Below are 69,058 nucleotides of genomic sequence, written 5' to 3' on the forward strand. Positions count from 1 at the left end.
CCTCACCCCCCATGCCCCACCCCCCTCACCCCCCATGCCCCACACCCCTCACCCCATGCCCCACCCCCTCACCCCCCATGTCCCACCCCCCTCACCCCCATGCCCCACCCCCCTCACCCCCATGCCCACCTCCCTCACCCCCCATGTCCCACCCCCTCACCCCATGCACCCACCCATGCCCCACCCCCTCACGCCCCCATTCCCCACCCCCCTCACCCCCCATTGTCCCCCCCCCTCACCCCCCATGCCCCACCCCCTCACCCCCCATGCCCCACCCCCCTCACCCCCCATGCCCCACCCCCCTCACCCCCCATGTCCCACCACCCCTCACCCCCCCATGCCCCACCCCCCTCAACCCCCCATGCCCCACCCCCCTCACCCCCATGCCCCACCCCCTCACCCCCCATGTCCCACCCCCCTCACCCCCCATGTCCCACCCCCCTCACCCCCCATGCCCCACCCCCCTCACCCTCCATGCCCCACCCCCTCACCCCCCATGTCCCACCCCCCTCACCCCCCATGGCCCCACCCCCCTCACCCCCATGCCCCACCCCCCTCACCCCCCATGCCCACCCCCTCACCCCCCATGTTCCCCACCCCCTCACCCCCCATGTGCCCACCACCCCTCACCCCCCATGGCCCACCCCCCTCACCCCCCATGCCCACCCCCCTCAGCCCCCATGTCCCACCCCCTCCACCCCCATGCCCACCCCCCTCAACCCCCATGCCCACCCCCCTCAGCCCCCCCATGCCCCACCCCCCTCACCCCCCATGTCCCCCCCCCCTCACCCCCCGATGCCCCACCCCTCACCCCCCCATCACCCCCCCTGTCCACCCCCCTCACCCCCCCATGCCCACCCCCCTCACCCCCCATGTCCCCATTCCCCCCCCCTCACCCCCCATGTCCCACCCCCCTCACCCCCCATGCCCCACCCCCCACCCCCCATGCCCCACCCCCCTCACCCCCCATGTCCCACCCCACCTCACCCCCATGCCCCACCCCCCTCACCCCCATGCCCCACCCCCCTCACCCCCCCATGTCCCACCCCCCTCACCCCCCATGCCCCACCCCCCTCACCCCCCATGCCCCACCCCCCTCACCACCCCCATGTCCCACCCCCCTCACCCCCCATGTCCCACCCCCCTCACCCCCCATGCCCACCCCCCTCACCCCCATGCCCCACCCCCCTCACCCCCATGCCCCACCCCCCTCACCCCCCATGTCCCCACCCCCCTCACCCCATGCCCCACCCCCCTCACCCCCATGCCCCACCCCCCTCACCCCCCATGTCCCACCCCCCTCACCCCCCATGCCCCACCCCCCTCACCCCATGCCCCACCCCCCTCACCCCCCATGCCCCACCCCCCTCACCCCCATGGCCCCACCCCCCTCACCCCCCATGCCCCACCCCCCTCCCCCATGCCCAACCCCCTCACACCCATGCCCCACCCCCCTCCACACCCCCATGCCCCACCCCCCTTCCCCCCGCTGCTACTTCCGCTTAGGCCTTAGGCCTTGGCCGAGTGGAGGCTGCGCGCGCTGTGCATTGTGGGTGGCGAGCGGCTGGTTTGGATTCCCGCTCACGGCACCGTCAGTGTCGAGCGAAAGCTTCTGAAGCGGCGGCTCGCTGGGCCTCTCTACGTCGACTCAGCCTGAAGGTGAGACCTCGCGCGGGTGTGTCCACATCAGCAGTGGCGGCGGCGGTGGAGGAGACAGAGGAGGCGCCTGGCCCACAGCTCGGCCTGCTGCCTGCTGACTGTTGTGGGTTACATTATAGTTGTGGTTACTATACGTTGTGGTTACATTATAGTGTTGTGGTTACATTATAGTTCGTGGGTACATTATAGTTTGTGGTTACATTATAGTGGTGGTTACCTTATAGTTGTGGTTACAGTATAGTTGTGGTTACAGTATAGGTTGGGGTTGACATTATAGTTGTGGTTACCTTATCGTTGTGGTTACATTATAGTTGTGGTTACAGTATAGTTGTGGTTACATTATAGTTGTGGTTACATTATAGTTGTGGTTACATTATAGTTGTGGTTACATTATAGTTGTGGTTACATTATAGTTGTGGTTACATTATAGTTGTGTTTACATTATAGTTGTGGTTACATTATAGTTGTGGTTACATTATAGTTGTGCTTACATTATAGTTGTGGTTACATTATAGTTGTGGTTACAGTATAGTTGTGGTTACATATAGTTGTGTTTACATTATAGTTGTGGTACATTATAGTTGTGGTTACATTATAGTTGTGCTTACATTATAGTTGTGGTTACATTATAGTTGTGGTTACATTTAGTTGTTCTTCTTATAGTGTGGTTACATTATAGTTGTGGTTACATTATAGTTGTGGTTAACATTATAGTTGTGGTTACATATAGTATTGTGGTTACATTATAGTTGTGCTTACATTATAGTTGTTGGTTTACATTATAGTTGTGGTTACAGTATAGTTGTGGTTACATTATAGTTGTGCTTACATTATAGTTGTGGTTACATTATAGTTGTGGTTACATTATAGTTGTGGTTACATTATAGTTGTGGTTACATTATAGTTGTGGTTACATTATAGTTGTGGTTACATTATAGTTGTGCTTACATTATAGTTGTGGTTACATTATAGTTGTGGTTACATTATAGTTGTGGTTACATTATAGTTGTGGTTACATTACAGTTGTGGTTACAGTATAGTTGTGGTTACATTATAGTTGTGGTTACAGTATAGTTGTGGTTACATTATAGTTGTGGTTACATTATAGTTGTGGTTACATTATAGTTGTGGTTACATTATAGTTGTGGTTACAGTATAGTTGTGGTTACATTATAGTTGTGGTTACAGTATAGTTGTGGTTACATTATAGTTGTGGTTACATTATAGTTGTGGTTACATTATAGTTGTGGTTACATTACAGTTGTGGTTACAGTATAGTTGTGGTTACATTATAGTTGTGGTTACAGTATAGTTGTGGTTACATTATAGTTGTGGTTACATTACAGTTGTGGTTACATTATAGTTGTGGTTACATTATAGTTGTGGTTACAGTATAGTTGTGGTTACATTATAGTTGTGGTTACATTATAGTTGTGGTTGCATTACAGTTGTGGTTACATTACAGTTGTGGTTACATTATAGTTGTGGTTACATTATAGTTGTGGTTACATTATAGTTGTGGTTACATTATAGTTGTGGTTGCATTACAGTTGTGGTTACATTACAGTTGTGGTTACATTATAGTTGTGGTTACATTATAGTTGTGGTTACATTATAGTTGTGCTTACATTATAGTTGTGGTTACAGTATAGTTGTGGTTACATTATAGTTGTGGTTACATTACAGTTGTGGTTACATTATAGTTGTGGTTACATTATAGTTGTGGTTACAGTATAGTTGTGGTTACATTATAGTTGTGGTTACATTATAGTTGTGGTTGCATTACAGTTGTGGTTACATTACAGTTGTGGTTACATTATAGTTGTGGTTACATTATAGTTGTGCTTACATTATAGTTGTGGTTACATTATAGTTGTGGTTACAGTATAGTTGTGGTTACATTATAGTTGTGGTTACATTACAGTTGTGGTTACATTATAGTTGTGGTTACATTATAGTTGTGGTTACAGTATAGTTGTGGTTACATTATAGTTGTGGTTACATTATAGTTGTGGTTGCATTACAGTTGTGGTTACATTACAGTTGTGGTTACATTATAGTTGTGGTTACATTATAGTTGTGGTTACATTACAGTTGTGGTTACAGTTGTTGGTCGTGGTTATTGTTGTGATTATAGTTGTGTGGTTGTTACTGTGGTGGCTGTGCAGGTGGTGGCACACGAGTTAACCCATAGCACCAGGGTCTAGCCCTCCTCTTGTACCGAGCCAGGCAGAGCAGTCGGCCCATGGCACCTGAGTCTGGCCCGTGACCTCCTCCTGCACTTAGCCTGGCACAGCCGTCAAACCATGGCACCTGGGTTATTGTGGTGACGTCATCGCCACGTAGTGGTGAATGGCGACTGTTGATGTGTGTGGGCTTGTGTGTGAGTATGATGGTGAATGCGAGAGTATAATGGTGAGTATCATGGTGAGTGTATCATGGTTAGTGAGTAATATTGAGTGTGATTTTGACTAATTCTCCCCCTCTCGCTGTCTCTGCTTTCCCCCCTAACTTCCTCGCCTGGTATACAGGAGTTTGGGTTCGATCCCGACCTTGATGCCTGCTGTATATTTGGAGTTTGCGTGTCTCTGTCTCTCCCCGTGGTCGCGTGGATTTTTCTCCGGGTCCTAAGGGTCCTCCGAGTCTTCCCTCCACATTTAGAAACATTCGTTTAAAGTTTTGACTTGACTGCAGGAATTCATATTCTTGGTTCTTTCGGTAAAGTCACGTAAATAGAAAAAAAAATATTTGTTTTAAATTTTTTTTAAATAAAAATACAAAATAAGATATATTGAAAATAATAAAAGCTATTTATTATATATTTTTTATTAATATATATTTTTATGTTTTGGTTTTCTATTTACTTGACTTTACCGAAAGAACCAAGAATATGAATATTCGTTTAAAGTATTTGGCTGCTGTAATTTACACGTGATGATGAACCACTTCGTTGAGCTATCATTGGTGCCAAGTCGCTTCTGAATAAGTAATATTTAAAAGTACTTTTTTTTTAAAACTCGCTTTAATGAAATGTACCGTACGAGTAATGGCAGAACTCCACGACTCCAGGAAGTTGCCCCGAGGCTTGCCATAACGTAAGGGACCGTGGTGATTTACAGCCAACGTCAGTTGAGCGTGGACAATTAGACCCAAGCCGAATCATAACATATAAAAATGAATGTTTAAAAATACTTTTTTTGATATAATCTAGATTTGTCATCAGTATGACATAAGTATACCAAGTTTGCAGTCGATACCACATTGGGAAGTGGGTTAAAATTGAGTTACAAGATTTGAGGATACGACAACAACAGTCCGTTAAATAAAAGCGCGTAATAAAAGAGATGTTTAGCTCAGTGGACCTTACTTGGTAAAATGAAAATCGTTGAGATTTTCGTCTAGTTTTGTCTCTCCTTCCCGAGCACAACAACAAGCAGGAGTAGTGGGAGGAGCTTTTTCCACTAAGTGGTGGTGACGACAGCACGGCGCTTGTGCCAGGATATGTGCACCACATATATCCATCACATAGAGACCCATAGAGTCATCACACATAGACCTATACACTCACCATGCACAGACCCTCAGACTTGCACAGAGAACCATGGACTCACCACAGAGGCCCATAGACTCATCAGACATAGATCCACAGACTCAAACAGAGCCCTATAGACTCACCAAACAGAGACATAGACTCACCAGACAGATACCCATAGACTCAATCGTACCCACACTCACATAGAGACCCACAGACTCGCCACACAGAGACCCATATAATCACCACACAGAGACCCATAGACTTACACAAAGGCGCATAGACTCATCACACAGAACCACAGACTCAAACACACCCACGGACTCGCAGAGTAAGACTCGCAGAGGTCTATGGACTCACCACACAAACACATAGACTCACCACAGAGACCCATAGACTCACCACATAGATTCTAGATTTGAAGCTTTCGTGACTGCAAGGATTCATATTATTAGGTTTTTTCGGTAAAGTCACGTAGGTAAAAAATTAAAATTAATAAAAGTAAAATAAAATAACAATCACGACGTTTCAGAGGCAACACAAGCTTCCGTCTTCAGGTGGAACCGTCACAGCACGGTAGCTGTATCAAGTGAGAGAAATTCCAAGAACACAGTATTTGTATATATACTGGTTAAGGGTGGAAGGAGCCAAGGTAGGCCCTGAATATTATTTTTGTGAGGTTCGGTGCGGCTGAAGCACGCTGTTAGGAATGGGCCTTTGTTGTGTAAACTAGGTGCGGATGATGTAAAGGTGCGTGTAAAAGGGACTGAGCCTTTTTGTTATGTAGAGATGATGTGGCTGAAATCGCTGCCAGGAAATGAGTCTTTGTTGTGTAGAATGATTGACTGAGCCTATTATTATGTGGAGGTGGTGCGGCTTAACTCGCTGCCAAGAAATTAGTCTTTGTTGTGTAGAATGGTTGACTGAGCCTATTATTATGTAGGGGTGGTGCAGCTGAAATCGCTGCCAGGAATGCTCCAAATATGGGAAGTTAAATATTTTTTTCATGATTAATAACATCTTTCCAATGATTACTAAGTTTGTACCCATCATCACGGTTGAAATTATGCCTGTGTTTGTATATTTGGTTGGCCTCGTACAAACCTTTGATGGTAGCCAGGAGGCTTGCAGAGCACCTTAGTCTCGGAAAAGACAATTTCATGAGAGCCCACAGCATTGTAGCAATGACTCTATGGTCTTCCCAAGATCCATAAAGAAGGCACCCCGCTATGACCCATCGTGTCGACCATCAAATCTCCTACGTACAAACTGGCCCGGTTTCTATCAGATACTCTGCTTCCCTTCACAGGCAAGACCTCTTCGGCAGTACTCAATTCAACCCAATTAGTCTCTATGGTCAAGGACATGGTACTATCTCCTGATGACATCCTCGTCAGTTTTGATGTAGTATCTCTGTTTACCAAGGTCCCAGTACCTGACACCCTAACAATAATTGAGGACTTGGTCCAACATGGATTGAATTCGGATGTACCTGCGCTGGTTAGGCATTGCCTCACCAACACTTATTTTACTTGGAATGGCACCTTCTACAAACAGAATGAGGGTACCCCTATGGGCTCCCCCTTGTCACCAGTGATAGCCAACATGTTCATGGAAAAGTTTGAATCAGACGCCATCCAGACATCCACCCTGCGTCCTTCCCTGTGGAAGAGGTATGTGGATGACACTTTCGTCATTTGGCCACATGGCCTCCCAGCATTGAACCACTTCTTGGACCACATCAATTCCAGACACCCATCCATCAGATTCACCATGGAAGTGGATAAAGATGGTAAACTACCATTCTTAGATATTCTGTTTGAGAGGAGACCTGACGGATGCTTGGGACATTCTGTCAGGAAAGCCACCCACACAGATTCCTACTTGAAACCCGATTCCCACCACCACCCATCTCAAAATAATTCTCTCATCAAAACGCTATACCACAGAGCTCATGGCATTTCTGACCAACACCACCTGGCCAGTGAATTAAGACATGTACATCGGGCCCTCAGGATGAACGGATACTCTGACCGCACCATCCGCCAAGCTGTTTCTCCCACCATACAGAAACAGCCACAAGAAACTCCGATCAAAACTATCACGTTACCATACATAGAAGGCGTGACCAAAAAAATCTCTAAAATTCTAAACAAACGTAAGATTCAAGTCCAATTCAGTACAGTACATAATATCCGTGACCTAATTCCATCTGTGAAAGATGTCATTCCTGACTTACAATACCCTGGAGTCTACAAACTGAGTTGCAGTTGTGGTGATTGCTACATTGGAGAAACGAAACGTCATATCTCTGATCGTGTCCGCGAGCACAAGTCAGATCTGAAACACGGCAAAACTGATTCTTCCGTTGTTGCCGATCATTTCTACAACGCTGTGGGCTCTCATGAAATTGTCTTTTCCGAGACTAAGGTGCTCTGCAAGCCTCCTGGCTACCATCAAAGGTTTGTACACGAGGCCATCCAAATATGCAAATACAGACATAATTTCAACCGTGATGATGGGTACAAACTTAGTAATCATTGGAAAGATGTTATTAATCGTGCAAAAAAGATTTAACTACACATATTTGGAGCATTCCTGGCAGCGGTTTCAGCCGCACCACACCTCTACATAATAATAGGCTCAGTCAACCATTCTACACAACGAAGACTCATTTCCTGACAGCGAGTTAAGCCACACCACCTCTACATAATATTAGGCTCAGTCAACCATTCTACACAACAACGACTCATTTCCTGACAGCGATGTAAGCCGCACCACCTCTACAGAATAATAGGCTCAGTCAATCATTCTACACACCAAAGACTCATTTCCTTGCAGCGATTTCAGCCGCATCATCTCTACATAACAACAAGGGCTCAGTCCCTTTAACACGCACCTTTACATCATCCGCACCTAGTTTACACAACAAAGGCCCATTCCTAACAGCGTGCTTCAGAGGCACCGAACCTCACAAAAATAATATTCAGGGCCTACCTTGGCTCCTCCCACCCTCAACCAGTATATATACAAATACTGTGTTCTTGGAATTTCTCACTTGATACAGCTATCGTGCTGTGACGGTTCCACCTGAAGACGGAAGCTTGTGTTGCCTCCGAAACGTCGTGATTTTTATTTTACTGTTATTAATTTAATTTTTTTACCTACGTGACTTCACCACATAGACCCATAGACTAATCAGACAGAGACGCATAGACTCACCCCACAGAGACCCACAGACTCGCAGAGAGATCCATGTACTCGCACAGATACCTATAGACTCACAGAGAGACCCATAGACTCACCAAACAGAGACCCATAGAATCACCACCTAGACACCCAAAGAGTCATACAAAAACGCATAGACTCATCACACAGAGAACCACCGACTCAAACAGACTCGCACAGAGCCCTATAGACTCACAAAACAGAGACACATAGACTTGTAGTGGGTTCCACGGAGACTGGGGACGTCTGTTAGAGGCAACTACAATACAGAACTCCCTTAACTCCCACTATCTAGGGAGGTACAGCCTCCGGTCTAGTGTGCACTCGCACTGGGTAATCTGGCTCTCAGCCCTCCGGCGATCTGTGCCCTAAGGAAGGCTAACTGACCCAACCCAGCCAAGGTACGGGTCCCGACCACTGGTCCAAGCTCGGCCCGGCCCTTACAAGGACGTCGGGCTTGGGGTCTCAGGGTCCTAGCTAGGGAGGCTACTCTGACCCGACCCAGCCAAGGTACGGGTCCCGACCACTGGTCCAAGCTCGGCCCGGCCCTTACAAGGACGTCGGGCTTGGGGTCTCAGGGTCCTAGCTAGGGAGGCTACTCTGACCCGACCCAGCCAAGGTACGGGTCCGGGCCACTGGTTCGGGCCACTGGTCCGGGCCACTGGTCCGCGCTCGGCCCCGGCCCTTACAAGGATGTCGGGTCCCGGTTTCCAGGGTCCTAGCCTAGCTAGTCTTCATCTTCGTAGCACTGCCTCGAACCGACCAGAGAACCGCAGGGACTTTCTGCCCCCAATATCTTCCAGTGGATCCTGGAACGCCCCCCCCCCCCCCAAGCCCCTCACCTGGGGTAGGGGAGGGGGAATCCAGGCTCTCTCTCTATCCCCTTGTACAGGCTGGCCCCCCCTACAGACCTCTGGCCGTAACTGCAGGTAAGTGGACAGGCGGTGTGTGCATACGCGTTTCCACGCTACAGACTCACCTCACAGAGACCCATAGACTCACCACACAGATCCATCGACTCGCAGAGAGACCCAAGGACTCGCATGTGAATGTGTGGTAATTTAGTTGAAGGTGGAGGGGGGTTACCAGCTCCTCGCACCCATCTAGAACTCCCTGTAGCCACTGTGGTGGCTGTGAGGCGATGTGAGGTTCACAGATGGTCAGGGTTGGCGCCCCCCCCCAAAATGGCATTTCTCACAACCACCGCTGCGTTATCGACCGTCGCCATTCGCCAATAAGTGACAGTGATGTCACCACGGCACCTGTGCCAGGCCATGTGCACTTTGAAGCCACGTGAAGTGTCAAAGGCTCGCTGACCGGATGTCCTGGAACAGACCCAGGTGCCATGGGTTGTCTGACTGAGATGACTGGCAGATGCACCACCTGTACCCCGTACTGTGCCAAATTGCTGCATATTTATCATCCGGTGTTCCGCTCGTTGTGAGCGTCACTCCTCCGTTTTTGTTGGAGGCTGACTGTCTCCAACTGCCCAGTAGAAGCGTCCTTCACGAGCCTCCCCCGCAGAGGCCGATCCCGACACCGCTGGTACCAGTCGTCGGCAAAGCCCACTCAGCTCCACATCCTTCCGTACCGCATCAGTCCACCTCCACTCCAGCCCATGCCGTGCCCGCCCAGCCCCCTCCATCCACCCACATACTCACTTACCGGCTTACTCACGCACTCACCCACTCATATCTGCTCACGCACCCACGCATGAAATTTTAAATGCAGGCTACGCAATGCATCGTGATCAATTTACACCAAAATCTACTCTCAACCACTTAAACCACATATTCGTGAACGATGCGCACCCTAATCAGCCACGATGGCTGTGTCCAGGGTGTTGTTATGTCACGTAGTAAGACGTTTGTCCTGCTCCCCCCCCCCCCCCCCCCCCCGTTATAACGCGGCGTCTATCTATGGCTTCGTCACATTGGCCTTAATGGACGCGTGGTGATGGTGAAAGATGATTCAGCGATGGACATTGAATTACTGGGACCCCATTTAACGTTCAGGTGACACGGGGCACGGTCAGTGAAGAACCTCTTATCTGTCCTGTAAGCAGACTCCTCTGCGTGGGATATTTATCACCTCATAATGCACAGACAACCGCCAACGCAGTCTCGCCTGCCTGAGGAGCTTGCTGATGATCGGACAGTGTCCAGATCTCTGAAGGATCTGTGAGCTACTCGCACACAAAGATCCCCCTGTAGCCTTTAACAGTCTGTTGGGGCAAGTGCTTTGTAACATCATCAAAGGGGCGCTGCAATACGATGCAATCAAAATCACCGATCAGAGATTTTCCCATATATGGTCTTTGTTGATCATGAATCGAGACTAATTGTATTGATTCCACTCAGTCGATCCGGCAGGAAGCTCAAAATGTCCGATTTAATCTAAAATCCTCTGCTTTTCACAGATCATACAAAGCAACGGTATTGATGCCCGATTTGTATGTACTTTTTATCTTAATTTTTTCATATAGTCTATCAGACTTTTGTGTTAAATCCCTCTGCAAAAAGTCATTTTGTATACTTATAAATCAATATTATGCTAATGCCAAATTTAATCATAGCTGCGATTCAGTTTACTCCGATTCGCTGTCATCTTTAACTCGATCCTGTGAGTGTACAATTTTATTTTAAACTTCATTTAGTGAGTGAAAACAAGACCACTTATATGCTGATGTCCATTTTTATCATAGCTGTGATTCATTCAGCCATTCACTCACTCAGCCACAAACGCATTCAGCCACAGACTCACTCAACGACTCGCTCAACCACTCAGCCGCTCACTCACTCAGTTATTCACTCACTCAACCACTCACTCAACCAATCATTCAACCACCCACCCACTCACTCACTCAACCAACCACTCACTCAATTACTTACTCAACCACTCAACCATCACTCTCTCACTCACTCAGCCATCACTTTCTCACTCCCTCAGCCATCACGCTCTCACTCACTCAGCCACTCTTTCAGCCATTCACTCACTCAGCCACACAATTGCTCAATGACTCACTCAACCACTCAGCCGCTCACTCACTCAGTTATTCTCTCACTCAACCATTCACTCAATCACTCAACCACTCACTCAACCACTCACTCACTCAGCCACTCACTCACTCAGCCACTCACTCACTCAGCCACTCACTCAAGCAATCACTCACTCAATTATTAACTCAACCACTCACTCACTCAACCACCTACCTACTCGCTCATCTACGCACTCGCTGACCTTTCCACTAATATACCCACTTCCCTATCCACTCACTCACCTACCCACTCGCCTATTTTATTTTACCAGGTAAGGCCCACTGAGCTATATAGCTCTTTTTCAGAAATTACCTTGCCATAAATGATAGCCCAATGAAGTGGCTTATCACGATGAAATGTAAATAAGCCAAATACTGTCAATGCATATTTATAAATGTGGAGGGCAAAACCAGAGAATCCGAAGAAGAATTCACTCAACTCCTCATGTAAGCATCAGGGTTTGGATCAAACCTACAACATCCTGAATACCGGGCGAAGCAGTGAACATCTCGTCACCCGGGTCACCCTAATCCATTCCCATATCTCTTCTCCGTGTGTGCTACAGGCGGGTGTCTCAGATTGCCAGCACCATGTGACGGGAGCCCCAGGGCATGCTGCGTGCTCGCCAGGAGGAGCTGGGCAAGATGGCCCAGTCGCTGGAGCAGCTGCTTGCGTGGCACCGCCGCTCTCACCCTGACGGAGTACAGCAACACAGTGGGGCGGCACCAGCAGGACACCCTGGACAACGCAGCCAAGGTGCGCGCCGGCCACTCACTCACTCAGTCACTCGCTCACTCAGTCACTCGCTCATACAGCCACTCATACAGCCACTCACTCAACTTGAACCACTCACTCAACCACTTACTCACTCAGCCACTCACTCATTCAGCCATTCACTCACTCAACCACTAACTTAAACCACTCGCTCAACTACTCACTCACTCAACCATTCATTCACTCAACCAATCAATCACTCACTCGGTCATTAACTCAACCACTCACTCAACCACTCATTCACTCAGACACTCATGCAACTGCTCACTCATCCACTCACTCAACCACACACTCATGCGCTCAAACACTAACTCATTCGCTCAAACACTCACTCATTCAAATACTCATTCAACCACTCACTAATTCACTCAACCACTCACTCAACCACTCACTCAATAACTCAGTTATTCAGCCACCCATTCACTCACTCAACCACTCACTCACTGAACCACTCACTCGCTCACTCAACCACTTGCTCGCTCATTGAACGAATCGCTCCATCAACCACTCCCTCACTCAACCACTAATTCAGCCACTCACTCAACCATTCACTCACTCACTCAGCCACTCACTCATTCAACCACTCACACACAGGCTCATCACTTGTATCTCAACCATCTCACTGAGTAACATAGCTCTGTTTTTTAGAAGTGACCTGGCCACAAATGATAGGTCAACAACGTGCCTTATGTGGAAATTTATAGCAGCCAACTACTCTAAATGCCTGTTTATAAATGTGTAGGGAAAATCTAGAGGACCAGAATAAAAATCCACTTGACCACGGAGAGAACATGCAAACTCCAAATATACAGATGTCAGGGTTGGGATCTAACCGAAAACCTCCTGTATACCAGACGAGGTAGTTAACATTGTATCCGGGCAAGCCGTACATCGAGCTGGAGTGGACCATGCGGCCCATCCCTATCGCGTGAGTGGCTCCCAATGTTGTTATTGTGTTCATATGTGTGTGGTCTGCTTGTGTGTATGTGTGTGCCGCACTGCGCTATGAACCCAACATGACCAGACTGTTGCCCCGCTCGCCCGGCTCGTTGAGAGGCTTGCCCACCCCACCGGGCGTTGTTGTGAAGATACCGCTGGGAGGAAGAATATCTCACAATACTGGAAGAGGTGAGGACTCCACGTAGTGGGTGATTAACTGGGTGAGTCGGTGAGTGAGTCGGTGGGTGAGTCGGTGGGTGAGTCGGTGGGTGAGTCGGTGGGTGAGTCGGTGGGTGAGTCGGTGGGTGAGTCGGTGGGTGAGTCGGTGGGTGAGTCGGTGGGTCAGTGGTTGAGGGAGTCGGTGGGTCAGTGGTTGAGCGAGTAGGTGGGTCAGTGGTTGAGGGAGTAGGTGGGTCAGTGGTTGAGGGAGTAGGTGGGTCAGTGGTTGAGGGAGTAGGTGAGGGAGTGGTTGAGGGAGTAGGTGAGTGAGTGGTTGAGGGAGTAGGTGAGTGAGTGTGTTAGAGAAGTGGGTGTGTTGAATTTGAGTGAATTGTTGAGTGAGTCGTTGGGTGAGTGAGTAGGTGGGTGTGGGTTAGAGATTGAGTGGGTGGTGGGTGATTGTGTGAATTAGTGGGTGGGTGAGTGAATGGTTTGAAGTGATTGAGTGGGTGAGAGGTGGGCTGGTGAGTGGATGAGTAAATTGGTGGGTTAGAGATTGAGTGTGTGGGTAACTAGGTGATTGGGTGGGTGAGTGGGTGAGTGGCTTAATGGATGAGTAAGTAGGTGAGTGCCTGGATAAGTGAGTGGATGGGAGCATGAGTGGGTGGATGGTTGAGTGAGTGGGTGAATTAGTGAGTGACTGTGTGGGTGGGCGGGTAGGTCAGTGCGTGATTGTGTGGGGGAGTGGGTGAGTGAGGGGTTGAGTGAATGAGTGAATAGGTGAGTGGGTGGGTGAGTAGATTGTTGGGTGAGTGGGTGGGTGGGTCAGTTAGTGGGTGGGTCAGTTAGTGGGTGGGTGAGTGAATATCGAAGGTTGAGCAGGTGAGTTAGTGTGTGATTGGGTGGGTGGGTGGGTGAGTCAAAGAGTGGGGCACCACGGTGGTGAGATGTTAACTACCTCACCTAGTATACAGGAGTTTGTGAATTTGATCCCATCCCTTCCACCTGTATATAAGGAGTTTGCATGTTCTCCCTGTGGTCGTGTGGATTTCTATCCGGGTCCTCCAGGTTTTCTCTCAGTAGCAGGGTTGGTGTGTGGTTTAGAGATTGAGTGGGTGGTTGGGTGAGTGTTGGGTGGGTGAAGTGAGTTGGTGGGTCGGTGAGTGCGTGGGTTTGTGATTGAGTAAGTGGATGAGTGAGGGGTTGGGTGAGCGATGGGTTGAGTGGGTGTGTTTTTTGTTCGTGAGTTTGTAGGTGGGTGAGTGGGTCAGTTAGTGGTTGGCGAGTAAGTGGGTGGGTGAGCAAGTGAGTGAATGGGTGTATTGGTAGGTGAGTGTGTAGCTTGGTGAGTGGTCTTAGGGTGAATCGGTGGGTAAGCAAGTGGTTAACTGAGTGAGTGGTTGGGTGGGTGGGTGAGTTGTTGACTGAGTGGGGTCAGCGAGTGGGTGGGTGAGTTGATGTGGGAGGTTTAGTGGGTAAGTTAGCGTGTGAGTGAGTCAGAGAGTGAGGCGCCAAGGTGCTGAGATGTTCACTGCTTCGCCTAGTATAAAGTAGTTTAGTTTAGGGGGTAGGTGGCTCGTTGGGTCGGTAGGCCTGTTGCAGGTCGAGTAGGTGGCTGGGTGAGTGAGTAGGTAAGTGGCTGGGTGAGTGGGTGGACTGGTGAGTGTGTGAGTTAGAGATAGAGTGGGTGGATGGGTGGGTGTATGATTGGGGGAGTGAAATGGTGAGTGGATGGGTGAATGAATTGTTGAGGGAGTGAGTCAGTGAGTGGGTGTGTAGGTGGGTGCGTAGGTAAGTGGTTAGAAAGGTGTGTGGGTTTTTTAGTGGGTGGGTCTTTGAGTGGGTATGTTGCTGAATGGGTAGGTGGCTGAATGGGTAGGTGAGTGGGTGGCTGCGAGTCAGAGAGTGGAGCCCCATGGTGCCGAGATGTTAACTACCTTCCTTACCTTTTGTACAGGAGGTTGTGGGTTCGGTCTCGATCGTGATGCCTGTATATTTGTAGATTGCATGTTCTCCTCGTGGTTCATGGATTTTTCTCCGAGTCCTCTGGGTTTTCCCTCCATATTTATCAACGTGCATTTAGAGGATATGGATGCTTTAAATGTCTACGTGATAATCCACTTGGTTAAGCCATCATTTGTGGCCATGTTGCTTCTGAATAAGATCTATATAGCTATGGGGGCCTTACCTTGTAAAAAAAAAATTTGTTTACAGTTGGGTGAGTGGGTATTTGAGTGCGTAGGTGGGTGAGTGAGTTGGTGGGTGGTTAGGTTAGTAGGTGAGGGGCTGGGTGAGTGAGTTGTTGGGTTAGATATGGAGTAGGTCACAGTGTGAGTGGGTGGGTTGGTGCGTGAGTTGGTCAGTGAGTGGGTGGGTGAGTTGGTGGGTGGGTTGTTGGGTGAGTGAGTTAGTGAGTGCGTGTGTAGGTGGGTGCGTGGATGAGTGGTTGAGTGAGTGGGTTAGAAATTGAGTGCGTGGCAGGGTGAGTGGGTTTTTGAGTCGGTTAGTGGGTTGGTGGGTGGCTTTAGTAGTTGAGTGGGTGAGTCAAAGAATTGAGCGCCACGGTGGCAAGATGTTAACTACCTCGCCTGTTATACAGAATGTTGTGGTTCGATCCCAACCCTGATGCCTGTGTATTTCACTCCACATTTAGAAACATGTAATAAGAGTAATTGGGTGCAATAAATGTATACAGCGACTTTGTTGAACTATCATTTGTGGCGAGGGTGCTTCTGAAAACAATCTTTATAGCTCAGTGGGCCTTACTGGGTAAAATACCGCTGGGAGGAAGAATATCTCACATTACCAGAAGAGGTGAGGACTACACATAGAGTGGGTGGGTCTGTGAGTGTGGCTCAGTGGTTGAGGGAGTAGGTAAGTGGGTGACTGAGTGTGTTAGAGATTGTGGGTGATAGGGTAAGTCATGGGTGTCTTGAGTTGGTGTGTTGTGTGAGAGTGAATAGACGAGTGGCTGGGTGAGTGGGTGGGTAGGTGAGTGGGTTAGAGATTGATTGGGTGAGTTAGTGGGTGGGTGGCTGAGTGGGTGGGTGGGTGAATGGGTTTAGAGATTGAGCGGTTGGTGGGTGATTGAGTGAATGAGTGGGTGGGTTTGTGAATGGTTGAGGTGAGTGAGTGGGTGGGGCAGCGCGTGAGTGGGTGAAGGTGGGTTGGTGAGAGGATGAGTGAATTGGTGGGTTCGAGATTGCGTGGGTGGGTGAATAGGTTTTACCTCTATACCTCTCGTGTCAGTTCAGAGGTTTTACCTCTATACCTCTCGTGTCAGTTCAGAGGTTTTACCTCTAAATCTCTCGTGTCAGGTCAGAGGTTTTACCTCTAAATCTCTCGTGTCAGTTCAGAGGTTTTACCTCTAAATCTCTCATGTCAGTTCAGAGGTTTTACCTCTAAATCTCTCGTGTCAGGTCAGAGGTTTTACCTCTAAATCTCTCATGTCAGTTCAGAGGTTTTACCTCTAAATCTCTCGTGTCAGGTCAGAGGTTTTACCTCTAAATCTCTCGTGTCAGTTCAGAGGTTTTACCTCTAAATCTCTCCTGTCAGTTCAGAGGTTTTACCTCTACATCTCTCATGTCAGGTCAGAGGTTTTATCTCTAAATCTCTCGTGTCAGGTCAGAGGTTTTACCTCTAAATCTCTCGTGTCAGTTCAGAGGTTTTATCTCTAAATCTCTCGTGTCAGTTCAGAGGTTTTACCTCTAAATCTCTCGTGTCAGGTCAGAGGTTTTCCCTCTCAATCTCCCGTGTCAGGTCAGAGGTTTTACCTCTAAATCTCTCGTGTCAGTTCAGAGGTTTTACCTCTAAATCTATCGTGTCAGGTCAGAGGTTTTACCTCTAAATCTCTCGTGTCAGGTCAGAGGGTTTATCTCTAAATCTCTCATGTCAGGTCAGAGGGTTTATCTCTAAATCTCTCGTGTCAGGTCAGAGGTTTTACCTCTAAATCTCTCAGTGTCAGGTCAGAGGTTTTACCTCTAAATCTCTCATGTCAGGTCAGAGGTTTTATCTCTAAATCTCTCATGTCAGGTCAGAGGTTTTACCTCTAAATCTCTCGTGTCAGGTCAGAGGTTTTACCTCTAAATCTCTCGTGTCAGGTCAGAGGTTTTACCTCTAGATTCCAAACTCTCCACCAAGGCAAAGACCAAAGAGCTCTCCAAGGATGTCAGGGACAAGATTGTAGACCTTCTAAAACCCAACTCTCAAAACCCCCTTACCCTTAAAACCATAACGGTCTAAACCCATCACCCTTTAAAATCCTAACCCATAAACCCCCAAACCTCTAACCCACTTAACCCTTCACCTAAACCCTTACAGCGAGGGAAAAAAGTATTTGATCCCCTGCTGATTTTGTACGTTTGCCCACTGACAAAGAAATGATCAGTCTATAATTTTAATGGTAGGTTAGTTTGAACAGTGAGAGACAGAATAACAACAACAAAATCCAGAAAACGCATATCAAAAATGTTATAAATTGATTGGCATTTAATGAGGGAAATAAGTATTTGACCCCCTCTCAATCAGAAAGATTTCTGGCTCCCAGGTGTCTTTTATAAAGGTAACGAGCTGAGATTAGGAGCACACTCTTAAAGGGAGTGCTCCTAATCTCAGCTTGTTACCTGTATAAAAGACACCTGTTCACAGAAGCAATCAATCAATCAGATTCCAAACTCTCCACCAAGGCCAAGACCAAAGAGCTCTCCAAGGATGTCAGGGATAAGATTGTAGACCTACACAAGGCTGGAATGGGCTACAAGACCATCGCCAAGCAGCTTGGTGAGAAGGTGACAACAGTTGGTGTGATTATTCGCAAATGGAAGAAACACAAAATAACTGTCAATCTCCCTCGGCCTGGGGCTCCATGCAAGATCTCACCTCGTGGAGTTGCAATGATCATGAGAACGGTGGGGAATCATCCCAGAACTACACAGGAGGATCTTGTCAATGATCTCAAGGCAGCTGGGACCATAGTCACCAAGAAAACAGTTGGTAACACACTACACCGTGAAGGACTGAAATTCTGCAGCGCCCGCAAGGTCCTTCTGCTCAAGAATGCACATATACATGCCCATCTGAAGTTTGCCAATGAACATCTGAATGATTCAGAGGACAACTGGGTAAAAGTGTTGTGGTCAGATGAGACGAAAATGGAGCTCTTTGGCATCAACTCAACTCGCCGTGTTTGGAGGAAGAGGAATGCTGCCTATGACCCCAAGAACACCATCCCCACCGTCAAACATGGAGGTGGAAACATTATTCTTTGGGGGTGTTTTTCTGCTAAGGGGACAGGACTACTTCACCGCATCAAAGGGACGATGGACGGGGCCATGTACCGTCAAATCTTGGGTGAGAACCTCCTTCCCTCAGCCAGGGCATTGAAAATGGGTCGTGGATGGGTATTCCAGCATGACAATGACCCAAAACACACGGCCAAGACAACAAAGGAGTAGCTCAAGAAGAAGCACATTAAGGTCCTGGAGTGGCCTAGCCAGTCTCCAAACCTTAATCCCATAGAAAATCTGTGGAGGGAGCTGAAGGTTCGAGTTGCCAAACGTCAGCCTCGAAACCTTAATGACTTGGAGAATATCTGCAAAGAGGAGTGGGACAAAATCCCTCCTGAGATGTGTGCAAACCTGGTGGCCAACTACAGAAACGTCTGACCTCTGTGATTTCCAACAAGGGTTTTGCCAACAAGTACTAAATCATGTTTTGCAGAGGGGTCAAATACTTATTTCCCTCATTTAAAATGCAAATCATGTTATAACACTTTTTGACATGCGTTTTTCTGGATTTTGTTGTTGTTATTCTGTCTTTCACTGTTAAAATAAACCTACCATTAAAATTATAGACTGATCATTTCTTTGTCAGTGGGAAAACTTACAAAATCAGCAGGGGATCAAATACTTTTTTCCCTCACTGTAAACCCAAAACCCTATAAACCCCTAACCCTCTAAACCCCTTTATCCTTAAACCCCTTTACCCTGAAAACCCTAACCCTCTAAAACCCTAAACCTCTAAACCCTTCACCCTTAAAACACTCTCAACCTCTATACCCCAAATAGCCTAATCCTCTAAACCCCTTTACCCTTAAATCCCTAACCCTCTAAACCCCTAACTCTCGAATCCCCTCAACCCCTAACACTCTCAACCTCTAAACCCTATAACCCTCGAAATCCCTAAACCCCTTATCCCTGAAATAACCCGAAACCTCTAAACCCTTAACTTTATAAATCCCTAACCCTCTAAACCCCTAACCCTTTTTATGGAATGTGGTGGGGGTGGGATCATGGGGTGGGTGGGTGCAGGGTGTGTGTGGTGTGCGGTGGGTGGTGGGTATCACAGGGGAGTGAATGGGTGCAGGGTGTGTGTGGTGGGTATGGTGATAGTGGTCGTGGTTCACAACGATCCGTGACCACCACCACCTCTACTGTGTGGTGGACCGGCCACCACACAGCAGCACGCGTCGGAGGAGTGAACGGATGGTTCTCCCTATGCGGGCCAGACTCCCTGGCTTCCTCTTCTCCTCCTGCATCACCATCACCTGATCCTCTTTCCTTGTCATCTCCTTCTCCACCATCTTCTCCACCAATGTCTCCTCCACCTGCACCACCATCTCCTCCTCCTGCTCCTTCGTCCATACCTCCTCTGTCTCCCCCCTCATCTCCTCTTCTTCCTGCACCACCAGCTCTTCCACCAGGGTCTCTTCCTCCTGCACCACCAGCTCCTCCACCGGGGTCTCCTCCTCCTGCACCACCAGCTCCTCCACCAGGGTCTCCTCCTCCTGCACCACCAGCTCCTCTACCAGGGTCTCCTCCTTCTGCACCACCAGCTCCTCCTCCACCAGGATCTCCTCCTCCTGCACCACCAGCTCTTGCACCAGGGTCTCCTCCTCCTGCACCAACAGCTCCTCCACCAGGGTCTCCTCCTCCTGCACCACCAGCTCCTCCACCAGGGTCTCCTCCTCCTGCACCAACAGCTCCTCCACCGGAGTCTCCTCTTCCTCCACAACAACCGTCAGCCATTTAGAGGCCTGGGCGAGCGCGGAGGATGGGGGCAGCGCCGGCTCCGCTCTGTAAATAGATGCGCACGACACCGTTCCAACTTCCTGCTATAGCAGAGATCGCACTCCCACCCCCCCCCCCCCACCATCGTGCGGAGATAGATTAACCAGGTTAATAACGATGCTGCAGTAACGCAGCATACCTTTGCCCATCGTGGGTCTGGTTACAAAATGGGCATCAGTCTGGCGATATCACACTGGATGAAAGGCTACATAGCAAAGATATGGCTGCTTCATTATTTGTCCTCACCCAGAAACCAATTATAAAAATACATCCGTATATAACCGAATGTACACGTGGGGTTTGAACTGTACATGTGTTCGTTGGCAGGTGGCAGGGCTGGAACTCACAGAGGGACCTGGGTTTGATGCCCAAACTTGGGCCACTTTCTCCGTGTGGAATGTGGAGTGTGTTCTACCTCCCCCCCCCCGTTTTATTCTGCATTGGTTTCCAAAATCAGAATAAATTATTTAGACTGGATGAAGAGGAATCCGATAAGCTATGAAGCTCTTCTTTCACAGATTTGCAGTCGAGGCACAGAGTCAGCAAGTTACAACAACAAACAAAAGAAAATTAGTGCAACGTGTAAAAATGTAAGCAAGTCACAAAATAACTGAGCATAAAAATTAACCCGTAAAAACAAAGTTTTTCACTCTAAATCCTTTATATGCGTGGCGGCTAGAGTCCTCTCGTCCTCTGGCTTGAGATGGCTGCCACCTATGGGTCAGATGATTGTCTGCCACCATTAAGCAATTGGTAAATAAATATTTTTTAAAAATTCCCTACACAGTGTAAATTTTGGAAAAATGTTTTCACGAAAATTAATTGTCACGCACAACGAGTCTGTGTGCAAAATGTCAGCTCGATTGGATCACGGGAAGTGGGTTAAAAAACGACCGAAAGATTTACACGGTTGCAAGCAAGCAAGCACGCAAGCACGCAAGCAAGCAAGCAAGTGAACTTAATATAAAGGATTTAATAAGCACAAAGTACGTAAAATCCTGCCAGTTTTTCAACACTAAATACAAATGTAGGGGTTGTTACGGGAAGAAAGGTGGACAGAAACACAAGGGTGTCTGGACCCACACACGGGTGTCTACATCCACGTCCGCATCGGTTAACCCTGGGGGGGCATGGGGGCGTTGTGATCCCCCATAGCCCCACCCCTCGGAGAGGATTCTTATAAAAGTCGGGGAGCCAGAGAGCTCGAGGCCAGTGTGTGAGAAGCTTACCAGTGAAGACTGAAGACCGGCAGAATAGGCCCTGGAACTCCCCTGGCTCGCTGTCCTTGTCAGGGCCGAGCAGGGCAAGTGGCGCGGCCCCAAGAGCTCCAGGACCGCTGCTCTTGCAAGAGCACGGCCTGGTTAGCTGGGTGCCGGGATCCGTGCTTGACCAGGGCCGGATCAGATAGCCTCCCCTAGCACTCATAGCAGAGGACTGGGAATAGGAGAAGTCAGGGGATAGTGCTAGGGGTGTTTCCCATTGAGTACGGGTGAAGGGGTCGTTACCCCTTCAAGTAATGTTACCGCCTTTTGGTTAAATAAAAGAGTGTGCCTCAACTACGTCGTCTGTCTCCCTGAGAACTCACTACACTTGTATAAGTGTAGTGTATCGTGTAGTGTATAGTGTAGTGTGTAGGTTAAACGTTGAGTTTTATAAGGGCACGACGGGGTGACCAGCCCCTCCCCACCCAGCCCCACCCCTCCCACCCCCCACCCAACCCCACCCTCCCCACCCAGCCCCTCCACACCATCCCCTCCTCCCCCAGCCCCTCCCCACCCTCCCCACCCAGCCCCACCCTCCCCTCCCCATATGCACGACAGACAAATAATCCCTGGTGGGCAGTGTGGAACCTGTTGTTCCTACCGGTATAACAGTGGGAAATATCTGAACCAGGTCCTGGGCCTCCCATTGGTCGACTCAGCCTCAAATGAGTACCTGATGCAGTGTGTACACATCACCACGAGGGAGACAAATGCGTGGTGTTGGCTACCCACTCCCCTGTGTACTGTGCCAGTCCTCATTAGGTCCTCACTAACACCACTTGCCTCAAAAATATGTTAAGGCTATGAGGGGGATCTTTGTCTTTGTACAGTGACATTGGCTACGTATAAACTGATACTTTGCACGGAGTTTATAACACAGCATGGCCTATGTGTAACACATCATATACCGTGTACACAGCACCATAAAAGTGTGTGCCGTATAATACAGAGTATGTGTAAAGGAGCATAGCCTGTGCACGTACTGCAGCGTTACTTTGAACTGAAACGTGGCATGGCCGTTATGTGTAGAACAGCATTTCTTGTGTATATGTAGTGGGTTCCCACGGAGACTGGAGACGTAGCTTAGAGGCAACACGGTTTACTTAAATCTTATAATAGAAGCCCATTTTACTCCCACTACTTGGGGAGGTATGGCCTCCGGGCTAACGTGCCCTATCACTGGGGCTACGGGCTCTGAGTCCTCCGACTAAGGGTGGCCTCGGGGAGGCTATGCTGACCCGACCCAGCCAAGGTGCGGGTCTCGACCACTGGTCCGTGCTCGGCCCCGGCCCATAAAAGGACGTCGGGTCCCGGGGTCCCGGGGTCCCAGGGTCCGAGCCTAGCCGGTCTTCAGTCTTCGTCTTCAGAGCACTGCCTCGGGCCGTCCTGGGGTCCGTTTTTTATACCCACCTCAGGGACTCTCCACCCCCGGTACCGCCCCCTTTCTGGAACCTTCCAGGTGGCTCTGGAATAACCCCCAACCCCTCACCTGGGGTCGGGGGGGGGGGAACTCGGCCTCTCAACGGTCCCGGTTCTCTCTCTAACTCAGGGTGGCACCCCCTGTCGACTCGTGCCTGCAACTACAGGTAAACATACAGTGTGGTGTGTGCTTTGCATTTCCGACGCTACATATACAGCAAGAAATACTCTACATAGAGAGAGCATTGCATCTGTGTGTGTGTACTGCATGACACACGGTGTACGGTGTGTAATGCACAGTGATGGGCTGCTGCTGCTGCACCTGTTGACGTTGATGTCGGGGCAGGCAGAGTCCTCGCTCCGGGTCCCGGTGGCGTTGCTCCGGGGGAACGTGCAGAAGAAGGCGTTGGCCAGGAGGCAGGCGGCCTGCTCCTGAGACATCGTCAGCATCAAGCCGGTGTCCCGGCGGAGCAGCGGCAGGGGCTGGGGACACGTGCGGTGCACAGGGTGCAGCGACGTTACACGCGGCAACGGGTGGCACGGGGTTGCAGAGGAGCAACGGCGCAATGGTAACACCGATGCAGAGCACTGAGCCTGCAGCACTGGGATGCTGGGGTCTGGATCAAGGAGTTCTGAAATGCACGGAAACCAGATTATTGTTGTACACGTGAGGTTAATTCTGCAGCCCTGCAATTACTTGCTCATGCAACTGCTGGTGAAAGAACCTCCACGAGAGGGAGGTCTAGAGTGCCGATCCGGTGGGTATGTTTTGGCCAACTTTTCCACACTGATCATACGTCTTGAAAGAGGTGGGAGTACTCGCCATTTAGCCCACTGCACGCGACCCACCGATGGACTGTGGGTGGACAAAAACAGGGCATTGTAAGAATCCTGGTCAATGTTTTCAAGGCCAGGCTGGGAGATAGAACCGCGACATTTTAAGTCAATCGTGACAACCATTCCACAGTCATGGCAGCAGCCCTTTTGCAGAAATCAAATAAAATATTGGAGAGGGCTTCACACAAGAAACAAGAAGATTTAGTGGTTAATGAGTACAGAGAGGGTACCACAAGTAGCGGTGCATACTCGGGCGCAAGGAAATAGAAGCAGAGACAAAGAATGAGATAGATCGATGCAATAAAGAATTGGCAGTGGTGCACCAAGCACGACCCCTTGCTGAGCGCTGCAGCAGCAGCCCCCACCCTCCACTTCTCACCCTGACGCCACACAACCCGTGGGTAGGCGATGCCCTCTGGTGGACAAGGTGCGGTACAGGCGGCAGCACGAGACGCCAGCAGCGTTGCGCTGCCAGGGTTACTCACCCGAACACCTCCGTACACTTACACACACCTACACACACCTCTATACACTCACACACACCTACACACACACCTTTATACACTTACACACACCTACACACACCTCTATACACTTACACACACCTATATACACTTACACACACCTCTATACACTCAACAACAACCGCCATTCGCCACTAAGTGGCGGTGACGTCACCACGACGCTTGTGCCAGGCCATGTGCACCTTGAGGCCACGTGAAGTGTCAAACGCCCGCTGGCAGGAGGTCACGGGGCAGACCCAGATGCCACGGGTCGACTGACTGAGATAACCGAGATGACTGGCTGATGCACCACCTGTGCCCCCTACTGTACCAACTTGCTGTGCTTTAGCCACCCGGCGCTCCGCTCGTTGTTGTGAGCGTCGCTCCTCCATCACTCCGTTGTTGTTGGAGGGCGACTGCCTCCAACTGCCCAGTAGCGTCCTTCACGAGCCTCCTACACAGAGGCCGATCTTGACACCGCTGGTACCAGTCATCGGCAAGTCCACTCAGCTCCACGTCCTCCTGTACCACATCACTCCATCTCTTCTCTAACCCGTGCCGCGCCCGTTTAGCCCCCTCGATCCGGCCGAAAAAAAGCTGTTTAGGCATGCGATGGCTGGGCATGCGGGCTACATGACCCAGCCACCGTAGCCTTGCCTGCCGGAGGAGCTCATCGATGGGACTTTGCCCAGATCTTTCAAGGATTTGTGAGCTCCTCACACAATCCAGCCTGGTTAAACCCAGGATGGATCGTAGGCAGGCCAGCCTAAATGTTTCCAACCGACGAAGATGTTCCATTAGGAGGGTCCACGTTTCGCAAGCATAGAGAAGGGAGGGAATGACTGTGGCCGAGAAGACCTGAAGCTTTGTGCGGAGCGACAGACCGTGTAGCTTACACACAGCGTTACGCAACCGATGAAAAGATATTGCCGCTCGACTGATTCGGAGTGAGGCCTCTGCTGTTAAACTGGAGCCGGTCATAAACACACTGCCCAGGTATGGGAAACTCTCCACTCTCTCCACTACTGCCCCATCACCAATTGGGAGTTGTGGGGGTGGAGTGCCCGATGGTACAAAATACCCAGACAGTTGCTTAGTTTTGGTGGGGCTGATGGTAAGGCCCCACCTCTTAGTGGCACGCTCCAGTCTCAGCAGCAGCGTCTCCAACTCCTCCTCTGAATGAGCAGCTATTACCAAATCTTCGGCATACATAACGTGGTTGACCAATAGGGAGCCATCCCTTGATCGCACCCGGGCATCGATCAGCCTCCCATTATATCTGTACCAAATGGAAATTCCCCCGGCACAGCTATTGAAGGCTTGACGAACTACGCGGTCAAAATAGATGTTAAATAATGTGGGAGCCAGAGGAAATCCTTATCGCACCCCAAGGTGTACAGGGAAAGGCTCTGATTCCCGGCCACGTAGTTTTACCTAGGCCCGCTCACCATCATAAAGGTCCTTAATGAGCGTGAGCAGAGGGTCAGGGACTCCGAAAGCACGAAGAACAACCCAGAGCCCAGGCCTACTGATGGTATCATAGGCTTTGACCAGGTCAATAAAGCAGAGATGTAGGTCTTGTTGGAATTCCCTACACCTCTGCAGTAGCAGACGGACAAAAAATATGGCATCCGTGCAGGACCGCCTTTTCCTGAAACCGCATTGGGGCTCCGCAAGCCTCTCCTCAGCGTGCCTAGCAAGGCGATGTTGAATAATCCTTGCCAGGACCTTTCCTGGCACACTGAGGAGTGATATGCCCCTGTAGTTGTTACAGTCTGTGCGGTCCCCCTTCTTAAAGAGGGGGACCACCAGGGCATCCTTCCAATCCTGCGGAACCCGTCCAGTGGTCCAAACTGTTGTTATGATGTCATGTAGGGCAGTCTGTGCACAAACGTCACCCTCCCTGAGCATTTCGCTTGGGAGATCATCTCTGCCCGGTGCCTTTCCTAGTCCCAGACTCCAGACACACCTACACACACACCTCTATACACTCACACACACCTACACACACCTCTATACACTCACACACACCTACACACACACCTCTAGACACTCACGCACACCTACACACACCTCTAGACACTCACACACACCTACACACACACCTCTATACACTTACACACACCTACACACACCTCTATACACTCACACACACCTACACACACCACTATACACTTACACACCCTACACACACCTCTATACACGTACATACCTACACATACACCTCGATACATTCACACACACACCTACACACCCCTCTAGACACTTACACACACCTCTATACACTCACACCTCTATACACTCACACACTCCTATATACACTCACACACACCTACACCTCTATACACTCACACACCTACACACACACACCTCTACGCACACGCCTCTATACACACACACACCTCTAGACACTTACACACACCTACACCATACCTCTTTACACTTACACCTACACACACCTCTATACACTTACACACACCTACACACACACCTCTATACACTCACACCTACACAACACCTCTATACACTCACACATACACACACACCTCTATACACTTACACACACTTACACACACCCTTCAACATACTAATGTAGTGGGTACAATGGAGAGAGGCAAGACCACTCAGCTCCACATGCTCCCGTACCGCATCAGTTAATCTCTACTCCAGCCCATGTCGTGCCCAAATCTTGACTTAACGCTTTCGTGACTGCTTCTTTCTTTGAACCTGTCTACGTGACTTTACCGAAAGACCCAAAGAACATGTCGTGCCCGTTTAGGCCCGTCTATCCGGCCAAACAGAAGCTGCTTGGCCATGCAGTGGCTGGGCATGCGGGCTACATGACCCAGCCAACGCAGCCTTGCCTGCAGGGACTTTGTCCAGATCTTTCAAGGAACTGTGAGCTCCTCACACGATCCAGCCTGGTTAACCCCAGGATGGATCGTAGGCAGGACAGCCTAGACGTTTCTAACCGGCGCAGATATTCCATTAGGGGGGTCCACGTTTCACAAGCCCCTCTACACCCACGCACCGAGCCCCCACAGCGTGTAGCTGCTACGCTAGTAAGTTTATTTCGGTGCTACGACCAACAAAACCGCGAGGTGCCGCTGCTGCCGCTGCTGCCGCGCTGTGGCGCCACCGCGTGGCAAGGCGGTGACGTCACAGGGCCGACCCGAGGTCTCCACTTGGCGCCGCCGTCGAGTCGCGGGGGTCTCGCTGTGGCCACAGACGCGAGAGGGACTCCGCAGACGACACGCGGCGGCGGCGTCTACGCCCCCCGCCGCGTCCCTTTGCCCCCCGACCTCCCGCGCCGACTTCACCACGCACGCACCGAGACCACGCACTCGTTACAAGGCGACTCGTTTGCGCGACCTTCTTCCTCGTTAGGTTATTAGCGGGGTGTAGTGAGGTGATTTATACATGTGTGAAATTATACTCTACATTTGACTATTGATTGGTGAATAATTATGTACGAATCTGCTCGTATAAAATAACTACGACAAATGTTCAATCCGTATGATCACTTACAACTATGTTAAAGACCTTTATAAACTCGTAGATCGTAAGCAATGCGGTTTCCAATAGGAAGCAGCGAGGGCGGACAAATGACGTCACGCGTGCAGAGCGTCCGTCGATTTTTACTCCCTTGCAGTGAGCAGAGTTCGGATACCTCACGACATGGACACTCGGTTAAAGTTTAGCGGGTGAGGTCGTTTAGCTCACGAGAAGGAGGAGACCTCCAGGGTTCGCGTCCCATTCCCACCTCCACCACCTCCACACCACCTCCACCACCACCTCCACCACCACCACCACCACCTCCACCACCAACACCACCACCACCTCCACCACCTCCCTCCACCACCACCACCATCTCCACCACCTCCACTACCACCTCCACCACCACCACCACCACCTCCACCACCACCTCCACCACCACCACCTCCACCACCACCTCCACCACGACCACCACCACCTCCACCACCTCCACCGCCACCACCTCCACCACCTCTACCACTTCCACCACCTCCACCACCTCCACCACCACCTCCACCACCTCCACCACCTCCACCACCACCACCTCCACCACCTCCACCACCTCCACCACCACCTCCATCACCACCTCCACCACCACCACCTCCACCACCTCCACCACCACCACCTCCACCACCTCCACCACCACCTCCACCACCACCTCCACCACCACCTCCGCCACCGCCACCACCTCTGCCACCACCACCTCCACCACCACCTCCACACCACCTCCACCACCACCACCTCCACCACCACCACCTCCACCACCACCTCCACCACCACCTCCACCACCACCTCCACCACCACCTCCACCACCACCACCTCCACCACCTCCACCACCTCCACGAGGCGGCTTCTCGCGAGGTCGTCCCCCCGCTGGTGACGAGGAGAGCCGCTGGGCTGGACACAAGTCCCATGGCGCGACTTTCCCGCCTGTCGAGGTTCTTTCAGGCCACAGGGTGATTGGCCAATGTGTTGAGTTTGTCGTCTTGAATTGCGTTCGTGCGTCGCTGCCAACGCAGCTTCACCCAATAATCTGCAGCCCCAGAGACTCGCCCACGAGAGGGCGCCGCGTCTCCGCCGTGCACCGCAGTGGCAGCAGCAGCAGCGCCAGGCTCCTGCCACTGCGCTACACGGTCCTGTGCTGAAGCAGGCCCATAGATCTACTCTCATCACCCAGGAATGTCTGTCCTTAACGCTCGTGACGTCACTCCACATCCACCAGCCCCCCTCATTAATATTCATGAGCAGGTGACGTCCTCCACATGGACACCCCCCCCCATTCATAATAATTAGTGGGTGACGTCATTCCACATGGGGAGCCGAGGCGCCTCCTCCCCCCTCCTCGGCGTCAACTCACAACCCTCACGACAACAAAGGCAGAACAACCCTCACCGTGACGCGATCTGCATAACGCAGTTGAGACATCAAAGTAAAAAGGACGTCATGATGAACAAGGGATGATAACCTGTAAATGAAATAGGTCCGTGTCACCGCGGCCTTACAGATTGCACACGAGTGGATGCAATAAATATCACGTCGCGGTCTGCTTTGTCGCTTGCAAGTTTCACATTTACTGCAATACACCCGTCCTTGGACGGGCAAAAGGCTCGTCTAACAGAGTGGTTCCCTGTCAGTAACATCTGGCAGTTCACCAGTGTTGGTTCAAGCGAGCCTGACTGCTGATGAGACACTGAGAGACGAAGCCTGTTTCAGGGTGCTGTTTGTGCTGAGTTAATGTTGATGATGAGATGCACTCTGAGAAGGTTGTGCGGCTGAGAAGCACCACTCGCTTTGTGTGCGTGGAGAAGTGGAGATGTGGAGGCTGTACATCCCGGTTGTCTTGTTCCTTGCGTTGCAGCAGCAGCAGCTGTAGTTGTGCGTTCGTCCACTAGAGGGCATCACGTGCCTTGTGGAGAACCTGTAGTGCCCCTACATCCTATAGCCCTGAGCCTATAGCCCTGTCCCTAACCTATTACTGTTGTTGTCCTTCCCCGGCACTTCGGATTAGCACGGTTGGCTATGTACGGTGCGAAAGAAGTTCAGCATACATCATGTTCATCTCAGGCTGCCTTCAATAGCTGCCCCCAGACATGAGTTATCATTTGTGGTCAAGTGGCTTCTGAAATATAAGCTAATACCTCATTGGATGTTGCCTGATAAGATAACAAAAATTGCTTAGTAACTTTTTTACTGATTTGTTTACTTTTCCTATACCTTGCACTCCGATCGTATTTTTTTGATTGTTTGTTGCTGTAACGTTCAAACCCGCCCCTACTGGACATCTCTGAAAAAAAGATTTATAGCTCATTAGATTCCTCCAGTATGATTACATATTCAGATTTTGATTCTCATTTACATATCTAGGGCAGCTCGTGTTGGTAGTGAGCCCCGATGAAGGCCAGCAAGGCGCTCGAAGGGGATGGAGTGGTCACAACCATGTCTGGTCCTCAGACCCACCCACCCAATCACTCAATCATTCAAATACGCAATTACCCACGGACATATTCACCCACTCACTAAATTACCCACTCAACCACTCACTCAACGACTCACTCACCCACTCACTCACCCACTCAAGTACTCACTCAGTCACCTACTCACCCACTCATTCAATGATTCACCGACTCTTTCACTCGCTCACCCACCCACTCACCCATCCACCCACCCACTCACCCATCCACTCACCCACCCACTCACCCATCCACTCACCCACCTACTATCTTACCCACCCACCTACTAACTCACCCACCCGCTGACCCACCCACTCGCCCATTTACTAACCCACCCATCCGCTCACCCACCCACCCACGAACCCACTCACCCACCCAATCACCTCCCCACTCACCCACCACTCATTCACCCACTCATTAACCCACTTACCCATCCAACCACTCACTCAAATATACACTAATTTACCCATTCACCCATCCAACCACTCAATTATACACTCACACACAGACTCCAGAACTCACCCATTCACCCAATCACTCATTAAAAATTCCACTCACCCACGTTCTCATTCCCAACTCGCTCAATTACCCACTGACCCACCCAAGCACGAAATTATGTATCCACCTCCCTATTCATTGAATTACTCATTCAACCACTCATTCATTTAAACTAACTCACTGACCCGCCCACTCACTCATCCACCCACCTAATCATTTACCAACTTAACCACCCACTTACTCATTAACACATTCACACATCCACCAATCTACACACTGAATTACCCACTCATTCATCCACCTACCACACACCCACCCACTCACCCACCCACTCACCCTCCCACCCACTCACCCACTCACTCACTCTCCCACTCACATCTCCCACTCACTCTCCCACTCACTTTCCCACTCACTCTCCCACCCACTCACCCACCCACTCATTCATCCACTAATTTACCCACCCACTCACCCACCCACCCACTCACCCACTCACCCACTCTCACTCACCCACTCACGCACCTCCTCACCCACCCACTCACCCAATCACTCAATCATTCAAATACCCAATTACCCACGTACGTATTCACCCACTAATTCAATTACCCACTCAACTACTCACCCACCCACTCACCCACTCAAGTACTCACTCGGTCACCTACTCACCCACTAATTCAATGATTCACCGACTCATTCACTCGCTCACCCACCCACTCACCCATCCACTCACCTATCCATTCACCCACCTACTAACTTACCCACCTACTAACTCACCCACCCGCGTATCCACCCACTCACCCACCCACTCGCCCACTTACTAACTCACCCATCCACTCACCCACCCGCCCACGCACGCACCCACTCACCCACCCACCCAATCACCTCCCCATTCACCCACCACTCATTCACCCACTCATTTACCCACTCACCCATCCAACCACTCACTCAAATATCCACTAATTTACCCATTCACTCATCCAACCACTCAATTATCCCCTCACACACAGACTCACGAACTCACCCAATCACTCATTCAAAAATCCACTCACCCACGTTCTCATTCCCCGCTCGCTCAATTCCCCACTGACCCACCCAAGCACCAAATCATGTATCCACCTCCCCATTCATTTAATTACCCATTCAACCACTCATTCATTTAAACTAACTCACTGACCCGCCCACGCACTCATCCACCCACCTAATCATTCACCAACCACCAACTTACTCATTAACACATTCACACATCCACCAATCTACACACTGAATTACCCACTCATCCATCCACCTCCCACACCCCCAGCCACCCACTCATTCACACACCGACCCACTCATTCAATTACCCATCCACCCATTCAACCACCTACCATCCACTTACCCAGGTACCAACTCATCCAATTACCCACACACCGATGCACTCATTCATCCAGCACCTACCCACCCAACTTGCCACTCGATTTTGGTGTACCCAGTTGTACTGTTTGGCGGACAGAGGCAGGGGAACGTAAGATACTCGACCATTTTGGGACCTCCTTTGCCAGTACCAAAATATACTAATAGGGATTTTCCCCTTTTTTCTGGCAACATTTGACTGCAAGTATTGTGGTTAATGTAAACATGATGCCTTGCAAAAGGTGTCAGTTTTGTTGCCAGAAAAAATGGGAAAACCCCTATTAGTACTCGACCATTTGTTTCAACTGCTGTGCCAGAAGGTGGAACCAGCAATCTCTCTATTGCCAGTGAATTTTACGAGCCATTGCATCACAGCAGCCCCCTCCAGTATTTAATGTTTAACGAGGGTCTCTCTCTCTCTGCGTGTACATCAGGGTAATATTTAATGAGGTGGTGTGGACGTCTCGCTGCTTCGTGATGGATGTGATGGCAGTGGGAAAGTGGGGCAATGGAACAGCGGGGCATTAGGGCAGAGTAGCACCAGCGCAGTGGAGCAGTGGAGCATAGGGGCATTGAGGCAGTGGGGCAGAGGGCATTGGGGCAACAGGACAGCGGAGCAGCTTGGCAGAGGGGCAGTGGGGCAGTCAGGGGGCGGATGTGTCAGACGAATCGCCTGATTATCTTTTCCCATCACTGCCTGTACACGTTCTGAAGAAGGGCCATTGCCTGAAACTTCTCTCATGACATAGTTGTCATTGTACCGCCGCACACACAGCCGGGACACTGCACACGAGCCAAGGCACATTTAACAAACCCAGGCAGCACTCACAAGCAATGCAAAGTTACATTGTTTCCTCATAAGTTCATGTCATGACGTTAATAATAAAAACAACAATGATAAGTATTACATAATACATTGGATTGATCCTATCTCTGAACAGAGTTAGTCTGTTGGCAGCAGTCATTGTCCAGTCCAGTCCTGGCATCTGCTGCTCAGTTTCCTTCCCCGGCTGCGGTCCCAGTGGCACCGTCTTTCCGGGGAACCGTGTGGTGTGTGTGGTGTGTGTGGTGTGAGTGGTGTGTGTGGTGTGTGTGGTGTGTGTAGTGTGAGTGGTGTGAGTGGTGTGTGTGTGTGCGGTGTGTGCGGTGTGTGCGGTGTGTGCGGTGTGTCTGGTGTGTGTGGTGTGAGTGGTGTGTGTGGTGTGTGTGGTGTGAGTGGTGTGTGTGGTGTGAGTGGGGTGTGTGGTGTGTGTGGTGTGTGTAGTGTGAGTGGTGTGTGTGTGTGCGGTGTGTGCGGTGTGTCTGGTGTGTGTGGTGTGTGTGGTGTGAGTGGTGTGTGTGGTGTGTGTGGTGTGAGTGGTGTGTGTGGTGTGAGTGGTGTGTGTGGTGTGTGTGGTGTGTGTGGTGTGAGTGGTGTGTGTGGTGTGTGTGGTGTGTATCACGGGGTGGGTGGGTAGATGGTGTGGTGCATGTGGTGATAGCGGTCATGGTAAGCACCGCCCAACCTCCATCACCCCAACTGTGCGGTCGACCGGCCGCAACAAAACAGCATCATGCTGCGGAGGAGCGCACGGATCGCGTTCGCCGCACGAGCCAGGCCCTTTCGTTCCCGCACTACCACCTCCTCCTGCGTGTAGGTGTGAGTTAGGGTATGGAGGTGTGTGTGTGGGTGTTTAGGTGTAGAGAGGTGTGTGTGTAAGTGTATAGAGGTGTGTGTAAGTGTATAGAGGTGTGTGTGTAGGTGTGTGTAAGTGTATAGAGGTGTGTGTGTAGGTGTGTGTACGTGTATAGAAGTGTGTGTGTAGGTGTGAGTAAGGGTATAGAGGTGTGTGTGTGGGTGTTTAGGTGTAGAGAGGTGTGTGTGTAAGTGTATAGAGGTGTGTGTAAGTGTATAGAGGTGTGTGTGTAGGTGTGTGTAAGTGTATAGAGGTGTGTGTGTAGGTGTGTGTACGTGTATAGAGGTGTGTGTGTAGGTGTTTAGGTATATAGAGGTGTGTGTGTAGGTGTTTAGGTATATAGAGGTGTGTGTAGGTGTAAGTGTATAGAGGTGTGTGTGTAGGTGTAAGTATATAGAGGTGTGTGTATAGGTGTGTGTAGGTGTGTAGAGGTGTGTGTGTAGGTGTGTGTAAGTGTATAGAGGTGTGTGTCAGTGTGTGTGAGTGTATAGAGGTGTGTGTAGGTGTGTGTGAGTGTATAGAGGTGTGTGTAGGTGTGTGTGAGTGTATAAGGGTGTGTGTATAGAGGTGTGTGTAGGTGTGTGTAAGTGTCTAGAGGTGTGTGTGTAGGTGTGTGTGAGTGTATAGAAGTGTGTGTGTGTAGGTGTGTGTGAGTGTATAGAGGTGTGTGTGTAAGTGTATATAGGTGTGTGTGAGGTCCTGGGGGAGGGAAAATCTCTCAGCCAGGAAAACATCATGGCACAAAGTGGGGATAACCCTGCTGAGGCTGCGGTGCCTCAAATATTGGAGGTCACCCCCTGTGAGTGGCTGGCTGAGGTGCCATCTGTTGAGGAAGTACTGAAGGCGATCCGGAGTCTGAGACCAGGAAAAGCACCGGGCAGAGATGATCTCCCAAGCGAAATGCTGAGGAAGGGTGGCGCTTGTGCACAGACTGCCCTATATGACATCATAACAACAGTCTGGACCGCTGGACGGGTACCGCAGGATTGGAAGGATGCCCTGGTGGTCCCCCTTTTTAAGAAGGGGGACCGCACAGACTGTAACAACTACTGAGGCATCTCACTCCTAAGTGTGCCGAGAAAGGTCCTGGCAAGGATTATTCAACATCGCCTTGCTAGGCACGCTGAGGAGAGGCTTGCAGAACCCCAATGCGGTTTCAGGAAAGGGCGGTCCTGTACAGATGCCATATTTTCTGTCCGTCTGCTACAGCAGAGGTGTAAGGAATTCCAACAAGACCTTCATCTCTGCTTTATTGACCTGGTCAAGGCCTATGATACCATCAGTAGGCCTGGGCTCTGGGTTGTTCTTCGTGCTTTCGGAGTCCCTGACCCTCTGCTCACGATCATTAAGGACCTTCATGATGGTGAGCGGGCCCGGGTAAAACTACGTGGCCGGGAATCAGAGCCTTCCCCTGTACACCTTGTGGTGCGACAGGGATGTCCTCAGGCTCCCACATTATTTAACATCTATTTCGACTGCGTAGTTCGTGAAGCCTTCAATAGCTGTACCGGGGGAATTTCCATTTGGTACAGATATAATGGGAGGCTGATCGACCACGTTATGTATGCCGATGATTTGGTAATAGCTGCTCATTCAGAAGAGGAGTTGGAGACGCTGCTGCTGAAACTGGAGCGTGCCACTAAGAGGTGGGGCCTTACCATCAGCCCCACCAAAACTAAGCACCTGCCTGGGTATTTTGTACCATCAGACACTCCACCCCCACAACTCCCAATCGGTGATGGGGCAGTTGTGGAGAGAGTGGAGAGTTTCCCATACCTGGGCAGTGTGCTTATGACCGGCTCCAGTTTATCAGCAGAGGTCTCACTCCGAATCAGTCGAGCGGCATTATCTTTTCATCGGTTGCGTAACGCTGTGTGGAAGCTACCTCCGCACGAAGCTTCAGGTCTTCTCGGCCACGGTCATTCCCTCCCTTCTCTACGCTTGCGAAACGTGGACCCCCCTAATGGAGCAACTTCGTCGGTTGGAAACATTTAGGCTGGCCTGCCTACGATCCATCCTGGGTTTAACCAGGCTGGATTGTGTGAGGAGCTCACAAATCCTTGAAAGATCTGGGCAAAGTCCCATCGGTGAGCTCCTCCGGCAGGCAAGGCTGCGTTGGCTGGGTCATGTAGCACGCATGCCCAGCTACCGCATGCCTAAAATCGAGGGGGCTAAACGGGCGCGGCGCGGGCTAGAGAAGAGATGGAGTGATGTGGTACAGGAGGACGTGGAGCTGAGTGGACTTGCCGATGACTGGTACCAGCAGTGTCAAGATCGGCCTCAGTGGAGGAGGCTCGTGAAGGACGCTACTGGGCAGTTGGAGGCAGTCGCCCTCCAACAACAACGGAGGGCAGAGGAGCGACGCTCACAACAACGAGCGGAGCGCCGGGTGGCTAAAGCACAGCAAGTTGGTACGGTAGGGGGCCACAGGTGGTGCATCAGCCAGTCATCTCGGTCATCTCGGTCAGTCGACCCGTGGCACCTGCTGGGTCTGCCCCGTGACCTCCTGCCAGCGGGCGTTCGACACTTCACGTGGCCTCAAGGTGCACTTGGCCTGGCATAAGCGTCGTGGTGACGTCACCGGCACTTAGTGGCGAATGGCGGTTGTTGTTGTATAGGTGTGTGTGTGTAGGTGTGTAAGTGTGTAGAGGTGTGTGTGTGTAGGTGTGTGGGGAGCGGTAGTGTAGCAGTTAGCGCGCTGCGCTATGAACCTGGCGACCCAGGTTCGATTCCCACTCACGGCTAACACCAGTGACGATTATCTGAACCAGTCCTGGGCCTCCCCTAGGTCGACTCAGCCTTAAATGAGTACCTGGTGCGGTGTGTAAACATCGCCACTGGGGAGACAAAGGCGGTCGGGCGTGGTGCTGGCCACCCACCCCCTCGTGTACCGTTCCGGCCTTCATAGGTGCTCGCTAACAGCACTTGCCTCTACAGTCTGTTAAGGCTATACGGGGGATCTTTGTCTTTGTAAGTGTGTAGGTGTGTGTGAGTGTATAGAGGTGTATAGAGGTGTGTGTAGGTGTGTGTAAGTGTACGGAGGTGTTCGGGTGAGTAACCCTGGCAGCGCAACGCTGCTGGCGTCTCGTGCTGCCGCCTGTACCGCGCCTTGTCCACCAGAGGGCATCGCCTACCCACGGGTTGTGTGGCGTCAGGGTGAGAAGTGGAGGGTGGGGAGGGGTCCGGGGGTGGGGGGGGGCTGCTGCTGCAGCGCTCAGCAAGGGGTCGTGCTTGGTGCACCACTGCCAATTCTTTATTGCATCGATCTATCTCATTCTTTGTCTCTGCTTCTATTTCTTTGCGCCCGAGTATGCACCGCTACTTGTGGTACCCTATCTGTACTCATTGGAGAGCCACATCCAAACCACTAAATCTTCTTGTTTCTTGTGTGAAGCCCTCTCCAATATTTTATTTTATTTCTGCAAAAGGGCTGCTGCCATGACTGTGGGATGGTTGTCACGATTGACTTCAAATGTCGCGGTTCGATCTCCCAGCCTGGCCTTGAAAACATTGACCAGGATTCTTACAATTCCCTGTTTTGTCCACCCACAGTCCATCGGTGGGTCGCGTGCAGTGGGCTAAATGGCGAGTACTCCCACCTCTTTCAAGACGAATGGTCAGTGTGGAAAAGTTGGCCAAAACATACCCACCGGATCGGCACTCTAGACCTCCCTCTAGTGGAGGTTCTTTCACCAGCAGTTGCATGAGCAAGTAATTGCAGGGCTGCAGCATTAACCTCACGTGTACAACAATCATCTGGTTTACGTGCATTTCAGAACTCCTTGATCCAGACCCCAACATCCCAGTGCTGCAGGCTCAGTGCTCTGCATCGGTGTTACCATTGCGCCGTTGCTCCTCTGCAACCCCGTGCCACCCGTTGCCGCGTGTGACATCGCTGCGCCCTGTGCACCGCACGTGTCCCCAGCCCCTGCCGCTGCTCCGCCGGGACACCGGCTTGATGCTGACGATGTCTCAGGAGCAGGCCGCCTGCCTCCTGGCCAACGCCTTCTTCTGCACGTTCCCCCGGAGCAACGCCACCGGGACCCGGAGCGAGGACTCTGCCTGCCCCGACATCAACGTCAACAGGTGCAGCAGCAGCAGCAGCCCATCACTGTGGATTACACACCGTACACCGTGTGTCATGCAGTACACACACACAGATGCCATGCTCTCTCTATGTAGAGTATATCTTGCTGTATATGTAGCGTCGGAAATGCAAAGCACACACCACCTGTAGTTGCGGGCACGAGTCTGCAGGGGGTGCCACCGTGAGTTAGAGAGAGAACCGGGACCGTTGAGAGGCCGAGTTCCCCCCCCCGATCCCAGGTGAGGGGTTGGGGGGTTATTCCAAAGCCACCTGGAAGGTTCCAGAAAGGGGGCGGTACCGGGGGTGGAGAGTCCCCGAGGTGGGTATAAAAGACGGACCCCAGGACGGCCCGAGGCAGTGCTCTGAAGACGAAGACTGAAGACCGGCTAGGCTAGGACCCTGGGACCCCGGGACCCTGGGACCCTGGGACCCCGGGACCCGACGTCCTTTTAAGGGGCGGGGCCGAGCACGGACCAGTGGTCGAGACCCGCACCTTGGCTGGGTCGGGTCAGCATAGCCTCCCCTAGGCCACCCTTAGTCGGAGGACTCAGAGCCCGTAGCCCCAGTGATAGGGCACGTTAGCCCGGAGGCCATACCTCCCCAAGTAGTGGGAGTAAAAGGGGCTTCTGTTATAAGATTTAAATAAACCGTGTTGCCTCTAAGCTACGTCTCCAGTCTCCGTGGGAACCCACTACATATACACAAGAAATGCTGTTCTACACATAACGGCCATGCCACGTTTCAGTTCAAAGTAACTCTGCAGTACGTGCACAGGCTATGCTCCTTTACACATACTCTGTATTATACGGCACACACTTTCATGGTGCTGTCTACACGGTATATGATGCGTTACACGTAGGCCATGCTGTATTATAAACTCCATTCAAAGTATCAGTTTATACGTAGCCAATGCCACTGTACAAAGACAAAGATCCCCCCTCATAGCCTTAACAAATTTTTGAGGCAAGTGGTGTTAGTGAGGACCTACAGAGAACGGGCACAGTACACAGGGGAGTGGGTAGCCAACACCACGCATTTGTCTCCCTCGTGGTGATGTGTACCCACTGTATCAGGTACTCATTTGAGGTTGAGTCGATCAAGGGGAGGCCCAGGACCGGTTCAGATATTTCCCACTTTTATACCGGTAGGAACAACAGGTTCCACACTGCCCACCAGGGATTATTTGTCTGTCGTGCATGGGGAGGGGAGGGTGGGGGTGGGATGGGTGGGGCTGGGTAGAGAGGGGAGGGTGGGGAGGGGCTGGGTGGGGAGGGTGGGGCTGGGTGGGGGGTGGGAGGGGTGGGGCTGGGTGGGGAGGGGCTGGTCACCCCGTGGTGCCCTTATAAAACTCAACGTTTAACCTACACACTACACTACACACTACACTATACACGACACGATACACTACACGATACACTACACTTATACAAGTGTAGTGAGTTCTCAGGGAGACAGACGACGTAGTTGAGGCACACTCTTTTATTTAACCAAAAGGCGGTAACAATACTTGAAGGGGTAATGGCCCCTTCACCCGTACTCAATGGGAAACACCCCTAGCACTATCCCCTGACTTCTCCTATTCCCAGTCCTCCGCTATGAGTGCTAGGGGAGGCTATCTGATCCGGCCCTGGTCAAGCACGGATCCCGGCACCCAGCTAACCAGGCCGTGCTCTTACAAGAGCAGCGGTCCTGGAGCTCTTGGGGCCGCGCCACTTGCCCTGCTCGGCCCTGACAAGGACAGCGAGCCAGGGGAGTTCCAGGGCCTATTCTGCCGGTCTTCAGTCTTCTCTGGTAAGCGTCTAACACACTGGCCTCGAGCCCTCTGGCTCCCCGCCTTTTATAAGAATCCTCTCCGAGGGGTGGGGCTATGGGGGATCACAACGCCCCCATGCCCCCCCAGGGTTAACCGATGCGGACGTGGATGTAGACACCCGTGTGTGGGTCCAGACACCCTTGTGTTTGTCCGCCTTTCTTCCCGTAACAACCCATAAATTTGTATTTAGTGTTGAAAAACTGGCAGGATTTTACGTACTTTGTGCTTATATGCTCAGTTATTTTGTGACTTGCTTACATTTTTACACTTTGCACTCATTTTCTTTTGTTTGTTGTTGTAACTTGCTGACCCTGTGCCTCGACTGCATATCTGTGAAAGAAGAGCTTCATAGCTTATCGGATTCCTCTTCATCCAGTCTAAATAATTTATTCTGATTTTGGAAACCAATGCAGGATAAAACGGGGGGGGGGGGGTAGAACACACTCCACATTCCACACGGAGAAAGTGGCCCAAGTTTGGGCATCAAACCCAGGTCCCTCTGTGAGTTCCAGCCCTGCCGCCTGCAAACGAACACATGTACAGTTCAAACCCCACGTGTACATTCGGTTATATACGGATGTATTTTTATAATTGGTTTCTGGGTGAAGACAAATAATGAAGCAGCCATATCTTTGCCATGTAGCCTTTCATCCAGTGTGATATCGCAAGACTAATGCCCATTTTGTAACCAGACCCACGATGGGCAAAGGTATGCTGCGTTACTGCAGCATCGTTATTAACCTGGTTAATCTATCTCCGCACGATGGTGGGGGGGGGGGGGGGGGAGTGCGATCTCTGCTGTAGCAGGAAGTTGGGACGGTGTCGTGTGCATCTCTTTACAGAGCGGAGCCGGCGCTGCCCCCATGCTCCGCGCTCACCCAGGCCTCTAAATGGCTGACGGTTGTTGTGGAGGAAGAGGAGACTCTGGTGGAGGAGCTGTTGGTGCAGGAGGAGGAGACCCTGGTGGAGGAGCTGGTGGTGCAGGAGGAGGAGACCCTGGTGGAGGAGCTGTTGGTGCAGGAGGAGGAGACCCTGGTGGAGGAGCTGGTGGTGCAGGAGGAGGAGACCCTGGTGGAGGAGCTGTTGGTGCAGGAGGAGGAGACCCTGGTGGAGGAGCTGTTGGTGCAGGAGGAGGAGACCCTGGTGGAGGAGCTGGTGGTGCAGGAAGAGGAGACCCTGGTGGAGGAGCTGGTGTTGCAGGAGGAGGAGATCCTGGTGGAGGAGCTGGTGGTGCAGGAGGAGGAGACCCTGGTGGAAGAGCTGGTGGTGCAGAAGGAGGAGACCCTGGTGGAAGAGCTGGTGGTGCAGGAGGAGGAGACTCCGGTGGAGGAGCTGGTGGTGCAGGAGGAGACCCTGGTGGAGGAGCTGGTGGTGCAGGAGGAGGAGACCCTGGTGGAGGAGCTGGTGGTGCAGGAGGAGGAGACCCTGGTGGAGGAGCTATTTGTGCAGGAGGAGGAGACCCTGGTGGAGGAGCTGGTGGTGCAGGAGGAGGAGACCCTGATGGAGGAGCTGGTGGTGCAGGAGGAGGAGACCCTGGTGGAGGAGCTGGTGGTGCAGGAAGAAGAGATGAGGGGGGAGACAGAGGAGGTATGGACGAAGGAGCAGGAGGAGGAGATGGTGGTGCAGGTGGAGGAGACATTGGTTGAGAAGATGGTGGAGAAGGAGATGACAAGGAAAGAGGATCAGGTGATGGTGATGCAGGAGGAGAAGAGGAAGCGAGGGAGTCTGGCCCGCATAGGGAGAACCATCCGTTCACTCCTCCGACGCGTGCTGCTGTGTGGTGGCCGGTCCACCACACAGTAGAGGTGGTGGTGGTGGTGGTCACGGATCGTTGTGAACCACAACCACTATCACCATACCCACCACACACACCCTGCACCCATTCACCCCCCTGTGATACCCACCACCCAACGCACACCACACACACATTGCACCCACCCACCCCATGATCCCACCCCCACCACATTCCACACAAAGGGTTAGGGGTTTAGAGGGTTAGGGATTTATAAAGTTAAGGGTTTAGAGGTTTTGGGTTATTTCAGGGATAAGGGGTTTAGAGGTTTAGGGATTTCGAGGGTTATAGGGTTTAGGGGTTGAGGGGATTCGAGAGTTAGGGGTTTAGAGGATTGGGGTTTAGAGGGTTAGGTGTTTAGAGGATAAGTCTATTTGGGGTACAGGGTTTTAGAGGGTTAGGGTTTTCAGGGTAAAGGGGTTTAAGGGTAAAGAGTTTAGAGGGTAAAGGGGTTTAGAGGGTTAGGAGTTTATAGGGTTTTGGGTTTACAGTGAGGGAGAAAAGTATTTGATCCCCTGCTGATTTTGTACGTTTGCCCACTGACAAAGAAATGATCAGTCTATAATTTTAATGGTAGGTTTATTTGAACAGTGAAAGACAGAATAACAACAAAATCCAGAAAAACGCACGTCAAAAATGTTATAACTTGATTTGCATTTTAATGAGGGAAATAAGTATTTGACCCCCTCTCAATCAGAAAGATTTCTGGCTCCCAGGTGTCTTTTATACAGGTAACGAGCTGAGATTAGGAGCACACTCTTAAAGGGAGTGCTCCTAATCTCGGCTTGTTACCTGTGTAATAAATGGACTCGGACACTTCCTTCTGTCTTCGTGTCTTTTATTGGGTTCTCGTCTTCACCCACACGGCACTCTGTTATAACTCTGTATTTGTAGCCCCCGGCTATTCACTGCTATTATAGCTTCTTCTTCCCTCTGACTCTCTGCTTCATCTACTGTAACCTCCTCCCTGCAGACTCGCTGCTACCTCTATGCAGACTCCCGCTGCTACCCCTATGTGCAGACCCTCTGGCTGCTACCGTATGCAGACCCGCTGCTGACTCTGTATGCAGCCCCGCTGCTGACTCTCTGTGCAGCCCCGCTGCTGACTGCAGCCTCCTCGCTGCTTCGGGTCGGTCACCGCTGGCCAACGGTGCCGATCCTCGCTCCCCCGTGTTCGTGGCGATCTCGCCACCCTCCGCTTCGCCCTTCGTGGCCTCTCTCTGTTCCTGGTTCCCCGTCACTCCCTATCCTCTTCCGGTTCCCCTCCTTCTATAGCTCAACCCCTCTCCCCCCACGTGACCTAACTCCTCCCCTCATGACGGCACCTCCGGAGGGCCGTTTACGCCCGCATTACATCACCCTCCCCCATAAAGAAAATCCAGCCGACCTCGGCTGAATTGCAACCTGAAAAGCAATGCGGGTGTAAAGGGCCAATACCTAAAAAGACACGAAGCATGCAAGAACAATATAACAATGAACACAACACAACACAATCTAACGAAACGTGAGGGATTTCGAGCGAGTACGGGCAGCCGGGCCGTCCCGGACGGTCGGCAGACCACCCGCCGAGCGGGAACGTGGAAGGGTTTTAGGGGCGACGGGCGCAAGTTCTTCCGTCGCCATTGGAGGCCCGCCACTGTCCCGCTCGCGTCCAGAGACATCCCGTACTCGCGTCCGCGGAGGGATAGGAAGAGCTGCAGGTCCCGTGGGTTCTGCGGCTCCAGTCGACGTCCCACGAGCGGAACGTCCTCCTCCCTGCGCTGTCACGGCCGGCTTGTCTGTGCCGGAGGGTACGACAGGCGCTCTCGCAAGGTCAGCAGACACAGGCAAGGGCGAGTCGGCAGCAACAGACCCCGGCAAGGCAACTTCGGGAGATGACGCATCCGGCCGCGGGGCAATGTATGGCTTCAACCGGGATGTATGCACGAACCAGCGCCGTGAACCAACCTGAACACGCGCCGACTGTGGGTTGGGAACCTCAATGAGGCGGACCGGACCCTGCCAAGGTCTATGTAATATAGGAGAGGTACCTGGCCGCACCTGTGGGCAATGAAGCCAGGCCAGGTCCCCCTTTTTCCAGGGGCACTCCCCCTTTGATCGTCGGGCACACCGCTCATTCCTGGCCTGAGCCTTGGCAGTAGCCATGCGGGCACTTTCCCTCGCCTCAGCGACACGCCGAACGTTGTCCTTAATATACTCAGGAAGAGGCTTAACAGGCCCCCTCGCGCCGGTTCCCAACTGTTCATTAATCGGCGGCACATTCTCACGGCCGTACATAAGGAAGAACGGCGAGTATCCAGTACCCGCGTGCGGCGTCATGCGATACGCCGAAAGCACCCCAGGGATATGCAAATCCCAATCAGATTGATTTTCCCCGACTGTATGGCACAGCATGGCGGACAGAGTCCGATTCAACCGTTCCACCATACCATCCGTTTGCGGGTGGTAGGGGGACGTCCGTATCTTTTTAGTTCCAAGAGCCGCACACACCTCCCCCAACAATTTGGACGAAAAGTTACGTCCTTGATCCGTAAGGAGCCTCTCCGGCGCCCCTTTGTCCATTACATACCCAAATAGAAAGGCGTCAGTGATAGACGCCGCTGACTGGTCAGGCAAAGGCCAGGCCATCGGCCAGCGAGAGAGGTACTCAACCCCCACCAGTAAATACTTATTTCCCTTAGCGGATGGCGGAAAGGGTCCCAAAATATCTAACGCCACCAGCTCATTAACCCGAGATATTTTAATCGATTGTATCGGCGGAACATATGGATGTTTAGGTGTTTTCATCTTCTTGTTTCTTTCGGTAAAGTCACGTAGAAGGGAAGTAATAAAATAATAAAAATAAAACATAATAAAACAATTCTCACGACGTTTCGGCTACAACGCAAGCAGCCGTCTTCAGGTGAAGAATGAGACACTACCAAACTAGGAGCTTATATATAAGCTGCATTGGGGGTTGAAGAGCGCCTTAACAAAAAGAATGTGCATGTGAAGAGGAATTTAGCATATTCATGGAAAATGCGTAGGCGTTGGGCGGGGGGGTGTCAAAGTCATATTATGCCCATGCATTATGCAGGATCAGCAGCAACCAAGGGGGGTGTAGGGATTAGCAGTAACAAAGGAAAGGAATGTTAATGATATGTAGCTGCAGTTACTCAACAACCACGTAGAAAACTAAAGTATAAACTACATAAAAAACTAAAGTATAAACTGCATCGCACCATCAGTATACTTACTATACTCTATAATAAGCTGAGTTACTAACAGCAAGTAATACATTACAATTCTACCTCGTAAAAATTCTATAATATGCTTCCATCTAAACCTTATTCTCTTACATCACACGAGCATATACCGTACTATATACTGCCATAGATAAACCCAACATTAAATTATATACTGTATTGCTGTAAACCAACCTATATCTTATACATTTAATATAACACTATGTATTATTCTACACACCCTAATGTGTATCGAAATGGTTTATTACGTCCTTCCAATGATTGCTGAGCCAGAATCCATCTTCTCGGTTAAAATTGTCTCTGTGTTTGTATATGTGGATCGCCTCATGAACGAATCTCTCATGATAGCCAGATGGCTTGCAGAGAACCTCTGTCTTGGAGAAGTCAATATCATGTGAGCCCACTGAGTTGTAACAGTGATCTGCCACGGCTGAGGTGTTTGTCCTACCGTGTTTCAGGTCAGCTTTATGTTCACGGATGCGGTCCGAGACATGTCGTTTGGTTTCCCCAATGTAACTGCTACCACAGAGGGCAACTTAGTTTGTAGACGCCAGGGTACTGTATGTCTGGAACCACATCTTTTACAGACGGTACCAGATCACGGATTTTATGTACTGTGTTGAATCGGACCTGGATCTTGTGTTTAATCAGGATTTTGGAGATCTTTTTTGTGACCCCAGCAATGTAGGGTAAGGTGATGGTCTTGAAAGGCTCCTCAACAGGATCCTTCTTGATGGTTGGAGTGATGGCTTTGCGGATTGTATAGTCGGAGTAACCATTTGCCTTAAGAGCTTGGCGTACGTGTTTGAGTTCACTGGAAATGTGTTCATGGTCGGAGATGCATTGGGCTCTATGATATAGAGTCTTGATTAGGTGGTTTACGGCGGGCGCAATCGGGACACGCGCGAACGTGACCGACGACATCCGTCGTCATGCCGTGCCAATAATAGTCTCGTTGCAGCGTCAATAGGGTTTTCTGCACCCCCAGGTGTAAAAGTGTGTCACAGTGCAAAGATCTAATCAACTCATACCGCAATGACGCAGGCACAACGAGACGCCAGTGTTCTTGTATCCCTTCCCTCCACATCAGTAACCCATCTCGGAGAGCAGTTTCCGAAATACCACCCGCACCGACTTCCTTACCCGCCTTCTCCGTTCGTTTTCGTAACGACACCAAAGATTCGTCCAACATTTGCTCCCGAATCCACACAGACCTTGGAAGACGCAAAATCCCGTCAGCCGGTCCCCCATCAACCGGTCCCGGTGTAAGCGGAGTTTCGAGAACATCCACTGCCAGCGCGACAGGCTGAGGGGGGGGCTGAGTCGGTCCACACCTATGCGTCCCCGACGAAAACGCACAAGGGGATCGTTGCGGCAACCTGGACAGTGCGTCCGCGTTAGCGTGACGCACACCCTTCCGATGGTGAATTTGGAAGGAGAATTCTTGCAACGTGTCCAGCCATCTCGCCAATTGTCCGGATGGCTGGTCCATCTTAAGAGCGTACTGCAAGGCCGCATGGTCCGTGCGGACAATAAACGACCGACCGTACAGATACGGTCGAAATTGTCGGAGAAAAAACACAATAGCCAAAAGTTCCCTGCGAGTGACGCAGTAACGGGTTTCCGCGGGAGATAAAACCCGACTCCCATACGCCACCACACGCTCAACACCACCTTTTGACTGGGACAACACCGCCCCAATACCAGTGTCACTCGCATCAGTATCCAGAATGAAGGGATGTTCAAAATCCGGATAATCCAACGTCGGCGCAGTAGCCAGTAAATCGCGCAGGCTCCGAAACGCCGCCTCCTCCGGCGGTCCCCACACAAATTTATGCCCCTTCCCAGTAAGGAGATGCAAAGGCCTGGCGATAGTAGCGAAATTCGGAACAAACCTCCGATAATATGAGGCGAACCCCAAAAACCGACGCACATCACCCACCGTGGCCGGGGTTGCCCAATCCCGGACACACGCAGTTTTCTCTGGATCCGTGGCCACCCCGTCCGCACTAACAATATGTCCCAAATATCGAACGGAGCGTTGCAGTAGATGACATTTCTTAGGCTTGAATTTCAAATTAGCAGAACGCATTCTGGCGAATACAGCCTCCAACCGCAGTAAATGCTCATCAAATGTGCGGCTGAAGACTATAATATCATCTAAATAAATGAGACATGTCTCCCACTGCAACCCCGTCAATACCAACTCCATCAACCTCTGAAAAGTGGCAGGGGCAGCATTCAACCCCATCGGAAGACAGTTAAATTGGAATAACCCCTGCGGCGTACGGAAAGCTGTCTTTTCTCGCGAGGGCTCGTCAAGGGGGAGCTGCCAGAAGCCCGAAGAGAGATCTAGCGTTGAAAAAAACTTAGCCCCTGACAAGGCGTCGAGAGAATCGTCCATACGCGGCAGGGGATACGCATCTGCCACCGACACTTTATTCAACTTCCGAAAATCCACACAAAATCGCAATTTACCATCCTTCTTTTTAACCAACACAACAGGCGCGCCCCATGGGCTATTAGACGGAGATATAATATCCGCTTTCAACATGTCTTCCACTGCCCCTCGAACATGCTCACGCTCAGCCGGACTCATCCGACGCGAGTTCAAACGGATAGGGGCAGCGTCCCCCGTGTCGATATGATGAGAGAGCAGCGAGGTGCGTCCCAAGTCCAAATCGTCCGAGCTAAACACATCGGAATAGCTCGATAATAATTTATGAATCGCACAACGCTGCTCGGTGGAAAGGGCCGAATTTTCCCCACATAATTCGGCGATCCAACGATCATCAACCCCTCCATCGTGTGAAACACCACCCACAAGCCCCCCGTCCGGCAGGTCACTCTGAGCCGTAAACGCCGTAGTGGCATGTGCCACAACGGTACCAGCCGGCACACACACGCTTTCAGCACTCGCATTTAACACCTGCAAAAACGGGCGCTGATCTGGACGGACAATAGTTTGCGCCCCTACCAGCGCTAAGCCGCCCGTAACCGCGGCGGACGGCGACAGCAAAATCCCAAAAGCACCCTGCCGACCCGGAACCGGCTTCCGGTATCGTAAGGGAATGAGCATCTGAGAGCCAGGTGGAATATCAACCGAAACTTCCGATAGCGCCTGCACCTGGGCGACAGGAGCCGGTCGCCCCCAGGCGGACTGTAAAAATTCCAATTTCCGGCCCCCCGGTAGTTCTATGCAATTTTCATTGATTCTAATTAGAATGGGCATCTTAGCCAAAAAATCCGTACCCAACAGGCAAGGAACCGCCAGGGACCTCGAAATCAACACAACGCCCGAGGCCGAGACACCCCCGATAGAAATGTTAGCGTCCACCTGTCCCACGATGCCCATACTACCCCCGTTCGCAGCGATGCAGGAAGCGTAAGCCGGCCTCACGGCCCCCGGTGGGATGTTCAAAAGATGGAATATCACATCCGAAATAATGGTCGCGGACGCACCGGAATCCACCAAAATACGTACGTCCACCCCTTGGATGGACCCAGGTACAGTGGACGAACCGGTAGCGGCCGCGACAACCCGCCGAGCCAGCTTACGCCACTGCGTTATCGAGCGACAAGGCGCAGATACTGGCCTCCCGTATTTTACAACATCCGCGTCGCATAACAACGGCGATGAGTGAGGTGTCAGGCCTTGCCGGGTGTCTGGTGCGCACCGACTTGCCTGTGCCGGAGGGTCTTTCTTTGGGGCGTCCGCTGTCGAGGCCTCCTGCTGGGGCGGCCCCGGAACCCGGGCCCAGCAGTCCCTGGCATAGTGGCCCCGACGGCCGCAGCGGAAGCAGTCGACGTCGGGGCGGCGCGCAGCGGGCACCCCGTCCCGACGCGGCCGCGCCGGCGGCGGAGCCCGCGGCCCTGGCCCGCTTCGAGCCGGCCACGGAGTGGAGGCGGCCGACAACTCCTTTGGGCCGGTCGCATCCGGCACGTACACGGCCTTTGTAGGGTCCCACCCTACGGCCCCCCCATCGACGACAGGACCGCCCGTCCACGCCGTGACTTGTTTCCAGCGGCGGAGATTGAACTGGGCGTCCAAACACTTGGCCGCGGCCCGGGACGTGAGTTTTTCGTGACCGCACGCCGGCATAGGAATGCCCAGATCCCGGGATAACTCTAACATCTTCCCCAAGAAGAGAGGTTCCAGCAGGTCAGGCTCCGTCTCCGGGTAAGCGGCCATAGCGAGTTCCAACACGGCGCCCCTGTACGCTACAGGCGACTCCTCCGGTGCGCGTTGCCGCTGCACGAAGCGGCGATGGGCGTCATCCGGTGGCTCGTACGCGTCCGCCATTTCATCGAACACCCCACGCAGAGTTTTCTTCTTCGCAGCTTTTATAGAGCGAAAAAAACGAACGGACTCATCATCAAGAAGAGTCGGAAGCACCTCCAGTGCCTCAGCGTCCGTCCACCTTGCCGTACGTACCGCCGCCAAAAATCTACAGGCGAACGCACTCCAATCGCCCCCGATGGAGAACTCTTTGACGGTTGTAAGGTGACGACTGCGGCCCCTTGGCCTGCTTCCGTCCGTCGCTGACTCTTCCGGCGGTAAGTTCAGCAAGGCGTCGCAACGCGGTGTCGCCAAGATGGCGGACGATCCTCGCGGCGGCCCCAAAATGGCGGCTTCCCGCCTTCCGTGGTGCGCCACGCCCAAGATGGCGTCTTCACGCCGCGTGGCCGATGGCGGCGCCATCGAAGACAATCCGGGCTCCTGCCGATCACCACCGTCCCCCTCCAACGCCGCCCTTGGCGTGACAAGGTCACACAACTCAGTGATGACGGTTTTAAGAGTCGCCAGCTGCTCCGCCATTCGGGTCCATCTTAAATCTTCGTCCTTCAACGCAGACGGGGCGGACGCAGCGGCAACCTCCTCGACACCCGGGCCCTCACGGATCTCTCCCTCCGCCGAAGTGAAGCCGACCTCAGGAGGAAGATCGTCGTCGTCCGATGATGAAGCCGACGCCGGAGATGGGATATTCTTTTTCCTCAGTTGTTTCGCCATGCCGTTTCACTTCTGACTCCAGTGTAATAAATGGACTCGGACACTTCCTTCTGTCTTCGTGTCTTTTATTGGGTTCTCGTCTTCACCCACACGGCACTCTGTTATAACTCTGTATTTGTAGCCCCCGGCTATTCACTGCTATTATAGCTTCTTCTTCCCTCTGACTCTCTGCTTCATCTACTGTAACCTCCTCCCTGCAGACTCGCTGCTACCTCTATGCAGACTCCCGCTGCTACCCCTATGTGCAGACCCTCTGGCTGCTACCGTATGCAGACCCGCTGCTGACTCTGTATGCAGCCCCGCTGCTGACTCTCTGTGCAGCCCCGCTGCTGACTGCAGCCTCCTCGCTGCTTCGGGTCGGTCACCGCTGGCCAACGGTGCCGATCCTCGCTCCCCCGTGTTCGTGGCGATCTCGCCACCCTCCGCTTCGCCCTTCGTGGCCTCTCTCTGTTCCTGGTTCCCCGTCACTCCCTATCCTCTTCCGGTTCCCCTCCTTCTATAGCTCAACCCCTCTCCCCCCACGTGACCTAACTCCTCCCCTCATGACGGCACCTCCGGAGGGCCGTTTACGCCCGCATTACACCTGTATAAAAGACACCTGTTCACAGGAGAGTTTTAGAAGGTTATGGGTTTAGAGGTTTTGATGTTTAGGGGATTAGGGGTTTATAAGGTGAGGGGTTTAGTGGGTTAGGGTTTTACAGGTTTAGGGGTTTAGACAGTTTGGGGTTTGTAAGGTTAAGGGTTTAGGCAGTTAAGAGTGTTGGGGGTTTATGGGTTGCCGTTTTATAGGGTGAGGTGTTTAGACGGTTGGGGTCTTAAGGGGAAAGTCCTTCAGAGGATTTGGTGTTTAGAGGGTTAGAGTTTAGAACGTTTTGAGTTTAGAGGGTTTAGAGAGTTACGTGTTTAGAGGTTTATGGGTTTTAGAGGGTTAGGGGTTTAGAGAGTTACGTGTTTAGAGGTTTTTTGTGTTTCGATTGTTGCATGTTGAATGGTTTAGATGGTTAGTAGTTGAGGTTATAAGGGTATGTGTTTAGGGGTTTAGAGGTATCGGGGTTTCAAGGGTTAGTGATTTACAGTGTTACGGGTTTAGTGGTTTGAGAGTTGAGGGTTTAACACGTAGACTTTCACAACTAATATTGTCCATAATAAAGTTTTTTTTTTGTTTAGTCTCCAACACTAAATGGCACTTTTTGTTGATGTGACAAATTTTACTAATTGGCTGTTTCAGGTGGTGGTTGGTTTAACGACACGTTTATATTTACATAATCTAACAAAAAAAACCTTTATGGGTTTAGAGGGTTCCGGGTGTAGTGGATTATGTGTTTAGAGGGTTACCATTTTAGGGGCATAGGTGTTTTAAGGGTTAGGTGTCTAGAGGGTTCGTTCTTTAGAGGGTTGGGGTTTAAATGTGTTGGGATTAGGTTACAGATTTAGGGTTTTAGAACGTTAGGGGTTTGAGGGTTAGGGTTTTAGAGGTTGAGGATTTAGGAGGTTATGAGTTCAGAGGGTTAGGGGTCTAGAAGGTTAGTTCTTTAGAGGGTAGTGGTTTAGATTGGTTGGTATTTAGAATGTTAAGGATTTAGGGTTTTAGAAGGTTAGGGTTTCAAGGTTTAGAGGGTTAGGGATTCAGAGGGTTTAGAAGTTTTGGTTTTTAATGGCTTAGACGGTTAGAGTTAAAAGAATAAGGGGTTTAGAGAGTGAGGGTTTTGGTGGGTTAGGGTTTTAAGGGTAAATGGGTTGAGGGTTAGGGGTATAGGAATTTAGAGGGTTAGGGGTTGAGATGGTTAGTGTTTTGGTGGTTTAGAGTTTAAGCTTTTAGAGGGCGAGAGGTTTAAAGATTAGGGTTGTAAGGGTAAATGGGTTGAGAGGGTTAGCGGTTTAGATGGTTATGGATTTAGATAGTTAGGGGTTTAGAGGGTTTTAATTGTTCGAGGTTTAGTGGTTAAGGTCTCTGTGCGAGTCCAACATGTTTGTATGAGTCTATGGTAAGATAAAAAGAGTTCAGTTTAATTTGTATATTTCGAAACAATTTGTTTACCTTTCCTGTGATGTTTTTGTATCGTATTTTTGTTGTTATTTTCTGACCCACAAGATTGGACGTCTGTGAAAACAGATCGTTATAGCTCATCAGATGCATCCAGTATAAATAAATATTCAAATTCTAATTCTATTGACCTCTGTGCGAATCTATGGATTTCTGTGTGAGTTTTTGGGCCTTTGAGTGTATGGATCTCTGTGTGAGGCTATGGGTCTCTGTGCACGTATATCGGTCTCTGTGAGTATGGGGTCGCTGTGTGAGTCTGAGTGTCTGTAGGAATGTATGGGTCTCTGTTGGGGTCTATGGGTTTCTGGGTATGGTTGTTTGTGCGAGTCTTACATGCACAAATTTAACTTAAAATGGCCATTGAGGGTTGCGGAATCCAAGTTGAATATTAAGTTCCCTGCAGTGCAAGCCAGCTCTCTAGTCGTGTCATCAAACAGCCCCTTTAATTCTTTATAATAATAAAATAGACTTAGTCCAGGAAATCCACACTGAGTCACAGTCAGGTCCTGAATTGTTTTTTTACATTTTCGACGAATGAATGATGAGTTCTTACACAAGTGGAGGGGGGGAATTCGAGAGACTTGCACCGTTGTTTCAACTGCCATAGAAACAAACTGGTGACCTTAGGATCATCGCAAATCCAGTGTGCTAACCATTACACTGTGGCAAATCACCCACACGCTCACTCACCGAGCTACACGCTCACCTGTACACACATTCACTCAGGACCGCAGCTCACAACACTTCTCTTTCTGCTTCTTCTCTTTTACTGACCCCATGCATAAAACATCAAGGTGCCTTACAATGGGGGGGGGGGGGTAAGAAGTGGCTAAGTTAAAATTCGAGATGCTTTCTTAAAAGATAAATATTTTTAGGGGGGACCTGAAGGCCCAAACTGAACTAGACTCCCTGACCAACTTTGACAGAGTTCCAAAGTCCAATGGCCACCGAAGCAAAATCCCGGTCGCCCATGGACCACTTTGAGCTTTCTTCTCGCGATACAGAGATCTAAATCAGCGATTCTGATGATGTAATTTACATGAAAGTGACGCTTCACAGTGGACGTTACAATTCCCGCTGATGGCATTACTACTATAATAGCCCAGAAATGTGTGTAATGCACGTGACGTCACTCCACATACCCCCTCCCCCGTCATTAATAATAAAATAATCATGAGCGGGTGGATTTTTATACTCACGCGGAAGGCCGAGTGGAAAGATAGTTTTTTCGCAAAGTTGCTTCAAATATGACGTTTCTTTACAGAAAGTAAAAAATAAATATACGCAGCAGTGCTACATCCGTACGTGACGTCACTGCAAAAGAGACACCCCCCCCTCATTCATAATCATGAGCGGGTGGATTTTTACATTCCCGCAGGTTGATTGGAAATAATTTGTTTTACGCAAATTAACTTTAAATTTAACGTTTCTTTATTGAAATGTAATCAAATCAATATTTCTACGCAGCAACAAAGTGTATTTGGTGTCTTTATTTATTTCTTCAGCACTTGAAACAAAAGGTACGTCTAATTTTTGCTTCTAAATTATTATAAAAGTATCCTATAGCCCGTCCAAGGACGGGTGTATTGCAGTTAATCTGAAATATTCAATCGAAAATAAAGACCCGCTCATGATTATTAATGAGGGGGTGGGGCCAGGGTCCACATGAGTGACGTCATCATTCCATGATTATTGATGAAGGGGGGGGAGCTCCATGTGGAGTGACGGAATCCGCTCATGATTATTGATCAGGGGGGAGAACTCCATGTGGAATGACATCATCCACTCTTGATTATTAATGAGGGGGTGGGTGGCGTGGTCCACATCAGTGACGTCATCCGCTCATGATTATTAATTAGGGAGTTTGTGTCCCGCGCGTGACGTCACTTCACATGCCGCACCCCCGTCCTTAAGGTAGAGCAGAATTATTATTTGTTGCAAATTCGCTTTAAGTTTCACGTTTCTTTATTTAAAATGAATCTAATAAATAATTCTACGCGGCAACAAATTGGATTTGGGGTCTATATTTTTTCCTAAGATAAGTCTAATTTATGCTTCTACATTTTGGTTAAATAGACATTTCTCGGTGATTTTCCAGATATTGTATTGCAATCCAATTTATTTGCACCCCAGCGACCGAAAGCAGAAAATAATCAAGTATCAGAGCAGTGAATTAGAACAAATTGAAGGTCAGTTATATACAGTGCTACAGTGAAATGCAGTGAAGTGTTTTATGACATAATTTCGTGCAAGATTCACTGCCATTCAATTAACACAAGATACAATTATACTCTGCTAATTTTTTTCGTAATATTACAGCTTCCGTCCTAGGATGGGCAAAGAAGCTAGTTTGATAAGAGTAGGCCAATGTGTGTTGCTGTCACGGTTCAAATTTTCCAAATTCACAAATGACCGACAAATTCCTCAATTGGCATTCCACAAAGCAACATCACAACATGTAGCTACTGCAGACTACTGTATGTGCTGTACTGCGCCTTCGTGATAGCCTTGAGCTGTAAGCCTTGCGATTTTACACCTCCCCCTTTTATATCGTTTAGAAAATACGTTGTCACTTCATTATCAACACCACCGCTACCCGACTAGCATTGCCTCAACCCACACTCATGTCGCTGACAGCATCGTCTGCCCTTTCTCGTAACTGTCGCCTCTCAACCTTCACCTCCACCTAACCCTGTACACAAACTACTTTGCATCGCGCATAAAGAAATGTTCTGTACTATGGAGTACAATATAGTAATTACGCATGATATTTTAGTGATTTTATTTTCATAATGTACTGCTAATAATGTTTTAACGTTTACTGCCGAAACTAGTATTGAGTGTAGTATTTTTAGTAATTGAATGTAATGTTGCGGATACGTCTAGGATGAAGATGCACGCATTAACACGGCTTCAGCATTGTTTAGTCCTCGTGGCAAAATTGCGTTGATTTACGTCATTTCGGTATTCGTTGTCGCACATTTAAGGAAAGCATCCCCGACATAAACCGGGGTATTACTGTCAACTAAATTATTATTATTCAAGACTTACCACCTCACGTGTAGGTCGTCGCGATCGCATGCTAGAAGCTTGCACATTTGCCTGTTTCTCATTACGAACGTGTCCCAAGGCCTTGTTCAGATCACCTTGAGTGTGGGCCAAGGCAACTGCGTGCACGGACAGTGACCCACACTCGGCGCGGAGACATGCCACCACCCCACGCACCTCGCGGCTGTACAGGTACATGTGGCGCACACTCACATTCACCTCCACCTGTCAGGAGGACAGAAACAAGAGTTAGGGACAAGAACATTTTTATTATTGTTACACTTCCTGACCCAGAAAATCCTAAGTCTCAAGAATATTTTTAAAGAGGGTCATGCCATTTTTTTGGCAGCAGGAGGGGATGATGATTGCATGTGTCATCCGAATTCAGTAATTTTGCAAGTAATTTCCAGCATTGGGATAGATGAGCAATACATGTTCAATTGGAAGGGGTTTTTTATTTTATGGGAGGAAATCCATGTGTAGTGAGTCCAACTGAGTTGCAGAAGTTCTTCTTCAGAGGCAACACAGTGCATCGCACGCCGTGCTCTGCTAGAGCCGGCATCACTCTGCAACACACACGATGCTGTCTGGCACCATACAGTTACATCCCCAATGTCACTCACTACACATGTGTAGAGTAGTATGACGACATGACATCATGAGCGCTGTGAGGCGCAATGACGTCATGTCACGGGAAATACTTAAGGGGGACCCCGTGGCGAAAGCGGGGTCGTTGTGGGAGCCCGGGATGGTGAGCGTCTTAAGGTCTCTCCTGCTCGTGACCGGACGGTGTTGGCTGACCCCCCGTCCGGGTTCTACGAGTAGGGGGTAGGGCTCAGAGAAGTCTGCAAGAGCCGGTTAAGATTACGTGGGGTGCTGCTCTCCTCGGTCGGGTGGTGTTGGATAAGCCCCCATCCCAACTCGAGTGAGAGGCCAAGAGATAGCCCAGGCTAGGAATAGATAGAGCCTGACGTCCGCGTCAAGGACTGAGTGTAGGGACACCTACCTCTGGTGTGTTGTGTTACCTCTGTGTTAATAAACTGGCGCAAGCCCTTACTAAGAGTTCAGTCTACGAGTCGTCCATGTACAGCAGGTGGAGAACATACACACTCCTCAATTAAGCCCACAAATCAACTATGCATCATAACGCTGGCCGTGGAAACCTAAGTTTATGAATAAAATAATTGACGAGGCTCAGCGGTAGTGCATTTGCCACTTGTTGCAGAGGTTTGCGGTTCTATTCCGACAGGCCGTCCTGGTTAATACTAAGATGTACGAGCCGTAAAATAAACGCCATCGGCTTCACAGGGGACATCGAATATCCCGTTTAACATGTAGGCTTTCACGACGAATATCATCCATAAGAGGTTTGTTTTGTTAGATCGTGTAAATATATGTGTCGTTAAAATCCACCACCACCCGACACAGCCAACTAGTAAGGGTTGTAATGTAAACAGAACATGCCAATTTGTCACTAGTACAGCACACTGGTGTGTTGGAGAGCCAAGCCACAACATTTACAATCTGAGTACGATGTTTTGCCAGTATTACAACTAGCTTCATCAGGCGACAGACAGATTTGTGGAGAAGTCCACCTGTTTTGTTCCTTATATAGAGGCGTAGATGTGGTGATCACACTTCACGCTCTTGCGTAAAGTGGAGGGGGGGCGATTAATGAGTCAACGCACATTATGCATGTGCATTATACGAGCCCTTTAATCTTGTCCTTCCAGTCCATTGTGTGTATTAAAATAGCCGTATCAATGACAATACTATATTCTATCAAAAAAATATATATATATATTTTGAAACAATCTTTTTTATATGTTATGTTTCGGCTTGGGTCTAATTGTCAACGCTCAACTTACGTAGGCTGTAATTGACCACGGTCCCTTACATTATGGCAAGCCTTGGGGCCACTTCCTGGAGTTGTGGAGTTCTGCCATTACTCATACGGTACATTTCATTAAAGCGTGTTTAAAAAAAAGTATTTTAAAATATTACTTATTCAAAAGAAGTTTTAGCATCTGTATTATTAGTGCTGTTACCAATACCTCAATGAAGCCCTCATATATTGCTCATACATGTGCAATAATACAGGTCGACGACAAGCGACTGTGTTCATTCAGACGCTGTCTCCCCGACAGACCTGTTCTTCACCTGAGGACGGCTGCTTGCGTTGTGGCCGAAACGTCGTGAAAATTGTATTTTATTATGTTTTATTTTTATTATTTTATTATTTCCCTTCTACGTGACTTTACCGAAAGAACCAAAAAAGAAGCGACTGTGTCTCCGTCTGTTTATTTCTTCGTTATATGGACAGCTCGCGTTCTGCTCTCTCGGACGTTCCGCGGTGCGTCGCGTGAGCTGGCGTCCCGCTTCCCCGCTCCCGCGCACCGCTGGCAGACGGCGCGCTGGGAGCCGTCTCCGCGTCGCCACGTGGCCGATGGCTCATGGAGACCCGCGACGTGGTCCAGCTTCCAGCTCTCACCAACTGACCTCGAGCCCCTTCCGGCTCTCCATTATATCCCCTTCCCGCGTCACCCAGACTCTGCCCTTCACCACACCCCTTGAGAACTTTCCAGATAATACCACCCCCTAGCGCCCGCGGGCTCCACCCTTGAACCCTTCCCCCGATGGCTCGTGTCGCCTGGATGGGTTAGGGGCTGGGGCGGCGAAGCCCCAGCCTACGCTCGCATTACACATGTAAGAATTAAAGCTGTTGGGAATGCATCCCCATATATACAATTGTCTAATGAACTCCTTTATGCGCCGATTTGATTAGTGGCCACTTCTCCAGCATACACATTTTGAGCGCTAAGCAAGGTCTGCCTGTACAATAATTTTCACTATTATTATTCAAGCACACAAATACCTCTCTAGACGTGGGCAGCATGGCTCGACCTCTGGTCTTGCTCCGTGAATTGCCGGCATTCTCGCAGACGCCCCATGCCTCACTGCATGCAGCTAAAGACATGGCTGTACTCTCCAATTGCTGTCAAATGAGAAGAGAGTTTAAGACACCATGAAGCACTTTTCTTGACACTGCAACACCACCACACCATCTTGACTAGTTTTACCGTGTCAATGACCACATATGCCAATGCAATTTATATACAGTGAGGGAACAAAGTATTTGATCCCCTGCTGATTTTGTATGTTTGCCCACTGACAAAGAAATGATCAGTCTATAATTTTAATGGTAGGTTTATTTGAACAGTGAGAGACAGAATAACAACAACAAAATCCAGAAAAAACGCATGTCAAAAATTTTATAAATTGATTTGCATTTCAATGAGGGAAATAAGTATTTGACCCCCTCTCAATCAGAAAGATTTCTGGATCCCAGGTGTCTTTTATATAGGTAACAAGCTGAGATTAGGAGCACACTCTTAAAGGGAGTGCTCCTAATCTGAGCTTGTTACCTGTATAAAAGACACCTGTTCACAGAAGCAATCAATCAATCAGATTCCAAACTCTCCACCATGGCCAAGACCAAAGAGCTCTCCAAGAATGTCAGGGACAAGATTGTAGACCTACACAAGGCTGGAATGGGCTACAAGTCCATCGCCAAGCAGCTTGGTGAGAAGGTGACAACAGTTGGTGCGATTATTCGCAAATGTAAGAAACACAAAAAAACTGTCAATCTCCCTCGGCCTGGGGCTCCATGCAAATCTCACCTCGTGGAGTTGCAATGATCATGAGAACGGTGAGGAATCCGCCCAGAAATACACGGGAGAATCTTGTCAATTATCTCAAGGCAACTGGGACCATAGACACCAAGAAAACAGTTGGTAACACAGTACGCCGTAAAGGACTGAAATCCTGCAGCGCCCGCAAGATCCCTCTGCTCAAGAAAGCACATATACATGCCCGTCTGAAGTTTGTCAATGATTCAGAGGACAACTGGGTGAAAGTGTTGTGGTCAGATGAGACCAAAATGGAGCTCTTTGGCATCAACTCAACTCCTGTGTTTGGAGGAGGAGGAATGCTGCCTATGACCCCAAGAACACCATCCCCACCGTCAAACATGGAGGTGGAAACATTATGCTTTGGGGGTGTTTTTCTGCTAAGGGGACAGGACAACTTCACTGCATCAAAGGGACGATGGACGGGGCCATGTACCGTCAAATCTTGGGTGAAAACCTCCTTCCCTCAGCCAGGGCATTGAAAATGGGTCGTGGATGGGTATTCCAGCATGACAATGACCCAAAACACACGGCCAAGGTAACAAAGGAGTGGCTCAAGAAGAAGCACATTCAGGTCCTGGAGTGGCCTAGTCAGTCTCCAGACCGTAATCCAATAGAAAATCTGTGGAGGGAGCTGAAGGTTCGAGTTGCCAAACGTCAGCCTCGAAACCTTAATGACTTGGAGAAGATCTGCAAAGAGGAGTGGGACAAAATCCCTCCTGAGATGTGTGCAAACCTGGTGGTCAACTACAAGAAACGTCTGACCTCTGTGATTGCCAACAAGGGTTTTGCCACCAAGTACTAAGTCATGTTTTTCAGAGGGGTCAAATACTTATTTCCCTCGTTGAAATGCAAATCAATTTATAAAATTTTTGACATGCGTTTTTTCTGGATTTTGTTGTTGTTATTCTGTCTCTCACTGTTCAAATAAACCTACCATAAAATTATAGACTGATCATTTCTTTGTCAGTGGGCAAACGTACAAAATCAGCAGGGGATCAAATACTTTTTTCCCTCACTGTATGTAAAACTGCTCAATTATTTACAACTAGCCTTTAGCCCGTCCAAGGACGGGTGTATTGCAGTTAATCTGAAACTTGCAAGCAAAAAGCAGACCGCGACGTGATATTCATTGCATTAATGCGTGTGCAATTTGTAAGGGCGCAGTGACACAGACCTATTTCATTTTAAGGTTATAATCCCTTGTTCATCATGACGTCCTTTTTACTTTGATGTCTCAATAGCATTACGGAGATTGCTTGACTTGAGGGTTTTGCCTTTGTAGTGAGGTTTGTAAGTTAACGCTGAGGAGGGGGGAGGAGGCACCTCGGCCCCCCATGTGGAGTGACGTCAGCCGCTAATTATTATGAATGGTGGGAGGTGTCCATTTGGAGGACGTCACCTTATGATTATTAATTAGGGGGGCTGTTCGATGTGGAGTGAGTGGCCAGAGGTGTGGACTCGAGTCATGTGACTTGGACTCGAGTCAGACTCGAGTCATGAATTTGATGACTTCAGACTCGACTCGACAAAATGTACAAAGACTTGCAACTCGACTTGGACTTTAACATCAATGACTCGTGACTTCACTTGGACTTGCGCCTTTTGACTCGAGAAGACTTGCTACTTCCCATGAAAACTGGGGGAAAAAATGTTCACATGGCCGCGCCGCTCTCAGTTTATCTGCATTTGTGAAAAAAATGTGCACCACCTGTATGCATGCAGAGAGCACGCGCGCTGCCTGCACGACATCCAATCACTGTAGTCCCACGTTGTTTTGATTGGACAGCATCTAAGCAGGCACATTGCAAGACAACCAATGAAGCGCAACAAGCAACAATGCGCCAGTTGGCAAAATGATACCGAAGATAGTTTCGTTTGGCTATAAAAATTACGATGTAGTCGACAAAAAACGAGTTGCAATTTGCAAAACATGCGGGTCGAAGATTACAGACGGTGCTGCCACAACGTCTAACTTTGTTCGACACCTGAAGTTGCACAAAGAAAGGTAAGTTTTGAACGAATGCTAAGCACCTTATCGGATGTACCGTAACTTACTAGCTGCTGCATATTTACTGTATCAACGAGACAGTAAACGCACGTCTCCCTTGCTGGTTAATGCTTACAAAAATAGGGATTTTTGAACCCCGATTATATGAGGTACATGAGTGTAGCACACTCAGATGGAAAACCTCTTCAACATCATGTCAACGTCCGTTTTAAAGTATCATTTCTACCTTGCTGCTAGACGGATAAACACAAATGTATATCTCAGTCTCTCCAACACACATGAGACAAAAACAGGCCTTCCAGTTTTACTCTTTCAATCGTTCAGTTTCAGAGTGGCTGGTGTGCTGCCTCATTGAGGTCGTTTATGTAATTTTGGTTAATCACAACTAAGCTGAACTGTCGCTGAAGACATAAACTATCACAATTAAACAATGAATGAGGCAGCAGTAGACCTGCAATTGCTGTGTGATGCAGCAAGGCACCATGGAATCTGGTGTGCAGGAGAGAGTGAACTATAAAGCAGGGGTTCCCAAACTTTACCATGACAAGGCCCCCCATATACCAGTAGATTCCAGCCAAGGCCCCCCTGACATGGGCCGTGCCACACTCTTTTTTCTGTGCACCTCCTTTCACAACTCGATGGAGTTGGTGCATCCCTAAACCCATCCAAGTACAACAGGAAACATAGTAAGACATATACACTGTAAAGAGGAAAATGATGACACAGTCACAGAAGATCCACCATTAGCCTTCCCTTTTCATATCATGCCCAAACAGCAGGCAGCGCATGGACATAGCGTGCTACCGTAGTCTAGGTCTGTGAGGCAGCGCACCACTGGGATATATACAGTATATAATAAATAATAACGATTATAGTAGTAATGTTCAGAGATGCAATAGATTATTATAGTGGAGTTCTTAACTAATGGGGATATTGTTTAGCTTATTTTTGGTTTAATTTGGTTTATTTTACTTATTTAATTTATTCAATTATTTTGTTTTGCTATACTTTTCATGCCAACTTGCCATGGCCCCCCTAGCACCCCCTCGCGGCACCCAGGGGTCCCCGTCCCCACTTTGAAAACCACTGCTATAAAGCATATGACTTCAGTTTCTTGAGGGAAAGGGCTTTCTTATGACTTTTGAAGCAGTGAAAATATTCTTAATATTGCATACACTGAAACTGAAATGTATTATCGTATACCGTAGTGTACAATAGACAATGAATATTAACACAACAACATTGATATGAGTAAAGAGTAGTTTCAAATACAACATGTGTGGCTATAAGGGATTTTCTGACATCTGTTTCATATTCTTTTCTGTTACAGGTATGAAGAATACCAGATGAACAAAAGCATCGTAGATGAACCACAACAGCCTTCAATCTCACAATTCCTGGACACTCGTGTAGGGCGTTACAGCATGAGCCACCCACAGCAGAAGGCCATCTCCAATGCGATACTGTCTGACTTGATTATTGATTGCAATTTTCCTCTATCTATTGTGGAAAATAAGAGCTTTCGTCACTTTCTGGCTGTGCTGGACAGCAAGTATACCCCAGTCTGTCGCCGAACGCTGACCACAAAAACAGAGAGCCTTGCTGAGGAGAGACGTTCAAAGTTAAAAACTCAATTGAGCAACACTGACCATGTTTCAGTCACTGTGGACATTTGGTCTGATCGAAAGATGAGGGGATTCCTTGGTGTCACTGTGCACTGGATGGAGAGAGATGCAGAGAGGGTACAGCTAAAGACAAATCTCTTGGCCTGCAACCGCTTCAAAGGCTCTCACACAGCGGAGCGCATCTGTGACCAATTTGAGGCAATATGTGATGAATACAACATCAAAGCTAAATTGGACTATATCATTAGTGACAATGCTGCTAACATGCGCAAGGCATTTACGGTCTGCTTCCCCAGCGAACAGGAGGAAGATGATGATGCTGGAGATAATCTTGATGATCCTGAGCTATGGCATGACTTAACCCTAGAAGACCAGCAAACCGTCGATGCTGCTATGGCAAAGAAACAGCGCCTGCAGTGTTTTGCACACACATTGCAGCTGGTGGTGGGAGACGGTTTGAAAGAAACAAAAGCGGCATGTCCTTCTCTCTCCAAGTTATCAAAACTTAGCTCCCTGCTCCACACAAGCACAACGTTTAAAGACATATTCGATGGTGAATTTGGGGAGCACAGAGGCATCCCTGCTGCAGTGAGCACGAGGTGGAATTCTACACTGCGGCAGGTGAAAGCAGTCCTTCATTGTGATCAGCAAAAGCTCTGCGCAGTTCTTGAGAAGGCCGGGCATAAAGAACTGTCATTCACACTACGAGAGTGGAATCTGCTGAAGGAGTTGGTGGACATCTTGAAACCGTTCGGAGAAGCAACTGATTTGACACAGGGGGAGAAAGTCATTACAATCAGTGCAGTTGTTCCATCCGTCTTGTCCCTCAATCACCATCTTGAGAAGCTGAAGCCTCAAGTTCGTTTCCTGAGCGGCCTGGTCAGAGGTCTGCAGGCATGCCTGGAAAAAAGATTTCTTGGGATCTTCATTAATGTGAAAATGGCCCAGTCTCAAGAAGGGATCACTGCCCCCTTTTCAGACACAGTCTACCTGAAAGCAGCTGCCTTGGATCCAGCCTTTTGTCTGCTGTGGATTGAGCCCCATGTGCTGGTCAACCGTGACATCAAGGCATAGGTGGCACAACGAGTTAAAGGTAAATCTTATTGACTTGCAATGCAACTTAAATGCAACGTAAAATAATTTGATCTTAATCTGATCTAGGATCTAATGTGATATTAATCTGACTTTAACAATAATAACAATTTTCAGTCTTGCACAGTATCATCAACATCATAATCAACGTTTTTGGGTTTAGATCGCGTTTATTTATAAATGTGTCGTAACCCTCCACCACCCGACACGGCCAATCAGTAAAAATGTGTCACGTTGACAAAGACAAATAGTTCACTGCTTTAGCCCACCGGTGTGTTGAAGCCACAACATTTACAATTTGAGTACGACGTTTCGCTGGTAATTGCAACCAGCATCATCGGGCAATTCGCCAGAATGGTAAGGCTCTGCTGTGTCTCCCGTTCTTATATAGAGCAGCAGCAGGGTGACGTCATCATTAACTCATTAACTCATCAGGTGCAAAGATTCAAGGGGGGAGTGATTGTAATTATATACTAGATTAGTAATCAGGCTATTGTTACGATGCGAGTTGTAGATTAGTAATCATTTGGAATGTGTTTTATTGTGATTATGCTACATTAGTAATCAGTTAGTGGTTGTTACCCTTATAAGTAATTGTAATGTATCTTATTTAATAATACGCTTCCAGGCCGCACTAAGCCTGTAGCTGTCTGAGCGATTAAAGTTATTGCTGTTTCTCTCAATTTCAATCGATTCTCTAATTAGTCTTTGCCAGTAGTAACTAGTTTTACACAACACTTCCACGTTGTCAAAATCAATTGAGTGTCCCTGTTGGCATGCATGTTCTGCTACTGCCGAGCAGTTGTGTTTGTGATAGTTTAATATTTCTCTGGTGTTCTTTTAGTCTTACACTAACGTTACGCCCTGTCTGTCCAATATAGCATCTGCCACATACACAATTAATCCGATATACACCTTCTGTTGATAATTTAGGTAATTCGTCTTTAGTGCACGTTACTAGTTGTTGAATTTTGTGTACTGTACCAAATCTTACTGTAATGTTTTGCTTTTGCAAAACACGGGCTAATTTATCAGTTACTCCTGAGATAAATGGTATTTTTATTGTTTTAATAATCTGATCGCTTTCAGCAGTGTTGCTTTGCGATCGTGATTTGGCTTTTAGTGCTCTGTTAATTTGAGCATTATTGTAGCCATTCTGTCTTAGTGCTTCTTTAACATGTTTAATCTCTCTCACTAGACTTTCACCATCTGACACTGTTTTAGCCCGATGTATGAGCGTCTTGATAAGAGAGGATTTCTGAGCTGGGTGATGATGCGAATCTGCATTCAGATAGGCATCAGTGTGCGTTGGCTTTCTGTAAACGCTGTGTGTTATTTTACCGTTTGGGCCATGCCCAAGTAAAATATCCAGGAACGGGAGTGTGTTATTCACCTCCATTTCCATGGTGAACTGAATGGCCGGGTTTTGTGCATTGAGATGATTTAGAAAATCGTTAAGTGTATCTTTACCATGTGGCCAGACAACCAAAGTGTCATCCACATATCTAAACCAAAAGGATGGTTTTAATGTGCTCGAGGCAAGTGCTCTGGTTTCAAAGTTTTCCATGTACAAATTTGCTATAGCAGGAGATAAAGGAGAGCCCATTGCTGCTCCCTCCCTTTGTTTAAAGAATTCGCCTCTCCATAAGAAGTAAGTGTTATTTAAACAATGGTCTGCGAGTTTCGGAATATCTTTTGGTAAACCTGTATTCTTTACCAGTGTATCAAGTAATTTAAGCGACTCGCTCACTGGAACCTTAGTGAAAAGCGAAATCACATCAAAACTCACCAAAATATCATTAGGGTTAAGTTTACTATCTTTGATCATATTCACAAGATGTTCTGAATTTCTTATGAATGATGATGTCCTACCGATGTAAGGTTGAATTTGTTTAGTTACATATTTTGCTAATTTATAGGTGGCAGAGCCAATTGTACTGACTATAGGTCGTAAAGGGATGCCGACTTTATGGATCTTTGGTAGCCCATACAGTCTAGGTGGTTTTGAAGCCCTTGGCTTAATTAGGAATTGCTCATTATTTGGGATTAATGAATTTGCAATGATTGCAGTAGTCTTACGTTCCAAAGTATTAGTTGGATCTCGTTTAATTTTAATGTAGGTACTTTCCTCTAATAAATCTTTAATTTTATTATCATAATCGGCTCGTGACATCACTACTGTAGTGCGGCCCTTGTCAGCTGCTAGGATTTGAATATCTTTGTTTAGACGAAGCTCTCTTAAGGCTTTTGCCTCGTTCGAGCTGATATTTACTTTAGGTACTTTACTATTCTCAATAATTTTGGCAACCTCGTGTCTAGTCATCTCTGCCTCATTATGTGGAAGGAGTCTTACTGCTGATTCTACCTCAGCAATTATCTCATCCACTGGAATTGTGCGTGGGGTAACGGCAAAGTTAAGGCCTTTAGAGAGAATACAACACAACAGGAGTGAATTATCCAACATTTCTGAATCGCTAAAGCATTTACATTTAAATATAAGCAATAGTGTGTCCATGCATGATTGGAATATAATCGATACTATAACACAACAATCGGCTGATAATGTGTTTAATCTAACAAATGCTAACCAAATTAACAAATTTTCTAGACTTTACAATAAACAAATCCCTATTAAAAACGAACAATTTAAAAACAAAACCGTAATGAACTTGACTAACACTGATTTAACCACTGACATGATTTCTGTCCTTTCTAAAGGCCTTAACTTTGCCGTTACCCCACGCACAATTCCAGTGGATGAGATAATTTCTGAGGTAGAATCAGCAGTAAGACTCCTTCCACATAATGAGGCAGAGATGACTAGACACGAGGTTGCCAAAATTATTGAGAATAGTAAAGTACCTAAAGTAAATATCAGCTCGAACGAGGCAAAAGCCTTAAGAGAGCTTCGTCTAAACAAAGATATTCAAATCCTAGCAGCTGACAAGGGCCGCACTACAGTAGTGATGTCACGAGCCGATTATGATAATAAAATTAAAGATTTATTAGAGGAAAGTACCTACATTAAAATTAAACGAGATCCAACTAATACTTTGGAACGTAAGACTACTGCAATCATTGCAAATTCATTAATACCAAATAATGAGCAATTCCTAATTAAGCCAAGGGCTTCAAAACCACCTAGACTGTATGGGCTACCAAAGATCCATAAAGTCGGCATCCCTTTACGACCTATAGTCAGTACAATTGGCTCTGCCACCTATAAATTAGCAAAATATGTAACTAAACAAATTCAACCTTACATCGGTAGGACATCATCATTCATAAGAAATTCAGAACATCTTGTGAATATGATCAAAGATATTAAACTTAACCCTAATGATATTTTGGTGAGTTTTGATGTGATTTCGCTTTTCACTAAGGTTCCAGTGAGCGAGTCGCTTAAATTACTTGATACACTGGTAAAGAATACAGGTTTACCAAAAGATATTCCGAAACTCGCAGACCATTGTTTAAATAACACTTACTTCTTATGGAGAGGCGAATTCTTTAAACAAAGGGAGGGAGCAGCAATGGGCTCTCCTTTATCTCCTGCTATAGCAAATTTGTACATGGAAAACTTTGAAACCAGAGCACTTGCCTCGAGCACATTAAAACCATCCTTTTGGTTTAGATATGTGGATGACACTTTGGTTGTCTGGCCACATGGTAAAGATACACTTAACGATTTTCTAAATCATCTCAATGCACAAAACCCGGCCATTCAGTTCACCATGGAAATGGAGGTGAATAACACACTCCCGTTCCTGGATATTTTACTTGGGCATGGCCCAAACGGTAAAATAACACACAGCGTTTACAGAAAGCCGCATCAGGTGCGTTGGCCTATCTGAATGCAGATTCGCATCATCACCCAGCTCAGAAATCCTCTCTTATCAAGACGCTCATACATCGGGCTAAAACAGTGTCAGATGGTGAAAGTCTAGTGAGAGAGATTAAACATGTTAAAGAAGCACTAAGACAGAATGGCTACAATAATGCTCAAATTAACAGAGCACTAAAAGCCAAATCACGATCGCAAAGCAACACTGCTGAAAGCGATCAGATTATTAAAACAATAAAAATACCATTTATCTCAGGAGTAACTGATAAATTAGCCCGTGTTTTGCAAAAGCAAAACATTACAGTAAGATTTGGTACAGTACACAAAATTCAACAACTAGTAACGTGCACTAAAGACGAATTACCTAAATTATCAACAGAAGGTGTATATCGGATTAATTGTGTATGTGGCAGATGCTATATTGGACAGACAGGGCGTAACGTTAGTGTAAGACTAAAAGAACACCAGAGAAATATTAAACTATCACAAACACAACTGTCGGCAGTAGCAGAACATGCATGCCAACAGGGACACTCAATTGATTTTGACAACGTGGAAGTGTTGTGTAAAACTAGTTACTACTGGCAAAGACTAATTAGAGAATCGATTGAAATTGAGAGAAACAGCAATAACTTTAATCGCTCAGACAGCTACAGGCTTAGTGCGGCCTGGAAGCGTATTATTAAATAAGATACATTACAATTACTTATAAGGGTAACAACCACTAACTGATTACTAATGTAGCATAATCACAATAAAACACATTCCAAATGATTACTAATCTACAACTCGCATCGTAACAATAGCCTGATTACTAATCTAGTATATAATTACAATCACTCCCCCCTTGAATCTTTGCACCTGATGAGTTAATGAGTTAATGATGACGTCACCCTGCTGCTGCTCTATATAAGAACGGGAGACACAGCAGAGCCTTACCATTCTGGCGAATTGCCCGACGACGCCGGGCGCAAGCACCAGCGAAACGTGTTCCTGAACCGGTTCTCCCTGATACACTGTCGAGGCTCGTCGGTGTCCCGTGGGTTCTCCAGCCACCCCGGGGTGTGCGAGGGCCCCAGACCGGGTGGTCTGGGGTGGCCTTGCTGCCGGAGGGTGGGTGAGTCACGGGCGCAGTGGGAGGAGTGACCCAGCTGCAGCGAACACGCGGAGATGGAGACGGAGATGCGGCGCATGGCGCAGCCTGAGGAAGATGCCCGGGGCGCTGAGAGAGACCGTTGGAGCGGGGCGGGCCCGTCTGGTGCGGGAGTGACGTCGGGTGAGGCGCAACAAGGGAAGAGAGTGGGGGGAGTGGAGGGGTTGGAGAGCGCGGGGAGGGAGGAGCGAGGAGGAGAACGAGGGGGAGCACCGGGAGGAGGGGGTGGGAGTACCCCCGATCGGAGGGGGGGGGAAGGGGCGGGAGAGGCGCCCGCAGCCCAGGGGTCGGGGGGGGGGGGGCAGTGGAGGGGGAAGACTGCGGGGGTTGGCCCGGTGGGTGCGGGGAGGCCCGGCGGGGGAGCGGGGAGGTGGCGCGGTGGAGCTGGGGCGGGCCTGACCCCGTTGCAGGCCAAGAGGCACAACTGCGTGCGGGTCGAGTTTAAGGAAGATGTGGAAGAGGGGGTCACCCTGGACAGGACGACCTTCGTGAGATCGGTTGTACTGGGAATGCTGCAGGTGGAGGTGGAGGACTTGTACTGCCTGATTGCCCTGCCGGGGGGGAGGGCATTCGATGTGAGCTTCACCACCAACATCCTGCTGCAAAAATTCCTTGCCCGTTTCGAGGAGAAGGCGGGGGAGAA

The 69,058-nt window shown here is 49.4% G+C and overlaps 1 protein-coding gene and 1 long non-coding RNA gene across 7 annotated transcripts; one reads left to right on the top strand and one right to left on the bottom strand.

Annotated features, from left to right (window-relative positions):
* Nucleotides 1-1,617: 1,617 nt before the first annotated feature.
* Nucleotides 1,618-13,354, top strand: LOC133358628 (uncharacterized). The gene is made up of 3 exons (XR_009757104.1): nt 1,618-1,659; nt 12,023-12,213; nt 13,256-13,354. It is a non-coding gene; the product is annotated as an uncharacterized LOC133358628 (long non-coding RNA).
* Nucleotides 13,355-39,812: 26,458 nt separating this feature from the next.
* On the bottom strand, nt 39,813-60,874 carry LOC133358778 (uncharacterized). 6 transcript variants are annotated; one of them, XM_061577226.1, is made up of 5 exons: nt 58,682-59,019; nt 57,877-57,996; nt 55,005-55,226; nt 40,740-41,013; nt 39,813-40,382 (listed from the first exon to the last, which is right to left on the bottom strand). In XM_061577226.1, exons 2-5 carry the CDS (start codon nt 57,976-57,978, stop codon nt 40,345-40,347), a joined length of 636 nt encoding a protein of 211 aa, XP_061433210.1. In that variant the 5' UTR covers nt 57,979-57,996; nt 58,682-59,019; the 3' UTR covers nt 39,813-40,344. The 6 variants fall into 6 exon arrangements, 1 of the variants encoding a protein (XP_061433210.1); XR_009757127.1 differs by lacking the exons at nt 39,813-40,382; nt 40,740-41,013 and adding an exon at nt 41,206-41,298 and having other exon boundaries at nt 58,682-59,000; XR_009757128.1 differs by lacking the exons at nt 39,813-40,382; nt 40,740-41,013 and adding an exon at nt 41,309-41,358 and having other exon boundaries at nt 58,682-59,000.
* Nucleotides 60,875-69,058: the final 8,184 nt, after the last annotated feature.

This window comes from Lethenteron reissneri, chromosome 63, assembly GCF_015708825.2.
Source record: "Lethenteron reissneri isolate LAM-NWPU_2019-01 chromosome 63, ASM1570882v1, whole genome shotgun sequence".
NCBI classification, from domain to species: Eukaryota; Metazoa; Chordata; class Hyperoartia; order Petromyzontiformes; family Petromyzontidae; genus Lethenteron; species Lethenteron reissneri.

Coding starts and splice junctions, on each gene's coding strand:
- LOC133358778 (XM_061577226.1), bottom strand. CDS start 57,978: ATGTCTTTAGCTGCATGCAGTGAGGCATGGGGCGTCTGCGAGAATGCC. Junction 41,014..55,004: donor GACGACCTACACGTGAGGTG/GTAAGTCTTGAA, acceptor CTGCACCACCAG/CTCCTCCACCAGGGTCTCCT. Junction 40,383..40,739: donor TCAGCCATTTAGAGGCCTGG/GTGAGCGCGGAG, acceptor GTTCGTTTGCAG/GCGGCAGGGCTGGAACTCAC.